Source organism: Myodes glareolus, chromosome 19 (genome assembly GCF_982192425.1).
Source record: "Myodes glareolus chromosome 19, mMyoGla1.1, whole genome shotgun sequence".
Lineage (NCBI taxonomy): Eukaryota > Metazoa > Chordata > Mammalia > Rodentia > Cricetidae > Myodes > Myodes glareolus.
In genome coordinates this window covers 45,153,830-45,224,051 of record NC_142044.1, presented here as the reverse complement: position 1 = coordinate 45,224,051, position 70,222 = coordinate 45,153,830, and the positions used below count along the sequence as shown (strand labels likewise).

The window sequence follows — 70,222 nt, the reverse complement described above, 5'->3', positions numbered from 1 at the left end:
CAGGGGTGCCAACATAGGTTTTGCTGAATTAAACTGAAGGTGTAGACACTTCAGAATCCTGCATTTGTCTGTGATGTGCCCACTCTACTGTTTTGTAAAGAGACGACACCATCTATCACACTGATTCGTATGACTGCCGTTTAAAAAGCCAGCCGGCAGAAAGGGCTCGAGGGAACCTAGCCCGGCTCCTTTCCTGGCAAGGGAGTATATAAGAGATCAGGAAACTTCCTCCCATTACTGCAGAAATCTTCAGCCCTGTTCGTACCACCTGCTGTGCTATTGCTGGCGACTTTGGCTCACTCAGTCCAAACCATCTCGTGGCTCTGCTGCTAAACTGACCGGAGACATTGCCATCTGGTCAGGCCCGGTCTTTACCAAAGCTGTGTTCAGAGAACTTCCCTATAGAATGTCCTGAAGTTGGCTATGGGTACATAACTTTGTAAACATACTGAAAACATTGAATTTTTAACCTACTTTAAGCAGGTTAAGGCTATCCTCCCCCTCCATTTCCTTTGAGTGAAGGGGAGTGGGTCCTCTCTGTGTATCCCAGACTGGCCTCAGACTTGCCATTCAGTCTCCATCTCCCATGGAATGGGATTACAAGCTTGTGCTACCACTCCTGGACTGCTTACTTAATTAAAAAAACGATTATGTATAGGTATTTTGCCTGCATGTGTGCTTATGCACTGTATGTGTGCAGTACTAACAGAGGCCAGAAGAGGATGTCGGATCCCCTGGAACTGGAGTTATAGCCGGTTTTGAGCCATGTGGGTGCTGGAAACCAAATGGGCCTCTGGGAGAGCACCCTGTGTTTTTACCCACTGAGCCATCTCTGCCATCCCACCAGTTTTAAATATAAGAGAAATATAGGGATGGAGGGGGTGGGGAGAACACAGCCCTGTTCTGCGTTCTCACTCTTATGTCTCCCTGTTCCTCCAGTGCCCAATTGTCCTACCTGGGACATCCCTGTCACCTCCTTCTCCCACTTAGCTCCTGTCCTCAAGACTGAGCTCTAACTTTGTCTTTACTGGCTAGTTTCTCTGACTTGTGAGTCCCACGGTCCCCTGCTCCAGCCATACCGCGCTGACCCCTCAGTCTATCAGATTGTCTCCTCTGCGTGCAGTCATCTCAGCAGGAGGGGCTGTCCTGGTACCTGGCCCCTCCACATTTGGCTTTACCCATCCCCTGCTGAACCTTGGGTCCTCTATAGCCGATGAGAACACATTATTGTCCGCATAGGCTCATGGAGGATTTCAGAAATGTGTGGTTATAGCCCCCCTTCCTTCCACTCCCCTTTAGCTTTCTCTTAATCTCTGAATTAACAATTACCAATTAGCAATTTAGCAAGAACCACCTTCCTTGTCTTTCTAGAATGCTTCTTCTACCTTTCCCAGGGGGGCTGGGGGGAGGTGACGAAGAGACAAGGGGACTACATGTTCTCACGGAACGAGAGAGGGAAAGGCCAATTAACATTCAGCTAAGAGAGAAAATGATTTCTCCTATCAGCAATAAAAACTGACAGCTCTATCAGAAAATGAGCCGGGGGAGCCACAAAGCCTGGCAAGGCAGGGCGCCTGCAGCCCCAGCAGGAGTGATGAAGAAGGCTGAGGGCAGGGACCGCTGCTGGGAGTCAGGGGACCACCAAAGGATGCGCCTGGGGAGACCAGCGGCTGCCACTCCGCTCCGGCTTCTGATCCTGCCCCCGGCAAGAGGACCGGTGCTGTGCAGGTTTTATCCCTGCGACTGGAGCTGCCACTCTCCTGCCGGCCTCTCCCCACGCACTCGTTTCCCCTAACCTTATCATAAAAGGAGGCCACGTGGTGTCTATTTATGGCAGCGCGGTGGTCCGGGGAGAGGAGGCTCGCAGTGTGCCAATTCCGAGAGCTGATGAAATTGCTCCGGCCCTTCGGAGCTTGCCATGCGGTGAATGAATAAACGAGGTGGGGGCAGGGCCGCGGCTCCCACTGCACCTCCATCTGACATCCAAGTTCCTTCCTCAGAGCCTCAGGGGTGATTTGTGTTATCAATCAGAGCTGCTGAACAGATCCGGCTTCCTGGAGCCCCAGAGCTAGAGCCTGAGATGAGAGGGGTAGGGGAGAGAAGAGGAGGGGGCACCCTCATTTGGCTTGAAAGAGAAGATGGGTCCCTTTACAAAATACAACTAAATTTCTATTTGATATTTAAGTAGAGTGGTTTTTAAAAAGGAACAGGAGGCCAGCGTGAGAGGGAAGCGTCAGTCAGTGGTCTAGGGGGCCGGGAGATGGCTCAGTGGGCAAAGAGGACTACATTTGATCCCTCACTCACATCGGAAGGAGAAAATTGATTCCTGGAGGTTTTTTGGACTTCTCTACCCCCGTCTCTATCCCCTCTCTTCACTCTGTCCTCTCTCTCCCCCTCCTTTCCCCCCACCCCATAAATATAAAAAAATCGTGTAGAGTATGTGGCTTGCTTTCGTCTTTGGCACAGAGGGACAGTTTGGGATGACTTTGCACACACTTCTGCACGTGTGACTATAATGAAACAAAGAGTCACAGGCAAAGAAAAAAGCTCAGGCATCCTGCGCCTATCACAGGACGGGGTAAATGCCGTCCCAGTATTTTTCTGGCAGTGATCTGCAGCAGTGAGGTCAGGCTCAGAGCAGCAGCAGACATGACAGCTCCGGCTTCAGTTGTCTGGTTACCTCTGTGTGTTTGTTAAGACAAATGCTCCTGTAGCCTCGGTTGACCTTGAACTCACGTCACGGCTGAGGATGAGGTGACCTGCATGGTCCATATGCTTCTGAACTCGAATTTTGATCCGATCTCACATCTGAAATAATTTGCCCCCTTTTGGTTCTTATACAGGAGATAGAGAAAGGTGACAAAGTCGGGGCCTATTCCAGATAAAACCGACAGTAACCTCAAATCTGTGTGTGGATGCTGTGTCCTTCAATAGTTATTAGGAGACATCTTTTGAGCCAGTAAGATGGCTCAGTGGGTAGAGGCCCTTACTGACAAGCCTGACAACGTATGTGCACATACCCACATGCAGACACGCGTCCCTGCTTATAATTAAAAATAATGAAAGTATTTTTTTTTTAGTTCAAAGTTATTTTTGTATGTATAGTGAGTTTGAGGCCAGTCTAGACTACCTGTCTAAAAAAAAGGACAGACAGGCAGGCAGGTACACACACACATGTGTGTGTGCATGCACACACACACACACACACACACACACACACAGAGAACACATGAGTTTATGGTTTTTTTCCAGCTTAAATTTAGGATGACAGGGTTTATACATATTCTCTTTGATTTTATATTTGTGCCAAGACCTCCAAGGCATTGACCTGGCTGGGATGGCGGGGTAAGAAAGACAGATGCACACACTTACAGAAAAGCAAGGGCTGTGTGGGCTGTGCCCTCTGATGGGGGCCACCAGCAGCCAGGAACCCGGCTGGTTTATAATGTACAACACCAAGAAGGATGGGGGCCATTAGCTGATTTACGGGAGGTCTCTGCAGGGAGCGGGGGCTCTCAGGTAGCAGTCAGGTGGAAGCTGCAATGGATAATTTCTGCACACGTGTGTACTTGGACCTCTGAGCCTGACCTGGGGAAGGCCTTACCATTCCCCTGGATCTGAAGCACTGGGGTCCCTGACACGGCTGTGTGCGTGTCAATAATACACATCCACTCAGGACTTCATCTGTTCCCCCATATTTGTTTCTTTTTTTTCTCATGTTGAAAATGTTGTTTCCTAAAATCTCTAACATCATTACTTATTTGCTGTATCTATACACATTTATATGTAGTGAATTACACAATATGCACCATATTATATAACATAGTGTGTTTAATCTACATCCTATATTTCAGAATGGCGCCAACATGACTGCTGAAGACAACTGAAGACTCCTCCCCGACCCATTTTGAACATTTCTTGGGTTAAATTGCTATTCCCTCAAAAGAGCTCCTCTCCGAGAAATGGAGCCACCAATTGTATACAGTTACACCTGTGTGCTCCGTTTTGCTCTTTTTAGAAGGGGGATTATATTTTTCAATTCAGTTCCATTTGGGCTTATACTCTTTCCCTGCAGTGCTGAGGATCAAAACCAGAGTCACATGCTAAGGAGGTCCAGGAGCTACGGCCTGCTTTGGGCTATCTTTGAACAAGGCATCCACATGAATCCAAAAGAACGGATAAGCAAGGAGTATTTAGAGAAGGCTAGCTCCATTCTCCCCTCTCTGCCCTGTCCTCGCTTGCTCATCATGCAACTTTAGGTTGTCCTTGTTTAATATAAGTAGATGTGTTTCCATTCTTGGACATCCCCACATCTTAGATAAACAAGAACACATAGTGCAGGTGTTTCTCTTCCGGCTACCTTGGTGCCACTCCTGAGTATGACTTTATAAAAGTGGCAGAAGGTGTGGGCACAGGGTCAAGCGCCCAGAGAACAGGTTTATACACTGCAACTTCCTGGACATTGTGAATGTCCCTTATGTACACACAGGGGTCGTTGTGGGCTATTAGCTGAGTGCTGGCCATAAACCAGGTGCTGCATTGAATGTTGGACATAATGTCTATTGCTGTGTAATGAATTTCACTGAGTCTTAGCTTTAAACCACATGCGTAGGACCTCAGCATCTGTGTGCCAGAGCCTGGTGCAGCTCAGCAGGTCCTCTGGTTGTGGGCCTCTCATCTCCTGTCACCTTGGGTAGGGCTGTTGTCAGGTTTCACTTCCGTATTGAACTTGATGTTGCTTGTGGCCTCTGATTCCTTGTTGTGGTTGTCTCTATAAGCTAGCTCATAATATAGCATCAAAGTGAGCAACTGAGGGCTGGGGTGTAGCTCAGCTGGTAGAGTGTGGACCTAGCATGTCCCCAAGCCCTTGGTCCCATCCAGCACTACAAAGACTGAGTGTGGTCGTGTACACCTAGAATCCCAGCACTCAGGAGGTGTAGGCAGGAAGAGCTGAAGTTTAAGACTATCTTCATTTACATAGCAAGTTTGGCCAGCCTGGACTACACGAGATGCTGTTTCAAAAAGAAAACTAAGCTACTTAGAGGAGAGGGAGGGGCAGAAGAAAGGAGAAGGAGAGAGGGAAAGAAGGAGGAGGGAAAACGAAGAGCCCCCAGCAAGTCTCCCTTTGCACCCACGGAGGTCAGCTCCTCCCCCTCATCCTGCCCTGTGCTCTGGAGTGGAGGGAGGCAGTGAGTCCAGCCTGCACGCGGGACAGGGACACAAACAAGGCACAGGTGTGAGTACAGGAGCCAGGCACATGTCCCAGACTGCACCTACTCCTTATAGCAGCCTCAGGAGAGAGGTCCTTCTTCCCCCAGCTCCAGGTAAGAAAGCACAGGGAAAGGATAAGCCTCTCACCCAGGGTCCTGGAGCAGGTGGGGGTCAGCTCAGCTGTGGCTCTAGATCCCACCAACGGAGTGAATGACCGGCAGGTAGCCTGGCAGGCCCAGCGGGCAGGCAGCCAGCCTCATTATCTCTTTGTTCCCCAGATGATGAGGCGGTGAAGTCAGAGTTGGCTGTCTTAGGTACATTCGTCTTTCCTTGACGTCAGACATTCAGAATGGATCACAGCCAAGAGAAGACCAGGAAGAGCCAGCTCGGAGAAGGGACGGTCGCTGTAAGGCCACCAAGGAAACAGCTTCAGCATTATGGCGCTCACCCCTCCTGGCCATCTGGTGTTTCTGTACTCATGTGAGCATTTTCTTTTGTGTATTTGTCTGTGTTCCCATTTGTGTGTGTGCAGAGGTGCACATGCTTGTGGAAGCCAGAGGCCAGGGTCCCAAGTCTTCTTCAATGGCACTTTATCTTACTAGTGTTTATTTTTTGTTTATGAGTATTTGCCTGCATGTATATGTATACACTGTGTGTGTGTGTGTGTATGTATATGTGTGCGTGCAGTACCCACGGAGGCCAGAAGAGGGCATCAGATCCCTTAAAATTAAAATTACAGACAGTTATGAGCTGCTGCATGGGTTCTGAGAACCAAATCTGCACTCTCTGGAAGAGTAGCAATTTTCTTAACTTCTGAGCCATCCCTCCAGCTTGTCCACCTTGGGTTTTTATTTATCTATTTATTTATTTGAGATAGGACTACTCAGTCAATCTGAAACTTACTAATTCCACTAGACTGGATGTCTGAACCCTAGGAATCCTCCCGTCTCTGCCTCCCCAGAATCAGGATTACAAATGCAAGTTGCCATGATTGGATTTTGTATGGTCCATGGCAATTCAGACTTGGGTCCTCATGGATGGCAAGTACTTGGCTATCGGCCCTGCCCTAATGTGAGCCTCTTCAGTACCCAATACCTATTCAGATGGCAGCTCTGTGACAGCAGGGAGTTCATGCTCTTGTCTATCCCATGTGACCTGTGCTCAGCCAGAGTCTGGACACAAAAGGTGTGATGGTTGATCTTTTCCTCCGTGTGTGTGTGTGAGCACACTCATGAATGTGTGTGTGTGCATATGTGTGTGTGTATGCACACCATGATATGCATGTGGAAATCAAAGGACAGCTGTGAAGTCACCATGTAAGTCCTGGGGATTGGACTCAGGTCTTTAGGCTGATGGCAAGTGCCCACTGAGCCATACACCAGCCCTGGTAGTTAATCTTGATCAACTCAAGTTGATTGGCTGGAGACACCGAGGAGGCGTGTAAGGCACAGTCCTGAGTGTGTCTGGGATGATGTTTCCAAAGACAGTTAGACTCTGAATTAATCCATGGTTCCTTCCATTGATGAGTTAAAAATTGAATAGACAGTTGGGAGGTGACGAGACTGTGGTAGGTGGGACCTGGCTGGAAGAAGCGGGCCAGTGGAAGCTTGTCTCTGAAGAGGTTAGCTTGCCGTGGGGCCCCTCATCTCCCCGCCTTCTACCTGTCACGAGATGAGTAGCCTTGTACCGTATATGTTCTTGCCACCACGATGTTCTGTCATCATGAGCCCAAGGCAATGTCACAGGTGAACCACAGACTGGAAATTTTGAAACTGTAAACCAAATAAGTCTTTCCTCCACAAAGCGTCTCTCTCAGGCATTTGTCATAGCAATGAAGTCTGACTAACACAGAAGGCAAACAGTTGTGTGTGTGTCTGTGTGTGTCTGTGTGTGTCTGTGTGTGTGTCTGTGTCCCACTATTCAGGAGTGGTCCTGCCAATTCTAGAAAGCCCATCACTGTTTCTAACAAATACATATAACGCTGCTAGTCCTTGCTTCTGAATATTTGGGCACTGCCCAGGATCTGTCTGAACCCTGCCCACAGCTCTTCCTCAGCACCTGGCGGTGCTCTTTGACACGCCTGTCTTTCACTGTCCACTCAATGCTGACCCATCATGGTTTCACTGACTCTGTCCGAATCCATTTCAGGTCTCTGAGACTGAGGACCTGAGCACTGAGCCCAAGGTTCCCAAAACACCTGCAGGGTGGAGCCTGAAAGGGAGGGAGGGTGCTGCTGGGGTCTGTCACTCACCCCTTGGAGGCTGAGGGAGGAGAGGCTGAGCTGAAGGAACGGATCTATGAAGGGGCTGCACTGAGGGATCCAGTCTGAGCTCTTCCTATGGTGGGCTTCTAGAAATCAGCTGTGTGTGCCAAGGAAAAGAAGACTGCAAGACAGAGCAAGGATCCTCTTCACCGGGGCCGGGGTATGGAGCAGGGAGCATAAGACAGTCTCACTATGTCCCCAGACTGGTCTGGAACTCACAGTAATCCTTCTGCTTCAGCCACCCTGGTGGTGGGGGGATGACAGGTAGGAGCAGGCAGCGGCGATTCTCCATATACTCTCAACCCTGGCCCACCGTGAGCACCAGCTGCTCAAACGCAAACAACTCGGCTCCCCCAGCTCCCATCTTACGCCTCCAAATACCTGGCTTGGTTCAAGCACGTAGTCTTTCTGTGGCCTGTTCACGGCTGATTTTTCCTCCTGAAAGTATCAGTCTCCACCCACCATCACAGCTGGAGGATGCCTTCTGGAACTCATTTCTTCCTTAATCTGAAAAGACAGTGCTGCCTGACCACAGGGTCTGTCCTGCAGAGATGCATGCCCTCTGAAGCCTTTTAGCTGTTTGTATTAAAGTCTCCATTGTAATTGTGGTCATTTCCTCCCACCTAGGTCCTTTGCAAAGTGCCCAGTGCTGAGAAAGTGCCCAGAACAGCCCCACGCAGTGTGGCAGATGCTGACACCTGCTGGGGTCAAGGGATGGGGCATCCAGGTAGAGAGGGTTGAGGTTGCAGTTTTAAACAGAGCAATCAGGGAATGTTCTGGGTTGGGGTGCAATCTGGACTAGAAGGCAAGACTGGAATCCAGTCTTGAGGTGGGTTATGTTCTAAACTGCAGTCAATGAGGGAGGACTGAAGCGGGGCTTCTCCTCATTCTCAACATGGAGTTTTGGTAGAGGAAGCAAGGGAGCTGGGCAGAGGGGGAGGAGAGGCCAGGAGGCTGCTGGCTCGGGAAGGACTTGGCTGCCATAGGGCTGGATGGGGAGGCTACCACAGGCTGGATGGGGGGGCTGCCACACGGCTGGATGGGGAGGCTACCACAGGCTGGATGGGGGGGCTGCCACACGGCTGGATGGGGGGGCTGCCACACAGCTGGATAAGGAGGCTGTTTAGAGGGGTTTTTGTTGTTGTTGTTTTATGTTTCACTGTGTAGTGAGGGGTTTTTGTTGTTGTTGTTTTATGTTTCACTGTGTAGCCCAGGCTAACTCCTTACTTCACAGTCTTCCTGCATCATTCTCCCAAGAACTAGGTTTACAGGTGTGTGCTACTACACCCAGCTTGCTCTGAAGTTCTGAATGAAACTGTGGCTGATGGCTCCTCTTGCCAGAGGTCATTCTGGCTGCCTGGTGGGAGCTGACTGGAGGGCATGCGGGCTATGGAGCCAGGGCCAGAGGCCTATAAAGGGTCATTACAGTAAGAAAGGGTCAGGATCAGCAATGGCCATGACAGTCTGGTGGGAAAGATTTGGGGTGTTGAATTAAGGGAGAGCAATGGCTTTAATGACAGTAGTTAGAAGGTTTGAGAGAAACAGAAGAGCAATGTGACCCTAGGACCTTTGGCCAAACAATAGGAAGGAGGGCTTTGTCCTTTGCTGACATGGCAGCTGACTGGTAACATTTCAGTAAAGCTATGAAAAGCTGTGAGCAGGAGGAAGCTGCAGACGGCAGCCCAGGGCTAGGAGAACAAACAGCCCTGAGGCTACAGAGGACGCAGGTGGAAACAATGTACAAGATTCAATGTTTGTTCCTCAGAATGGGCGTGGTCAGGGCACAGGTTGTCACAGCATGAGTCATTGCACCCCCCACCCTGGCCTGGTGGATGCAGCAGCACCCCAAAATAGCACCAAAGCCAAGTCTGAGAAAGTCATGCTCAGAGCAAAGACCCTGTCCCTTTCTGACTTTATGGGACCCTTCCTCCATTAAAAAAGGTTAGGGGGGCTAGAGAGATGGAAAGACAGAGGCGGGAGGGTGGTGTCACTGTATTTTGAAACAGTGTTTCTCTGTGTAACCCTGGCTGTCCCGGAACTCATTATATAGACCAGGCTGGTCTCAAACTCAGAGATCCACCTGCCTCTGCCTCCTAAGTGCTGGAATTAAAGGCGTACATCACCACCACCCAGCAATAAAATAAGTCTTCAGAAAAATAATAGTTGGGGCTGGTGAGATGGCTCCATGAGTAAAGAGCTTGCCACCCAAGCCTGGCCACTTGTGTCTGTGCCACCTGACACACAGCTGCTGTGAACAAGAGAACCTGTCTCAAATAAGGTAGAAAGTGAGGACCAGCCCCTGAGGTGGTCCTCTGACCGTCTCATGTCCCATAGCATATGTGTGTCCCCCACAGGAACACTCATACATACACACAATAATAATAGCCATAGCCAGACAGTGGTGGTGCACGCCTTTAATCCCAGCATTTGGGAGGCAGACACAGGTGGATCTCTGTGAGTTTGAGGCTAGCCTGGGCTACAGAGTGAGTACCAGCACAGGCTCCAAGGCTATATAGAGAAACTTTGTCTCAAAAAGCCAATAATAATATTAATAGTTATATGATAATGGTGGCTTTTAAGGACCCTGGTCATGTGCTAGGAGGCTGAAGTAGCAGGTTGCAATGCCAATCTTTGGACAAAGGCAATGCTGGGGACGTTGTCATCTAAGCAACATAAATGGGGTCTGTGCCCACCATCTGTTCTGTCTAGGTAAACAGTTCATTGCCTCCGAATGTGCATGCTACGACTGCACTGATGTAAAAAGAGCACCACCAGAGCTGCTTAGAAGTCATTTATATTTATTTACTTACCTGTGTTTTCAGCTGCAAGCATCAGGACCTAAGTTTGAGCATGACAGCTGAGAGATGGCCCAGTGGTCAAGCCACTGTTGCATCTGTGTGAAGGCCTGGGGTAGTCGCCAGAAGGCACACAAAAGCCCACTGTGTAGCAAGAATTCCTGCAATCACAGCGCTCCTACAGGGGTCATGCTGGGCTGTGTGAGATCAGAAGGCTTATGGGTAGTAAGTGAGGCCAGGTGATTTCCAGGAGCAATGATGGGGCATGCCTGCTTGTGTCTCTTCTCATGGTCACTCTGTCAGTGTGTGTGGGGGGAAGTGGGGGGTGAGTGGGGGGGAGGATGGAGACACAGCTCCTCTCCACCCTCCATAGCATCTTGAAAGGTTCATCCATGGCAGCAAACACAGGTTTCTTGACCTTGACGCAGAGAAGAATGTCAGGAGGAGCCAGTAGGAGGCAGAGATGGAGTTCCTCAAAAGATGTTCTTTTAGCTCACTTATTAGTAAGCTATATAAGGAAGATTAGTGAAGACAACGGTTAGAACACCTGTTCCCTGTGGAAGGCAGCCTGACAGAGGGAGCCCAGCTGCCACCTGTCCCCTCCCTGTGCTCCTGGTGTGACCTGAGCACCCTTGGGCTGTGCTCTTTCCTCCAGCCAGGCTTTCCAACAGGGATGGCTTACAGGCTCTCTGAAACCTCAGAGGGACTCCCGAGAAGTGGAACAGCCCAGCAGCTGTATTCAGAGTCTCCCGAGCCAGGAAGCAGCTCGCAGATTTTCACCTGGAGAGCAGACGAGTGAACTGTGGTTCATCCTCACAGAGACCATAAAGGAAGCCTGTAAAAAGGCAGCAGGTGTCGGCTTGCACAGTGGTGCAGAGGAGAATGTGCGGTAAGCGGGAGAGCCAGGCTGTTCAGAGGAGCATGTGCGGTAAGCGGGAGAACCAGGCTGTTCAGAGGACCATGTGCATGAGTCAGGCTCGGCCGTGCCCATCACGGCCACTTCTGAGACAGTCTGGAAAGGTGGAGCAGCCTGTAGTTGCTGGGGGAGAAACAGGGAGACTTGGGGGTGATGGGATGTTCGGGATTGTGCCTGTGGTCATGATTATATGACTCTCTGCCTGTGTCCTAGAGAATTACGTACCAAAGAGAGTGAGCTTTACTCTTCTTAAATGTAAACACACACATACGTATTTTTAAGGTGAAAAAGGGATGGACTATATCTCAGTATACTTTTTTCCCAGCATGCACGAAGTCCTATTATTTATTTTATTTTGGATTTTTAAGACAGGTTTCTCTGTTTAACGCCGGCTGTACTAGAACTCACTCTGTAGACCAGGCTGGCCTCAGACTCACAGAGATCTGCCTGTCTCTGCCTCCCGAGTGCTGGGATTAAAGGCCTGTGCTGCTACCTCCAAGCAAGAATTTACTTTTTGTTTTAAGTGGTGTATATACGTGTGGCTATGTGCATATGCATGCAGTACCCTAGGGGGCCCGAAGAGGGCATCAGAGCTCAGGAGCTGGATTTATAGGCAGGTGTGAACTGCCTGATGTGGCTGTTGGGAACTGAACTCTAGCCCACTGGAAGAGCAGTAAGCCCTCCTAACCACCGAGCCATCTCTCCAGCTCATGATTTTCCTCTGGGGATTTCATAAGTGAGTACTATTACATCATTACCACCCCTCCCTCTTCCCTTTCCCTGAGGCCTTGATTTTCACCCCAAGAACAGGGTTAAATAGAAAGGAAAACATTCATATTAGTGCCAAATAAAAACAGAAGAGAGTTATGACACATTTGACTTTTAAGAATATTAAACTCAGTTTTATGACTCTGCCTTTTTTTTTTTTAACCAGAGAGGGGCTGACCTATGGACAAGCATTTACTAGTGGGCAGCCCGACATGTGTGGGAACAAACCAGCTACTGTAGGGTTAGAAGCCCCACCATGCAGGTGAATGAGCTAAAGACATCTACTGCCAAGAGTTTTCATCTAGTAATACATCTTGAGGGACTTCATAGTCCAGACTGGCCTAGAACTCACTATGTAGCCCAGGCTGGCCCGAAATGAGTTATAGAAGTTCATACCTACAATCCCAGTGTTTGAAATCAATTGCCTTTTGCTGAGTGTGAGGCTCATATCTGGGATAACACTGTAGTGATATTTCATTTGTATTTTAATAAATAAAGCTTGTGCCATAGATCTGGTTGGTGGTGGTGCACACCTTTTATCCCAGCACTAGAGAAGAATGTAAAACAGGAGGAGACAGCTCTCAGACACAGTCTCAGTCTGAGATTCCTGGAGGCAGGATCGCCATTTTGGACTGAGGTAGAGGTAAGAGTTAGGGGCTGGCTATTTTGCTTTTCTGACCTTCAGGTTGAACCCCTGGATTCAGAGATTATCTGTCTCTGGATTTTTATTAATCATTCTACATCATAGCACTGAAAATGCTGATGCAGAAGGATCGTGGTCATGGTGAGTTAAAGGCCAGCCTCCAATACAGAGAGCTCTTGTCTCAAAAAAAAAAAAAAAAAAAAGAAAGAAAGAAAGAAAGAAAGAACAAATTCAGTAAAATAAAACTCTTGCCTTGATTACTGCCTCCCAAGGAAACTTTACATTCCTTCTGATTTTCTTTCTTTCTTCTTTCTTCTTTTCTTCCTCCCTTTCTTCTTTTCTTGGTGCTGGAGTGGGAGCAGGGACCTTGTACTTATCCAAGCAAGTGCCCTGCCCTGAGCTGTATCTCAGTCTTCACCCTGTCGCTTTATCCAGTCTGTTAGTTCCACAAGGCTTCCATGAAAGGAATGTCTTAAAGCATAAGGATTTGGACTGCGGGGTGCAGCTCGGTTGGCAGGTGTGCCTGTCTAGTATACACAGAACTCTGGGTTCCATCTACATAACCAGGGATGGTGTCTCATGTAATCCAGCACTTGGAAGGTGGAGAAGGGGAACCAGAAGTTCAAGGACATCCTCGGCTATACAGTGGCCAGCCTGGTATACAGGAAACCCAGTCTCAGATACAAACCAAAACCCAAAAGCAAACAAATGAGCCACAAAAGCAACAACAAAAAACCAACAAAACCCCAACTACAGATTCCTACAGAGTTCTGGAGGACAGAAGTTTCAAGTCAAGCTGTCGGTGTGGCAAGGCTCCCTCTAGTTTCCAGGCAAGGGTCCTTTCCCCTCCTCCAGCTTCTGGGGTCATAGGCAAAGCACCCATGCATATGTGTAGAGGTGTGCATGGGTGTTTTACCTGCTTATATGTCTATGTAGAGTATGTGTGCCTGGTGCCCACAGAGACCAGAAAAAGGGTTTTGTGTCCCTGGGGCTATAGTTCCAGACAGTTGTGAGCCGAAGATCGATGCTCGGTCCTCTGCAAGAGCAGCCAATGCTCTTGCCTGCGGAGTTGTCTCTCCACCCACCAAGCATCTCTTGACGGGTTCCCTTCCCGTGGGCTCCTTGTGTTCCTAAGATATATACTGCTCTTCTTCCAAGGACACAGGGCACTTCAATCTGGGGCCATCTCGTCTTAAGATAAAAGATTTTTACTGTACTTGGTGTGTGTGTGGGGGGGGGGACTGAGAGTTAATATTTGAACATAACGGATGCAGTTGAGCAAGGGCAGGGCAAGCTGGACCAGCCACAGGCTGACCTCTACTGTCACCCTCAGACCTCTTGCAGGACTATCCCCTTCCTGTCTGTCCAGTTCATTCTCCAGGCCTTGCCTGGGGCAGGTGAGCTAGAGCCACCACTACTCAGAGAGGGGGTCGTAGCTTGTCATTCCTCATAAGGCCCATTGTTCCCCTCCTCTCTCTCAAGTTTCCTAACGTGTTTCTGCTGGGCCTGGCCTGCTCAGCAACCCCCTTCCCCACTCCCCAGCAATGATGTCTTGCTTTTCCTGCTCTCCCCTAATTTTCAGGTCATTTAGCTGGCCAGATTGTCCCCACCTTGCTTCCCGTCCCTCTGTCTTCTGCATAAAACTAGCCACTTCTTCCCACTTCAGACAGCCACGCAGAACCTGGATCTGTGCTCCCTTCTGAGGTAGCCAACCTGCTAAGCTCCAGCAGTGGCTGCCCCTCACTGACCTGGGCAGGGCCAGCTGCCCTCACTGACTTGGGTAGGGCCGGCTGCCCCTCACCGACCTGGGCAGGGCCGGCTGCCCTCACTGACCTGGGCAGGGCCGGCTGCCTCTCGCTGACCTGGGCAGGGCCAACTACCCACTGATTCAAAGCTTATCAGCTGGCCTGGGAAAGGTCACCTAGCTGTCCTGTACAGAGAGATGACAGGGAACCTTCAAACAGAAAGGGTTAATGCTGAGGTCTGATTGGGACAGGCATCTTCCCTAAAGAGCAGTCAAGCAAATTCCCCATGAAAGACCCAGCCTTTCAGTGACCACAGAGGCAGAAAACGACAAAGGTGGTTATGGGATTCCCTAAAGAGGGGCAGGGCACATTTTTGATTCCCCTTCCCCATCTCTCTCTGTCTCTGTTTTTCTCTCTCTCTCTCTCTCTCTCTCTCTCTCTCTCTCTCTCTCTCTCAAACACACACACACACACACCACAAGGTCTCATGTAATCCAGGCTAACCTCAAATTTGCTATGTAGTGGAGGATAACCCATCTGGGCTTCTGACATGACCCGTAGCCTCGCCTCCCTCCTGGAATCAAAGCCATGCTACACGATGCCCCACTTTTTCTTATCAGACTTTTTACGTTGCCCTTTTTGAACTCTGGGATTCACTCTGAGCCCCCGGCACGCTCCCTGACCTCTGCCCTACTCCACTGACCTCTTTCCTGACACTCACAGGTTCCACTGTGCCCTGGCTCTTCTTGTCACCTAGCCAGCGAAGGCGCAACAGCTCAGCTCAGCTCAGCTTCCCTGTCCCCCAAGGGCTTCTTGGGAAGCTCAAGGGAGAAAACGGTTGAAAAACTGCTCAGTAAACCTGGGATTTGCTACCAAATGAGAAAGCTTATTACTAAAGACTCCATACAGAACGCTCAGGCAGGACTCCATCAATCTCCCTTACTGTCAGCGAGGGGGAGGGGGGGACGCAGACAACAGAGACACCACCTTATCCCACAGATCTGGCTTGCCCCCTCTCTTCCTGGCTCACCCCAGGGTACAAGAGCATCTGATCCCTTCCCAGGGCTCCTGACCCTCTGTAGAGCCTGAGTCGACTCTCTCCTCTGGGTGACTCTGGCAAAGCAAGGAGGACCCCCCCCCTCGGTTGGGGCGGGAGGTGGGGAGGTATAAATGATAAAGGAACTGTCAGAGAGCCGGGCAGCCGTCCAGAGTCAGGCTTGTGGCTGCCCTGGTGATGGCCAGAGTGCAGGACGTATAATTCTGAGAGACTCAGAACATCCCTCAATCGCCACAATTTTCAGAAAATGGATGAAAAGCTGATCAAACAGGCTTTTGATGCCAGGATGAAGAGGAGGCGGATTGTGTTGGAGGCAAAGTATGGGCTGGAGTTCTCCACGTCAGGAGGAGGGGCCTGTTATCCATCAGGCCTGAGTGGTGGGGAACTGCCTTTCGGGTTTTCCTTCTGGAGTCTGTGTGCTGAGGCAGCATGGCAGAGGGCCTAGGATATGCAGGGACAGGCTAAGTCGGGGTGATACAGATCCCGAAGGCATAGCCTCCTGCCTGGTTTACAGGCAAGTTCAAAATCCTGATCCACCCTGAGACACAGGAGCTCCAGGCCACCCCAGTAGAGTCCTAATTGACAGTTCTGCTCAGACAGAACAGGGCCACCCTACTGCAGAGATGCTCCATACAACCTCCAGCTTCTCAGAGTTTGCAGGCATATCTGTGGCAGGGGACAGGGACGATTCTCAGTTTACCAATGAGGAAAGTGATGTTAAACCTCCTGGATAGTTTGCCTAAGGTCTCCCACAGGAAATGGCAGGGTAGTGCCTTGAACTCAGATTTCCTGAGTAAGGCAGAGCCACTAGCACCCAGAAAGGTTGTTTGGGAAGCTGGGCCTCCTGAGTGTAATGCCAGCACTCCAGAGGCTGAGGCAGGGGGATTATGAGCTTGAAACGAGCCTGGGCTACATAAAGAGGTCAAGGCTAATCTGGACCACACTTTGTCTCAAAGCCAAACTCTCAGGAGTTTGGGCACTAGATCTTTTGGGGGAGGGACGGGGCCTTCTCTGGAGCAGCTAAGAGGCAGTTGCTGGGCTCCGTACACTTCTTTGTATTGCATGTCAGCGACACACAGTAAAAACACATTCTTTCCGACCTCGGAACTGCGTGTTTGGTTGCATCATGTTCACAAGGTCAGACGTTTCTCAAAGCTTGCAAACGTGATTCTTTTTAGCCTCAGATCTTGTTTCCCTCCATCCTGCCTCCCATCGTCAAATGGCGTTGGCCAGCACATGCATAGTTTGGAAAAACTGATTTGGAATGCCTTTAACTTGAGATTTGGGATATTCTGTCTGACTCGAAGTTACCTCTGTAGGTAGTGCAATTATCGTTTGCTGTCCAAGGGTGCTCGTGGCTTCCAGAGCATTCCCATCGATGCATGACAAAAGAAAGGGGACTCAATGGATGGGGATGGGAAGGATTTCAGGTTCTTGCTGGTTCAGCGTGAATGCCGACACTGGCAAAGATAATGGAAAACTTAGAATAGGCTCCTGCAGGGAGCTCGGTCAAAGCAGCACAGGGTTCAAGCAGGAGCCATTCAAGGAGTTTAAAATGAGGGCTCATCCAGAAGACCTACCAAGCCCCAAGGCCGGAATCTGTGCTGTTCCTATCTGGGAACTGGATCCAGACCTAAAACTTATTACTCTTCCCATAGTAAAGGCTGGGGACAAAGCTCAGTTAGCTCAGTAGCTCCATAGAATATTTGTCTAGGGTGCACCAAGCCCTGGTTTTGAGCCCCACCCAACTCTGTATAAACCAGGTGTGCCAGCTCACACCTGTAATCTCAGCACCTGGAAAGCAGAGGCCAGAGGATTAGGAGTTGAAGGTCATCTTTGGCAACACAGTAAGTTTAAAGACACGAGACCCCATTTTTATATTTATTTAGTTATTTAGTTAATTAGTTAGTGTTGTTTTTTGAGACAGGGTTTCTCTGTGTAATAATAGCCTGGCTGTCTTGGAACTCACTCTGTAGATCAGGCTGGCCTTGAACTCCTATATCCACTTGCCTCTGCCTCCTGAGTGCTGGGATTAAAGGTGTGCACCACCACGACCAATGTGATCTTTTTTATTTCTGCTGCTGAGCTGTCCACTCGGGTTACTCGATCTGTGAGCTTCTGGGAGGTTCCCTGGTCTCTGTTGCCCTTCTCCCTACGGAGCACTGGGATCACAGATGAACAAATATCACAGGTTTCTCACGTGAGTTCTGGGGACTGAACTCGGGGCGTCAGGCTTTTGTCTGCCAAACCATCTTCCCAGCTGGATAACATTATTTTCTAAATCAAAATAACAACGAGTGTCAATCTCAGTGTAGTTTTAAGACTGAGTGGAAGAGAGGGGGAGGGATCCTCTAAAGCAGATTCTCCCCTGAGGGCCGCCCTGATTGGTTCGCTACAGGGTAGGAGAGGCCCTGCCACGTGGGTAGCAAGCACGGAGCTACCACCAAAGGCTGTCCAGGGTCTCAGAGGAAGGAGGGCCTCAAGTATGGAGAGGAGGCCATGCGAGTCTCCACAGCTACTTGGCTCCAGCCCAAGTTCAGAGGAAAAGCGAGACCAGAAAGCATTCCATGGAGGATTTACTGCCCAGTTTGAGGGAGGAAGCTATGGTAGGTACCAGGAGCTTCAGTATCATTCAGGCCCCAGCTGGGCACCAGGGAATGCAAGCAGGGGTGTTCTCTGTGGGGAAGAGGCAGGTTAAAGGTACAAGGCCTACCCTGGACGGATAAGGGGAGGGGAATCAGAGCCCCTGCTGTATCTGCGGCAAGAATGGAGACCTGTGCCTGCGAAGTGGTGGCTCACGCCGCTAATCCCAGCACTCGGGAGGCAGAGGCAGGTGGATCTCTGTGAGTTTGAGGCCAGCCTGGTCTACAAGAGCTAGTTCCAGGTCAGCCAGGACTGTTTCACAGAGAAACCTCGTCTCGAAAAACAAGACCTGCTCTGTAGACTGGGAGGAAGGACCTCAAGATTAAAGGTCCAAGGAGAATCCCTACCCATCTGGGGTAAGGGGTGCCAGGGGAACAGAGAGACCTCCTTACTGATGGGGGAGGATGAAAGGGCGGATCAAAGGCAGTCCCTCCTTCCACTGAGCCTGCCTGTGACCCAACAACCCTGTGATCCTATCCTGCCCTTTGATCTAGTCCCCACAGCTCAGCTGTCCCCTGACTGTCCCTCCCACGCCTCTCAGCTTCTTCAGGTATGCCATGAGTAGATATGCCTCTAGAAGCCAGACCATCTAGGAAAGGAGAAGGTGAGGGAAGGACCAGGAGCTGGGTCTTTTTTTTTTCCCCGAGGCACACATGCAGGCACACACACACACACACACACACACACACACACACACACACATACTAATGAATATAAATACATACTTTAAAGAAGAAAAAGAAACTGATACTGGTTGCAGACAGAAACGATAGTCATTGTCGTCCCCCTTGCCCCCCCACTCCCCCCTCCCGCCCTCACGTAGATACCAGAAAGAAGGTACTTCTCAGTCAAGGAGGCTTAAGGGAAGAAGCATGCGCAGTCTGGCTGCAGCTCCCACGTCTCAGACCATCCATACTGCCCTGCTCATCCTAGGACTGCTCTGCTGTGTTTTGTTTTTGAAACAGTCTAGCTAGGTACCTTGTGCTGGCCTTGAACTTGCTCTAACCGCCTGCCTCTGTCTCCTGAGTTCTGGGATTATAGGCCTGTACCACTTTACCTGGCAGCCTAGGAACTTCTGGAAGGGCCTTAGGAATACCTTGACCTTGGCCTGAGGCTTCTGGTTTTGGTCCCTGTTAGAGCTGTTGCCCACCGCATTCATACTGAATTGTGACTTAGGCGAGCAGGTGTCAGGCCCTGCCCTCCCTGGTGGCCAACCAGAACAGTGCCCACCTAGGTCAGTGTCCTGAATGAATACATGGCCCAGAATTCTTTGTGGATCATTGAAGAGACCCCCTGAAAGAAGTTGGGGTGCAGGCACAAATTCTTTGCTGGCTTTTAAACCTGAGGTTTTCTGGGGGTGACATAGATGCACATGGCAGCACCCACTCTCTGTAGTCCTGGTGGTGAGGGTGCCCCAACCTCAGTGGAAAGGGATAAGGGAGGCAGAGGGGAGGGAGGGGCAGGAGGGGAGAGCAGGAGGGGAGACAGAACTTTCCTGGGAAATGAGGCTGAGTCTGGGAGTGTCCAGGAGACCCCCTGGTGCTGCCCGGTCCATGAATCCCACCCTGCAACTCCAGCCTTCAGCTGCCCTGGCAAATAGGGGAAGTACCTGGAGGACCTCCTGTCCCACACAGGCCACTGTCACCCTCCCAGACCTGTCATCCTCAGAGTCCTTCATCCCAATCAGCACACACCCTCCAGGTCTGTGGCCCTCATGTCTCCTTGATGAACCCCTTATTATAAGCTGCTCCTCCAACACCCACCCTGTATAGGAACCAATACACAAGGTCTTTAGAAGAGATAGAGTCCCGTGTAGTCTAGGCTGACTTTGAACTCTCAAGTCTCCTGTCTCCTCCTCTCAAGTACTGGGATCACAGGTGCACACCACCACACCCAGCTAACACCTGCCTTTCTGTTATTACCTTGTTCTTGTCAAGTGATTTCACCTCGGTCTCTTCGATTCTTTCTTCACCAGTTTCAAGGTGGGATCACAGCACACACATACATACACCACACACACACACACACACAGAGAGAGAGAGAGAGAGAGAGAGAGAGAGAGAGAGAGAGAGAGACAGGCTCTGTACACACAAGTCCCATCGAACCACAGAGCTGGGGTGACAAAGCATTGAGTTTGCCTCAGGGAAGCTAATTGTTCCCTTAATTGGCTGAGACTGCCCCTGGAGAACCCATCTGGAAAGTCCCCCGGTTGTGCCTCCAGAAGATGGGGTGGGTTTGCTTGGTCATCAATGAGCAGCTGAGGAGGCTCCCCCAGAAGAGATTAGAAAGGGCTTCCAGTAGATGCAGCTGTCTGAAGAAAGTGAATTGGCCGCCTCCCGTCCCATCTCCAAAGGGTAGCAGGGCCTCAGCAGGTAGATTTGCCACCTCCTGGACACATTGTATCCTTGCCTGTCCCTGACCTCTGTCCTACTGCCCCACCCTGCCGCCCTTCATGCCCGGGGCCTAAGTTGGCAATGTGGTGGCCTCTTGAGTGGCCCAGGCTCCTTAAATGGGGTGGGGTGGAGATGGGGGGCGGGGGCATTTCATTTGAGGGCATCCCCATGTCAGCCACCAGGTGGCGACATCGGCACAGAACAGTCCCAGGGCTGTCCATCATGGCCAGAAGGGAAATCCCGTGGCAGAAGCACAGGACTCAGCTTTGACAGCTGCTCCCTGGGACCTCCAGCAATTAGCTTCCTGGGTGGTGTTCGTTTCTTCCAGTGACACAGCCGTGTCAAGAGCCCCACAAAACTGCATGGTGAACATGAAAGAAATGTTGAAATGTCTTTGTTTTTCATTATTTCTAGACACCGGTCTTATTGTGGGTGTGCATTTATCGGGCAAACCTCAGGTGCTGGTCTTAGGCCCTCTGATCCCCTTTGCCACCTCCAAACAGGTAGTTTATCCTGTTCTTCTCATTATATTTGTAAAATGAGGGTTGGGACAGCAGCTTTGATTGAAAAATCTGGAGGACAGCAAGAGCACACAGGGTCAAAGGGCAGTTGCAGGATTCTGAGTTCCTGCCTGGCCGCTTTCTTGCTGTGGGGTTTGAGGCCAGCGGTTTGAGTCGCTGGATTTCAGTTTCCTAATCTGTAAATTAGGGGCAACAATAATTCCTCCCTCACGAGGTTTCCATGAGAGTAGAGGCAGCACACACATGAGAAGCCTTTAAAACTAGGTCTGATGTGGAAGAAACAGCCAAAGATATAGGGCAGCCTGAACTGAGAAGGGATTTGGAGATGGGCCAGCCTGGGCTTCTTGCCAGGGCAGGAACCTCCCATCAGCATGCGGGGTGATGAGTCCCAGATGGGCTTGCCTGCTTCCAGTGGCAGAGTTCATTCCCTCCTAGGTAAGGAGGTGGCCCACTGAGGATCAACACATGATTGTATCAACGTCCATTCTGGAGTCATTGACAGTTCCCTTGCCTGGTGTTGGTGAGGACCCGTTCAGACCTGTGGGGCCGATGGTTGGCTCAGCCCGAGGCCTGCAGCACCTAACTGCAGATCAGTTACACTGTACCGGAGAGGGTCCTTCCCAAATGCAAGCCCAGTGTTCCTAGGACAGAAGGTTGCCCTTGCCCCTGTTGGGCACACGAGGTACTGGCAGGACAGGGGGATGTCCCTCTGACATCCTAGACAGAAGTGTCCCTAGGACCAACAGAATAGATCACTTTTGTTTTAACTACCAGGACAGAACAGAGGGCCACTCTTGGCCAAGGTCTCCTTGCTGATAGATTTCTTGGGAGCTGAAGTCTTGGGGAGAAAGAGGTGACGTGAAGCTGGTCCAGGGATCTCTTGTCCTGCCACTTCTGCCTCTGGGAGAGGATCCTCCAAACTCAGGCCAGGCAGCAGCAGTTGGGTCCAAACTCCCTTTCTGGGGTCTGTTTTTCTTGGGACATTCTGAGGGCAAAATTCTGATTTAGGTTTTATATCTTCACTGCCTGACACACAAGAAACATTTGTGAAGTAAACGGAACATGAAGGCTGGTGACTCCGTCCTTCCTAGGAAGTTTTGGTCTTAGTATACAGGTGCCCGTGGGGTACTGCGAGAGACCATGCCCTGCAGGGCTGTCCACAAAGCCCTCCTAGGAGCCCACCATGCTTTGCTCTTTCCCTGACATCCCTCTGCTCTGTGTGCTGTTCGACTCTTCAGGTACTCAGTCTAGTGCCCCTATTCTCAACCTGTGAGTCACGACCTCTCCCTCTCGGGTCAGAAGACCCTTCCACAGGGTTGCCTAAGACCATCAGAAACCACAGATATTTACATTACAATTCATAACAGTAGGAAAATTACAGTTATGAAGTAACAACAAAATTAATTTTATGGCTGGGGGGTCACCACTTCATGAGGAACTATATTAAAGGGTCACAGTGTTAGGAAGCTTGAGAGCCACCGGACTAAACTACTGGCTAGAAACTCCTTTGTCTTGCCTGTGTCTCAGTTTCTGCATCTATAAAATGGGAGCAATCTGTGTACCTGCTGCATAGGCTTGGGGATGTTTGGCATCAACAGCTAGGCTGGGCCACACAGTCATCCTGAATTGATCTGGTTCCCTGTAGACAGGACTCCTCAGAGCCGGGCTCTCTTACCCTTCTGTATCTGTTCGGAAGGCCAGCGGTTTAGGTAGAGGATGTGCCCAGTGAGATGTAAAGGGTAGATGGTGGGGTAAGTGGGTGGATGCGTAGCAAGACTCAAGCCATGACCAAGAGGTGTGGTCCCCAGTGAGGTCATCTACAGAGTCAAGCTCAAAGGCATAGCCCAGAGCTGTGACGCCTCAATCTTTCCTGTCTTCCTCTTCAATACCATCCGGGCCTTCATTCTGTTTGTTCGTGGCTCCAGGAAAAGCCAACGAATGGAATGGAGTCCAGCTGGTCTGCCATTCTCAGCACCGGGTGACAGGAAGCTGGGCAGGTGACAGGAAGTTGTGGTGACCATTAGGCTTCTGAATGGGCTATGGTTTAATTTCCTTCATGTTGTCACCTGGGTCAGAGGGGCTCTCTCCTCCAGGAGATCAAAAACCCTACAGTGATCCAGTGTCTCACCCTTCATTCTTGCAGGCCTAGCTGAGCTGCACCGCTGTGGTGTAGGTGTGGGCCTCATCAGCCCCACCTGGAGCCTGGGCAGCCCTTGACCTCTGAGCAAGCATCCTTCTCAGGCACGAAGTCTGTAGAACTGAAGGCCTGCAGGGGACAGGAGAGCGAATGACTTGTTAGGTGTGCAAGAGGGTCCCATGAGCCCCCTCCACCCCCGACTGCCTGCAGCGGAGGTGCAGGTAGGCTATGAGGGACCGAGGCTTGTCTCAGGGATGCCAAGCAGCGCCGAGCGCAGGCAGACGGGAGCAGTGAGCTGGCACCTGGGCAGGCACGGGGGCAACATGAGTGTTGAAGAAGCTGGGTGCTGTGCTTCACACACAGGTGCCAAGTCATGAGGGAACTCACGGAGGCACAGCCCGAAGCCTTTCAAATGCTCCCTGTGTGCACCGAGGCATTAACATGACGTCTATCACCATGGCACCCGAGTGCTTAGACAACCTGCTCCCCGCAGGAGCTGGGGAGCGGCATGAAGCAGATTATCCGTGCTTCGCTGTGACACCCGCGATCATGTATCACCTTGATGGATCAACAGCCAATACCTCCTGGGTCCCGGCCCGCCCCTTCACGATGCATCTTCTCCTGCTCATGTCTTCCTCAGCGGGTGGGTGGCCTACGGCAGCTTGCCTCTACACTCCAGCCTCGGGGTTCCTGCTCCCGAACACCCTGCAGCTTCCACTGTTACTATGCGGAGGCCAAAGGGGAGGGATTTAGGCAAGACACTAACACAAGCCCCGAGGTGACGTCGTGGGACCTCAGCCATGCGCCCAACCTCCACCGTGGTGTCTGAAATGGCAAAGAAAGTCCAGGTATCATTCTGTCTGGCCTTCCAGTTCGTGCCCCAGACTTGTCCATATTGTGGACAAGTTGCTTCATGCACGACTTGAGGCTGCAGTTTCTCATTGGTGGGTGGGGGTTGTGCAGGCCTCTCTCTCTCAGGTTGATGGCACTAATGAGAAAAGCCAGTGCTCAGCAGGTCTGGCACTCAGCCCCCTTCCTGTTGATTTCCTCCACCTGCCTGCTCAACCCCTGCCACTCAGGTCCCAGACAGACACAAGGCTCCAGGATCACAAGAGTTCTCCCTGGTCTGCTAAGGGTTGGCAGTAGATCGTCACTGTGCTGGGCCCCTGTGCTGACACCCCTAGAAAGGTGGGGCTAGTGAGAGCAGAGGTCATGGGAAAGCAGTGCCTGTGTCTCATTTTGAGAGCATGGGGTGAACCCAGGTTAGGGAAACCTCCAGGAGGCATGGGGACAGTTAAGGTGAACCAAGAGGAGTTTCTCTGAAGAGCCTTACCAGGCCCTACTTGGCCAGTGCCTTCTCTTACACCTGGAGGTGTTAGGTTCCCGCGGAGGCTGGGACAAGTGGCTCAGGCCCTTCGGCCTTGCAGTCAGCTTCCTCTCCTCCACTGTATCCTTCCCCTCCCCTATGCTTCAGCCACCCCCACTCCAAAGAAACCCTAGTCTTCAGGATACCTTATCAAGGGGTGCAGGAACATTACAGAGAAGACATCTGAGTAGGTGGGACGGTGGTCAGTTTCAGGGTTTTAGAAGTGTAAGGTACCAACCCAAAGAGCACCGCTATTTCCTGGATGGGGGCCTGTACTGCAAGGGGCCTAGGAAGTCAGAAAGTTGGCCTGGGGAGGCCTAGGTCCCCACCCCCTAGCTCTTTTCCTACTGTGTGGCTTGACAAGTTGGAGTCCCAGGCTGCTTATCTGTTGGAACTCCCACTAAGGCTGCCCCCACTATTTCAGGGGGAAGTCGGAGTTAAGGGGAGGAACAGCTTGAGGAAGCAGAAAGGCGTCCAGAGGAGGAACTTGATGGGACACAAAAGGGAACTGTGGCTGCCGGCAGGGGCCAGAGCCTCCAGTGAGCTAAAGAGGAAGAAAGTCTTTGATGAAGTGTCCCGTTCACAGTGGCTGCTCCGCTGCGTTGGATGGAGAGCTGGTTTCCGCGGTGTGGGGCTGGGGTGGGATGCCTGCATCCTCCCAGCTGCCTCCCAGCTTGGTGGTTCCTCCGTTTGCTGCTGGTGCCCTGGACCCTGCAGCTAGCAGGCAAGTCTGTCTCCTCCCCACGTCCTCTTGTTCACGCACATCAGAGTGGCTTTCATCCAGTGGGAGTAGCTAATTCTCGGAACCTGTCTCTGGGGATTTGCTGGTTGCTTTTGAACATTGTAGACTTCACAGGGGAAGCCTTTGGGGACTCAGGAGATGTTTAGCTAATGCCTCGCCAAGGTGGCGTTTGAAGGGGTGGGGGACAGCGCCCGTGTCTTCACTGCGGTGTTAACAGCTTCCCTGACAGCATAGCTTGGGCCCCTGGTCCTTAAACAAGGAGGGTGGGTGCGGGTTTTGAGGTCAGGAGAGGAATCTGCACAGGGAAAAACAGCTCTGACATGGGTGTTTTGGCAGACTTCTCATGGTGAATCTGTCAGGTGGCAGAGCTGCCCTGGGTGCTATTGTTGGTGGTTGGTTCACTGTAGAGGACACAGACAGGATGGTAGCCAGCCAGGGCATGGTGCCTGGGGGCACAGTTGCTGTTAAGGTCACTAGAGAGGGGCCACACTTCCCACTTCCAGAAACACAGCCAGAGGCCAAGGATTTTGACCCGACTGAGTCTCCCCAGGGCCAACACTGTTGCCTTTTCCTGATTCCAGGCTCCCTTGGAATTGGGAAAGTCTGGATCCAAAGCAGGCTGTGGGGTAGGAGCAAGTTTGTCTAGGCCAGTGGAGCTCCAAGCGTGTCCTTCTCAGGATAGCTAGCACCACTCCCTGGAAGTGCTGGGGAAGATCTGCCAGGTGCTCTGCCCTTGTCCTGGCCTGGCTAGCAGCTGGCACGTGACTGATCCAAGGTATTCCACTGTGGAAACTGAACGCTCTTCCTTCTCAGTTTGACTTCTGTTTATTTCGTTGGTAAGAGTGTGTATGTGCCGTGGTGAGTGTGCAGAGGTCAGAGGCTCGCCTCAGGTGTCCATCCTTGCCTTCCACCTTGTTTGGTACAGCATTTCTCTCTGTGTGTCTGCTTGTCCTGACACTGCTGCGTACGCCAGGCTGGCTGACCTGCATGCTTCCAAGGATTCTGTTTGTGTCCCCCAGTCTTGTGGCAGGAACAATAGGGTTATAGACACATGCTACTGTGACTTATGTGAATTCTAGGGATTTGAACTCAGGTCCTTACACTTGTGCTGCAAGCGTTTTTCCCACTGGGGCCCCTCCCCAGTGCCGCTTTGACATTGAGGAGGTGACGAGGAGTTGCTTCTGCCCTGATTGCGTCACATCCCCCTTTCCATTTATGTCACAAACAGTTCTCCTGATAACCAGGAATTAGCGTTTACTGAACCTTCACATAGACCCAGCACTGAATGTCCTCCACCCCCATTCACTGAGCGGGAGACAAACCCACGGAGGTCTGTCCACATGAAGTCAAGCAGTAGAACAGAGGTTAGGCTATAGGCTAGGGTCATTTTCAGACTCAGCTTTGGCCCAGCCAGAACCTTGTCCAGAAGGCTCTTCTGGTCCTGTTACTTTCTTGACAAAGAACATTCTCCGTAGGAACATTACATTGGGGAGGCAGGGTCCAATTTGTGCAGCCTCTATAGCAGGCTGGGGTACAAATCCTGAGGTCTGTCTTCTTCAATGCTGTGCCACACTGCTCACCCCAGGCCTATGTAAAACCAGCCAAAAAAATAGACAGTGCCTGTTGCTGACAGTGTGTTTGAACTTTCACTTATGCGAGGTGTTGTGGCCCGTGCCTATAATCCTAGGACTTGGGAATCTGAGACAGGATAATTGCTGTTAGTTCCAGACTAGCTTGGGCCACAGAGTGAGATCCTGCCTCAACAACCCTCATTCCCTACCTTAAAATAAGAAGAAAAGAAAGCCCCACTTAGTCAGTTTAACTTACTGTCCCCCAAGTTCCCATCTTTTCTCTGTGTGGTTCTCCCCTCCAAAGACTGAGTTGGAGGAAGCTTTGCTGGCCAAGCCACTGCAGCAGCAGGAAGCTGGTTTGAAATAGGGTGAGCTACAAACAAAAACAGAAACAGATTTTTCCCCCTGTGTTACAACAAACCCTCTGCCATAGAGAAGTTCTTCCTGCTCTTGCATAAGAAAGGAAAGCCTGCTCCCTCGCTTCTGAAGCTGATTACAGGAACACACAGCCCCTCTCTTAGTCCTGCCCCTGCCCATCACAGCTTCTGCTCTTCCCCCAAACCCCTACTACAAGCTTTAAGGGCTCTCCCATACATCCATGTACACAAGAGTTCTCTCTCTCTCTCTCTCTCTCTCTCTGTGTGTGTGTGTGTGTGTGTGTGTGTGTGTGTGTGTGCGTGTCTGGTTCATTAAACAGGGCTTCCTAAATAGCCACCAACTTATGGCAATCCTCCTGTCTCAGCTTCTTCCTAAGTGCTGGAATTACAGGCTTGCCTCACCATACCTGATACTCTAAGAGTCCTCCTTCTCTTCCTCCTCCCTCTTTTACTCTTCCTTCCTTCTTCTTCCTCCCTCTTATTTTATTTATTATTATTATTATTGTTTGGGTATGTGGTGCAAGTTTTTCTCACAGATCAGAGGGCAGCATTGTGGAGCCAGTTCTCTCTTTCCACTTTTACACGGGTTCTGGGGGATCGAACTCAGGTTGCCAAGATTAACCCATAAGTGCCTTTACCCACCGAGCCATCTTGCTAGCCCTTCTTTCTTTTCTTGAGACAGATTTCAAGATATAGCTTGGAACTTGTCGTACAGCCCTGACTGGCCTCAAACTCTCCATCCATCTTCCTGCCTCAGTTTTTCAAATGCTGGGATTCAAATGCGTCTTTTGACTGCTGTGTGACCTGGGATAATCTGCTTGTGTCTCGGCCTCGGTGTCTTTGACAAATGTCCTCCCCTTTTCTCTTTTGACTGTTTTTAAGCTTGGAGCTTTACTGATTTCTCTCTCAAATACCCATGGAGGAGGAAGTGAATTGAAGTGGCTTGCCAGGCCTCCGAGGCCACAGGTCTCTAGACGCCATGGGGAACAGATGTGAACAAGTCCCAGGCCCGCTCTCGCAGCTGGGTGGAGATCATGAGACTTGTCCTAGGGAACAGGACCCAGATGGAGTTCACGCGTGCGTCTGACTGTGCTCTCTGGCCTCAGATGTCACCACTCCCTTTGTTCCCAAACATGAATAGTAGCACTGCCTTCTGCAAGTGAAGGCTTCCTGCCTCCCTTCCTGCCCCTCCAGCCTCTGTCACCACTAGCCCCTGCCTTTCATCTTCGTTTAATCCCAATAAAGAGCTTGGGAGGCAGGGGCCTGCAGAGAGGCAGCGCACTGCTGAGGTGGGCTCAGGTTGAGCTGGAAAGACTGCCTGCCGGAGAGGGCATCGGCTGGGGGCTGGATCCAGAGGAGCAGAACAGGTGAGATGGCACACAGGCACAGCATGGAAAGGCCGGGATGCCAGAAGACAAAGCCGGGGAAAGAAACAGTGAGAGGTTCTGTTGACTGAAGAGGAAATTCTCCCAGAGCGGTGGGATGTGAGCCTTTGCCAGCCGATTATAATGCCTGTCTGGCGGAGGTTCAGGCACCGTCCCAATAGGTCCTGTCCTCGATGGCTTCTTCATTGTAACCATGAAATAAAATACACATACTGAAAAGTGCAGTGAAGAATAACAAATACAATCCCCCAAAAACATGTGGCGTGATTGAGACACGGGGCAAGAGAGAGAACATTCTGGAATATTCTAGAACATTCTTCCAGAGACTGTTTCTTCCCTTAGAGGTATTCTTCTCTTCTGAATGACTGTGGACATGGGGGTGCTAGGTAAGCCTGGACCTTTATACTTTCATCATTTAGCACAAAGTCACTATGGTAGAGTTGTTTCTCTTGCCTCACCACTGGGAATGGAAACTCATACACACTGAAGCATGTGGGAGCCTAGTTTATCTGCTTTTGAACTTGATCTGATTTAAATGCTACTGTGTATGTTCTTCTGTGGTGTGTCTCTTTGACTCAACATTATGCCTTTTAAGGTATATCCAGCTGATAAGAGGTAGGTGGCATTTGTCTCTGCTACAGAGTCACAGTGTTGGGCTATGGCCCCTAGACCAGCTCGCCACCTCCTTGATATGGCCTAAGAGTGTTATGAGGGATTTTTCATATGTTTCAAAAGTTTGGGATCGGGGGAGAGAGCAAAAGAAAAATATTTTGTGACATGACTATTATGCCAAGTTCAAATTCCCATGTCCATAACTAAGTTTTCCTGGGACACAGCAGTGCTTTCTGTTCATAGACCATCTGTGATGGCGGAGTAGCTGGGACACAACCAATATGGCCCACCAGCCTGCCATGTTGTGTGGACACCTGCTGTAGAGTATCCTGCGAAGTGAGCACACTGCTTGTCTGTAGTCAAGCTGGGCATTTCAGGGCCATCCTGTTTAGGGCTGTGAATACGGGCATGGTCTCCAGGTGTGTCTGTGTGCCTCTGTGCATCCCTATGTACTGGGCTCCAGGGCACATGCTCCCACTGAAGCTACTCTGTCATCCTGTGTGGCTGGATATGGAATGTCCACAGGATAGGGCTTTACATCTGTGACTCCCAGAACCGTGCTCGGCACCCAGGGGATGCTCAGAAAACAGTAACAACAGCAGCCAAATTAAGCTCATCAGCCTCAGACAGCCCAGCTTTCCCCAGGGTTTGGGATATTTGTTCATCCTGGTTAGACCCGGGGCCGAATGTGCTCTTACACCATCTGGCCTGCTTCTGCTCTGGCCTAAAGTCTCTTGGGTATTGCAAGTGGGAGTTGACAGGTGTTGGAGAGACTCGCAAGTGAGCTTGGGACCTGCCCTTCCTTGCTCCTGGTGACTTTAGCCCAGGTTTACTGTGGTAGGGTTATGACCATCGGGCGCTGGAGTGGCAACTGAGGCCAGAAGAAGGGGAGGGAAAACTCCAGATGAGCCTGAGGAGGTCAGGGAAGACTTGAAGTTGGCAGATGAAGTTCATGAAAGCCTGGTGAAGTTGGCCTGGCCAGCATGGATTTGAGTTCTCAGGAGACTTTGGCCAAGTTACCTGACTTGCTCACCACCTCCCTTCCCATCCCGCTGAGGTATCTGACAGCTTCTCATGCAAACCTCTTGCTAACAATGGCAGGAAGTCATGTTTGGTACCGCTAACACCCTCACTGAGGGTGTGAAACCTCAAACGTGGGCACAGTGAATTGTGTGGCTCGGTGCTTACTTCCCAGTATGGAATGAGTGTATACCCTGCCCACTGGACTCCTCTGCGCCCAGCATCTCCCCCATACCACCTTCTCCTCTGTGCCTGGGTACCTCAGAGTCTGGGGTCTTACTAGAGTCTTCCCAGACCCCCTGTAGGTGACAGAGAGTCACTCTTGGTCTCCGGACACACTATCAGAGCCTCTGGAAGGCTGTACCAGGCCCCATCCGCTCTGAGGGTGTAATCAACATAGAGCCTGTCCCAGATGAGGAGTTGCAGGCCCGAGATGACTGGGCCCTGACCTGGCATCCTGTGGGGACTTGTGGCTGGGACATGAGGGGCTTCTGGTTTCACCATCTATTTGATAGGTGACTGTACTTGGGATTTTTTTATAGGTGTTGTGGTCTAGCGGGGTGCTTGGAAGTGGTTGGACATCTGCTCCTATTCGGTCTGAGGATGGCATGCACTCTAGAGAACGGAAGGGCAAACCACACCCCACCTGTTGTTGCTGAGCCAGCAGAAGCGGGCCATGGCCTCTACTATGCAGGCTGTGTCATTAAGTCAGGGTGAGCATAGGCCTACATCCAAAATATGTGTAGCCTTTGTCGAACCAAGTGCCCTCCTTAGACCTTCTCATGCCGAGGAGCCCGAGGACCAGGAGAGAGACAGTGAACTGTTCACACAGCCTCACTTCCAGCAGACGGCCCTCCCTTGCTGCTCAGGAGACAGCTGAGCCTATCTAGGGCACGTTAGGCTGTGCCAAGGATCTTAAGATCCTAGGAGGTGGACAAGGTAAGGAAAAACGGCAGATGTCAAAGATCGCAGGCAGGTAGAGATCCCAGAAAAAAGGGAAGCCGCAGACAGAGCTGACAGGAGTCAAGACCAGAAGTAGTGGGAATCACAGAGCAACCGCCATTGTCTCTGCAGCTCTCCTGATGCTCACAGAGACAGTCTGCAAAGCTGAGGTGAGGGAAGGGAAAGAGGAGCCCTATGTCGGAGACTGAGGGAGTGTAGGAGTTGGGGGGGACTGAGATCGAGGGATCAGGATGGGAGATTGTGTGGTTATTTTATTATTATTATTTTAGTTTTTTTGAGACAGGGTTTCTATGTGTAGTTTTGGAGCCCATCCTGGAACTCGCTCTGTAGACCAGCCTGGCCTCGAACTCACAGAGATCCTCCTGCCTCTGCCTCCTGAGTGCTGGGATTAAAGGTGTGCGACATCACTGCCCGACAGTGTAGTTAGTTGGGTTTTTTTTTTTTTAAGGATAGGGTCTCTTGGAGCTCAGGCTGGCCTCAAACTTGCTATGTAGCCAGCCAAGGATGACTTTGAACTTCTGATCCTCCTGGTTTTACTGTCCAACTTCTGTGATTATAGGCATGCTCTACCACACGGGGTTTATGTCATGCTAAGGATTGAACCTGGGGCTTCATGCATGCTAGGCAAGCACTCTGCCAACTGAGCTACATCTCCAAGCCTGAGCCTGTGTTTTAAAGGCAGACTGAAGGGAAGAAAGGAGAAGCCAGATGAATCACCAATGCCGGGGAGGTTGTAGGTAGCCCAGATCCACTGGTTAGAACTCTGTGGTATTCTCTTGTTCCCTTTCTAAAATGCAATGACATTTCCCTTCTAAAGTAAAAGCTCCCAGAGGCTATACCTGGTTTTTAGCTACCCGCCCGCCCCCCCCCCCCACCTCCTCCAACCTCTTCCGTACCCTGATGCCCTGCTCACCCTTTCTCTCACCAGCTTCTCTTCAGTGCCCCGACACAGCGCCCTGTGGGGAAACTTCTAGAAGATTTACCCAAGAGCTTTCGTAAAATGCTCCTGCCTGCCCCTCCCCCCCCCCGGCTGCCTCCTACCCTTTTCTTCCTTCAAAGTTCAGCCTGGTAAGGAGATGGGAAAGAAAGACATCAAAAACGTTCGCAGCTGCTCTGTCAGGGTGGCGAACCGCAGACAGTCCGCCTTTCTTCTTGATCCTTCCCTGTGGTTTCCAGAATCTCTACGCTGAGCCAGTCTCACTTTTAGGGAGGGAGGAGGTGGGGGCGGGACCTGAAGAATTATAATTCGGAAAAATAATGGCCCAGTCCACGGGTCTTTTCCCAGAAAGCTCCTGTCCCATCTCAAGCTGGGTGAAGTCCTGTCCTCTGGGTTTCTACAGCCCCAGAGGCTTCCCTTCTATTGCTTCAGGTCCAGCTGTGTCATTCAGCCCCCTTCTCAGGACCCTCGGGAGTCCTCAGGCATTTTACCCAACCCCCATGCAAAGACAAGAAAGAGTCCTGTCCCCACGCTTGGCTCTGTCGCTGTCTCTACCCATCCTTTTGAGGGTACAGATGGGTCAAAAGGGAGACATCGAGTCCCCAGCTGACCCAGGTCTTGCTCACCATACTGTAAAGGGGTTTGTAAGGAAGGCCACGACTAGAGAAGCCCCAGTCAACACTTGTGCATTTAATCCAGGCCAAACCTTCGACAAAACACTCATTTTGTGTGAGTCTTCGTATGGCTGTCCTGCACTCTGGGGTCTGAGGTCTAGAAACGTGAGAATGGGATGCGGACAGGCTGTGGACAGGGCCTGCAGCCAAGCCACATCTGTATGCAACCGTGATTCAGAGGTGTTGAAGGACATGACAGTCAATCTGAGCGTGGCATTTGGAGAACATTAGCACTAAAAACTCCATAAGACACCCGCTGTTCAAAGGTCGCCTTCCAACGCCTGCACCAGCCACTTGGCGACTGCCTGCCACGTCATGAATGACTGGCCGGCTGCCCCGCGGTGTCCTGAGATTCACGCTCAGGCACATGGCTGGGGCTTAGGGACAAACCAGCAGCCACAGTCTATGTCTTCCTGGGGACCCTTTAGAGGAAGCTTTAAAGAGTCGCAGCTCTGAGAGCTGCCAGAATGGATCGGAGGGCAAACCCCAGGCCTCATAGAAAGACCGTGGGAACGGCTTTCTTTTGGAGCTGGGAATCAAAGTGTTTTCCTTGAAAATCGACCTGAGTCAGGGCGGATACCTTTGATCAGCGCGCCTGGGCCCTTACTACTCTCAGTGCCTTGGGAGGGATTGAGTTGCAGGCCGAGCGCGAGCCAGCCAAGGCTCAGGAGGGGCTGGTGGATTCCGGAGAGCTCACAGGCGAGGTCAGGCAGCTGGAGCAGAGGCGGTGTGAGCCGGGGTGAGGTGAAGCTTTAAGTGCTAACCCCTCTGCACCTCAGTAGGCATTTGTCAAGGTTATTCCTCTCATCTGCCTCCTGCTTAAAGGGTCACTGTCCGCCCTGGGAGAACTGTTGGTTAGCCTTGTTTACAAGACTGCTCTATAGAGGATTCATGGGCCACTTCCTCTTCTGAGAGCCACGGGGTCTCCTGATGCTGGATGGACAATAGCAGCTCCCTCTAATGCTTATTGGATCCAGGTCAGTTCTGAGTATTGCTTTCCCCTCAGCCTTCCACTGGTCAGCCCCGTCTGCCTGTTTGCTAATCCACATTTTGGGAAATGCCTCTCTCATCTTTCAGCTCCCTGGAAAAGAGTATATTTCTTTCATTTGAGTTTTGCTTGCTCAGACATTTTAGATAGCAGCAGAATAGTGAATACACGTGTGTGTGTGTGTGTGTGTGTGTGTGTGTGTGTGTGTGTGTATGGGGGTGGGGAGCTCAGAGATGTCCAGAGTACCGTCTCGTCCCTGTTTAATAGCTGTTCTGCTCGGGTCAACCTCATCTCTGTGCCTTGGTTTACTCCATCCATGAAAGGGGACTGAGTGCAGTTCCTGTCGTCACCTAAGAGTCTAGGCTGTGTGGGGAAGCCAGTACCCGGGAGCATAGCTCAGAAAGGGGACCTGGATGTGAAGAGGGTGACTCGAAGAGCAGGACAGTAACCCCAAATCAAAAGCTGCATGTTTTAGGGTGACCCTGTCTGAACCCAGTTGAGAATAACTGAAACCAGGTCACACGCCGTGGCTCGGCTCCACCTGAAATGTGCCCTCCAGGTTCTCTTCTCTATAAATTGCTTGTCTTGACCCCGTGGGTTGATTTCAGACTCCCTCCTGGGCCTCCTGCTTGACCAGGGAGGGAGGGGCTAGGATGAGTCTGAGTCTTTGGGAGCGCTGGAAGGGGTCAGGTAACCCTGTCCCATAGGAAGACGGCAGGAGGGGATTTAGTTGGCCACACAAAGGAAGACCGTTGGGGTGAGGGCCCACAATCTCGGATCAGGTTCTCTGATTACAAATTACTCCCCATCCTGGACTCAGCACAGAGGTCCCTGGTGACTCCGCCCATAGTCAGCAGACCATGAAAGGGAAGGACTCAGGGACTCAGGCACCCGGGGCGGTAGGCTGTCTCTCCCAAGGGTCTGCAAACAGGCAGGGAGGAGGAGCAGACAGATGTGGGCAGAAGACCCTTCCAGCCTGCCCCTCACACAAACTGGGCACCTCGCTGGACGCCTCCAGGCTGGGCCACCAGTTGATACTTCAAGGTGGCACCAACCCCATTGCTCAGTCAGGGAAAGACCTGAGGTACTGACAACAAACTGGGTCCTGCTGTGGGTGTGCCACTTAAGCCGGAAGTGTGAGGTCTGTGCCGCCACACCCTGTGAGGGTGGCATTCTTCCTTTTCCCCTGCTGGAGAAGAGCTACCGAAGCCCAGAGAAGCCAAGTTACCTGCTCAGAGTCACACAGCTCTTGAGTGGGAGAGCCAGGATCCAAATCCGTGTCTGCGGGGCTCTAGTTCCCCAGTACCCCTCATCCCCATCCGATCTGTGGCCATGCTCTGTGCTTCCTGACAGCGGGGAGCTGCAGAGAGCCGTCCATCTTCTCTGAACTGCTCTGGGAAGTGGGGTGGGTGGGCTTAGCTGTGGCCTGTGCTTCCTAGTCGGCACCATATGTGAGGACAGGGAGGGGGCATAGAGGACTTCGAGACCAAATGGGACAAAGGCAAGCTCTAGTCTCCAGCTGGCCGTGCTCCTCTGCCTACCCCTGCATGTGCCCTCCCCAGTCCTCACTCTCTGGGGGTACCCTGGTACCCTCTCCGTTCTGTGCCTGTATCATTCCATCAATCTTCTTGCAGGCTCACAGGTTCCTATCCAGAGCTGTCACTCTGTTCTAGGGACATCCCATCCCACCCTACTCCCTCTGCCTTCACACGGGCTCAGGGCTCTCATCCAGAGACAGGTGTCACACCCCCCCCCCCCATACACACACCTGCCCCTCGAGTCTTCCCGCTTTCCCTTTCTTATCTAGGTCACCATCACATAGGCTCCCAGGTTCCCATCCAGAGACACCCTACCTGGCCTTTAATTCTTCCTGCTTCCCCCATTTCCACCTAGGTCAAAAGGAGGGGCTCTCAGCCACTGCAAGACAGAAAGCTTCTGGTCTTCCTCCCTGCCTTCTCACCCACTGCCCTACTGTGCCCTCATGGAACCCTGCAGGCCATATATCTGCAACCTTCCTGACCTCTCCAAAGAGGCAGCATTGAGTTCCTTCCCTTGCAGAAAACATGCAAGGTTCTTAGGACTGTCTTCCTGTCTTCCAGATTTGTCTCAGTTTAGCCTGCATTGAAGACCTACCTGTATGGTACCTTGAGCGTGACCAGAAGAGCCACTCTGACTTGTGCCAGGGTCCTTGGGACCCTCAGCAGCTCTGGTCTCTCTGAGGAAGTCACAGTCTTTGGTCACTTGGTCACAATGATTCCTTCTTCTTCACATCTCCAACCCTGTAACTGCCATGCTGACCTTGGCAACCGCCGTGCAGCTGGGAGTCTGTGGCAGGTGGGGACATCGCTCTCCCACTCAGCCCTTCCACTCCCACGTCACCCTGGGTGGAAGTACAGAAAAGGGAGCCATGTAGGGTCAGGGTCATTGTGTTCTGGGAACTGCAATGGCAGAAGGTTCCACTCAGGCTGGGAGGGATGGCGCACACCTTTAATCCCAGCACTCAGGAGGCAGAAGCAGGCAGATCTCTGTGAGTTTGAGGCCAGCTTGGTCTACAGAGCAAGTTCTAGGACAGCCAGGGCTACACAGTGAAACCTTGCCTTGAGAAACCAAAACAAAACAAAAGCAAGCAAGCAAGCAAGCAAACAAACAAAAACGTACCCCATAAACCTCTCCTTCCTCAGTCCCTGGAATCTGGGGTCCTCTCAGTCCTGCTCCTGGGGTACTTATCTCCAAAGACAGCTGCATAAACAGAACTGCAGAGAACACTCAGACAGCTCCCTGTCCGGGTCACATTGTCCTGTGAGTGAGACACTGCCACTCACAGTGATCCACTCACTCAGAGACCCATGAGACATGAGCCATGTAACCATTTGACTGGATTGTACAAATGTCTGGGATCTGACAGACTATCTTTGACAGCTGGTGGCTACCGTGCTTGGCTCCTCCATGAACACCACTCCCTCTCCATCCTGTGCCTGTGGCCCTTGGCTCTTCCCCCTCAGCAGAGTCAGGTGAAGCCTCGTTCCAAACACACTGCCACTGTTCATGAATCCTGGAAGTTTGAGCCTCTGAGACTCCGCTTGATTTTCTTTTAACATGTAATTATTTAGTGCGTGCATTCCCTTGCATGAGTGTGGCTGTCAGAGGCTAACTTGAGGGACTTTGTTCCTTTTCTACCATGTAGGTCTCAGGGATAAAACTCAGGCCATCAGGCTTGGTGACAGCCATTTTCCCTATTGAACCACACTTTCTCTTTTTGAGTTTTTATTTATTTATTTATTTGGTTTTTCAAGACGGAGTTTCTCTTTGTAATAGCCCTAGGCTGTCCTGGAACTATGTAGACCAGGCTGGCCTTGAACTCACAGAGATCCACCTGCCTCTGCCTCCAGAGTGCTGGGATTAAAGGTGTGTGCCCCCACACCTGGAGAGGTTTTATTTATTTTTTTATCATATGTTTATGAGTGTTCGCCTGAATGTGTCTGTGTACCCCTTGCATGCAGTGCCTGCAAAGACCAGAAAGGGGGTATTGGATCCCCTGTGACTAGAGTTACAGATGGCTGTGGGCTGCCATGTGGGCGCTGGGAATTGAACTTGGTTTCTCTGGAAGAGCAGCCAGTGCTCTTAACTGCTGAGCCATCTCTCCAGCTCTACACTGAGCCATCTTTCTACTCTCTCTCTGTCTGGAGTGAGGTTACTATAATTGCCTCATGGTATTAGACTGGCATTTAGCCTGTGTCATACCTGGCTAGGTTGATTTCCTATTCATGTTCTTTTCCTTCTATTTCTGGATACCCACTCCAAGTCAAAGAAGTTTTCAACTCCCCGGCACCTCCTGACCTACCTAGAGAGACTAAGTACTCCCTCCCTTCTACCCTCCCTACCTTCCACCCCAAGCATCTCTACTTTATCATCACAGGGGATGCTGACAGGCCAGGCAGTACCTGCAAGCTACCTGACACCCTTACTTTGTAGTGTGTGTGTGTGTGTGTGTGTGTGTGTGTGTGTGTGTGTGTGTGTTTAGGGCACAGCAAATGCTAGAGGGGAAGGTTGCATGAACTTAGAATTTCTGTGATCACATCTGTAGCTCTGGACCTTAAATGGGGGCTGCTTCTCACTGGCAAACTAATGGAGTGTGGCAGAGGACTGGAAATCCACAGTAGCTCCATGGTTCAGACTGTGAGGTGCGGACACCCCACAAAGGAGGGACAGTGATGGACTCCATCTCCACGTCAGACACCCTAGCAGCACTGTACCGACTGAGATTCCTCCTGGCTCTCAGCTGTCTCCAGACTAGTTGTCATTGCCTCTACGACATGGAAGGAGCTGAGTCCTTTCTCCCCCATTAGACATTGTGCTTTCAAGGCCCGAGGTTCTCCTTCCAAAGTCTCTGTGTACTATGACTGGCCAGAGTCGGGCCCTGAATTTTGTGATCTTAACCCTTTAACCTGAAAACAGCCAATCCCTTAAGGCTGTTGAACAATAGACATCTATTTTTATAGCTATCTCCAGAATTGCAAAGATTGGCTTAATTGCTCTAGCAGATTTTTTAGAAGGGTGCTTTGGCCCCGGGGAGGGGCAGATGGGGGGAAGTGGGGGAGGGTTAAGACAACTGGATGGTTATCTTCCTGCCAGAAAAATTAGGAAAGTGACTTCGTCATGCTGGCAGCATGTCTACCTCCCCTAGTCTGAGAGTGACCTCATAACACTGGAGAAGCTAAAGGTCCCAGGGAAGGAGGGATGACCCCTTTCTAGGTCTCTTTCGAGGGATCCCAACCTCCGCCCTTCACTTTGGAACCCTGGGGAAGCCAGCCAGGCTCTGCTTACCCTGGCGGCCTGACAGGAGCATATCGAGAGCCCATCAGGAGGATCAGGTACCGGGAGCCTGTGAGGAATCAAGACTAGGATCTCGGGAGTTGGCCGTAGGAAGGGAGCACGGGTAAAGGGGCTCTGGACAGAGGACTCTCCAGGTAAGAAACACAGGCAGAGGGGGACACAGACAGGCCACAGAGAGGGTATCTGTGGGTACAGGGGGCTGCTGGCAGTGCAGCTGCCGAGGGAAGGACTGGCAGAGGCATGGGACAGAAGGGGACAGGTGAGCTGCTGGCGGTGTGGGCAGAGCTCTTAATCACTCCATGCTATGGCTTCATGCACCCTCCAGCCCGTCTGGAACCCTGGGAGATCATTCTGTAACACCTGTCTCTTGCCTCCTCTATCCAGTCATGTGGTACCTCAGACTGCCTCTACCCTGAACTGAGGCTTCTTCATAACAAAGCTAGAACATTGCTCTGCCAGTATTGTGTTGTGTATATAGTATAGTCACCTGCAGCTGCTCCACAACAGAAGCCAGAGAATATGAGGGTAATGCCAGCCTAAGGGAAGCCCGGGACAGGGACTCCTTGCCAGGGAAGAGGCCTGGGCACTAACTCAGAAAATTCTCCCAAAGTGACCATTGTACCACATTGGCAGTGAACGTGGCACTATCAATGCCCCCTGTTCTTTAGGGGGTGGAGACTCTCTTAGAGGCTCCACAGCAAATTCAAAATATCAGCCTGTTCAAAGCCGTAAGCAGTCACTGGAGGATCATCTCCATCCCTGCCCTGGAATCTTCCAGAAGGCTCAGCCTCCCCTGAGGGCCCTTTCCCCAGGGGAAAGCTGAAGAGGCCAGAAGAGACCCTCCTGGCTCCATGCCAGCCCACAGGCAGGAGGCCCACAGCTCACTTTCCTCGGCAAAATAAATCTTGAGAGTTTCTAAGCGTCTCAAAACGCACGATCTTCTCCCGATTAACAAGCCGGCCTGCGTGTTCTTGGCTGCTTACTGCCGACCTCAATTTAAAAACTGTCTGCTGCTCAGCTGCTGGAGAGGAAGGGCCCAGGAGGCATGGAATATTGAAGCTGAGAGACCTGTGTTGCCAAAGTCGGGGGCGGTGGCTGCTGACCCTGCTCCAGTTCTAAACAGCCTCTCGGAAGCTTGCAGGAGGCCTAGCCAGGCTGGGCTGCTGCATGGGCGGGGAGTGGTGGGGGTATTTAGACTGTTTTCTGATGAGTGTGGGTTAGGGAGGATGGCTCCAGCGGAACTGGCCTTGTGATGAGCATTGGGCACAAGTGGCCACGTGTGAGCAGCTCTGCTTCTTTGGAGGACGGCTCCTGGAGGAACGGCTTGTTATACCACCTGGAGACTTGACAATGTTCTCCCAACCCTGATTCTGGAAATGGCCCATCTCTGCCTGCTGGCCACCCTCCCCTGCTGGCATGAAGACGTGCTCCCTCTGTCAGGAAGTGCTCTGCGTTCCTGTAGTCTCCTTTCCTTCATTTCTTCCCTAGCTATTGGTCCCTTAGGTCTGTATGGGTAACAAATGGGGGTGTCTTTCATCCTGTGGGAAGGAGAGGGGTTAGGAGCTCAGGCTCTGAGGTCCCCTCAGCCCCAGGGGTGTCTCTGCTTCCCACCTCCCACCTGTTGAAGAATCCATCCTAGTGTTGACCTTCCTGACTCCCGTTCTTCTTCAGTCAAAGCTTTCGCCTGGCCTCTGTCCATTGGAGAAATGGACTCTCCCTGAGGATCACCCTATGCAGTCCACATGCAGGAGGCACACTTGGGTGAGGAATCTTGCAGTGAGCTGTCACTTTATCCTGTCATTTCCCCTCCCCCAACAGGAGGGATATCAGTGACCCACACCGGCCTCCCTATCATGGTCTCTCTGGCCAACACGGCTGTCTCCTTTAGCTGCAGAATCAACTACCAGGACACCCCACCTAAAGGCTTCACCTTTAGCTTCTTTCATGAGGATCTCCATGGCAAGAGAAGTTTGGAGAAGCCAATTGACTGCAAACACAGTCCTGGCGCAGAGAACCAGACCCTGGATTGCGAGGTTAAACTCAGTCTGCCAAATGCATCGGCCACAGGCACTTACTACTGCTTAGTCCGAGGGCACGTCTCGGTGCAGGGCAGTGGCACCTTCATTCTGGTCAGAGGTAAGGCCTCCTCTTGATCCTTCCAGGGTGAATGAAATGCTGGGACCACCCAGCAGTTTCTCTGCCTTGCCTTCTAGCTTTGCAAACAGAGCAGAAGCCCTCCCCCCACCCCGGAAACCCCTGTCCTGCACCCACCTTTGTGTTGAAAGAGAAGGGGCCCAGTGTGTGGATCTGCCTCTAGTCACCTTGGACAAGTGACTTGAGAGAGGTCACTCAGCCCACTGGTGCCAGGATCCCATTAGCAGTGCAGGGCAGTGTGGGGTTAGGTGTGTGCACACATGCACTTGTGAGTGTCTTGCTTGAGTGAGCATTTGCCTTACATCATTCTGGAAGTAATTCCTAGTTACCATTCTCAATGGTGTGAGACCCCCAAAATTAAAAGCGAGTTGTGGTCAAAGTCCTGGTTCTTTCTCTAGCCACTTCTGTGAGTCCCATTGGAAGGCGCTGGGACTTTGGAATCCCACAGCTCTGGATTTGACTTTTTTGTCTTGCTGCTTGCCTGGATGTATGTGACCTTGGGCCTGACCTTAATGGCAGTACTCTGCTCATCAAAGGCTTTAGCAATGTTGCACAGGCTAGCCCATGAGGGATGCTGCCTGGGCACTTGCTCAGTAACTATTATGGACCCATAAGTGGGTTGTTCTTTGTCCTCTGTCAGCCAGATGAAGGCAGGGAAGGAGGGTGGAGGGAGTGTTCCCAATGAGGGGACGTTTGCCCCATCTACCCTTGGTGTAACTGTCCTTGTCAGTCCCAGTGTCCCTCACAGCATACGATCACATTGTCATTATTTCAGATACAAGGGAAGAAGTCCCCAAAGATGATATGACTCACAAGGGTCCCCTAGGCAACCCTCAGTGGTGCCAAGGCCACTGAATCAGGGCCACTAAAGGAAGAAATGACCTGGTCCTATCCTTAGAGTATCACGACAATCAATACACAAGTCAAGGCCCTGAAGGGTCTCAGAGGGGGCCCTGACAAGGTCAGGGGTCGTAGAGAGTTAGAAATGGGTAAAAGGGCAATGTGAAGCTTTGGGGCTAGGGGTTGGTAAGCCATGTAGGCCTTGATCTCGCCTGGGAAACTTACTCTCTGCTCCCTGCGCTCCTCCCTCCCGCCCAGACACAGCATACCAGCCACCTTCGTTCAAGCGCCAGGAGGCCCTGCTGTTCAGCTTTACCGGCCTGCTGGGTGCCCTGAGTGTACTGGGCACAGTTCTACTGCTTTGGAAGAAGGTGAGGACCAAGTGGATACGTAACACGTTTATGCTGAGTCTTGCATCCTCCATCCACACTATGGACCTGGGGAGGCTTCTGGGACCAGAGGAACTGCCCTGTCCCATAGGGTATCCTAGGCCCTGGGCAGGATTCTCCATCAGCCCAGAGGCCCACTTTGACCCAGTTGAAAGAAATAGGGGTTCTTTAGACTTTCCCAGGTTACTCATCCCTTAAGAATCCGGCAGAAGATGCAGGCTCCCATCAGGTTCCCGGACAGAGCCCACCCCCCACCCCTGATAGCCAGCCATGAACAAGGAAGGGAAAGCCTAAAAGATGCTGTGTGCCTGACCCTCCCACACACATCTCATGTGCTCCCTTCCGTAGCTCTGGGAGGACATTTCTTCCCATCTCGCAGCCCCAGAGAGTGAAGCCCAAAGCAGCTGTGATTTGCTTACGGCCATATAGTGAGCCCACGGCAGAGCAAGGGCTGGAGTGTATGTGAAGGGGACAGTGTGCTCCAGCTCTTGGCTTGCCTGTTTCCTGTTCATGATGACTCCCTAGAAGGGCTGACTCCCCACTGGGGCACCCCCCCATTCTTACCACTGGTCTTTTCTTGTCATCTGCCTCGGCCTGCGGTATGGGACTCTGCACTTACTAGTGTCCAGTACGAATCTGCTGGTGGGATCCTAATTCTCAGTCCTTTCATAGGAAATACACTGGTTAACTTTTAAAGTGGATCTTAGCCGAGTACCTGCTATGTGCCAGGCATTAGGATATATCAGAGATTAGGAACCCAGAGGAAACACAATGACTAAACTCCCAAGAGAGTCTGCTTGGTGGTCAGCGGGGGCTGGGGAAGGGGCTTGAGAGCACAGCTCCAGATCGGGTTTGTGCTCTAACCCCCCTCCCCCCACATTACCAGCTCTGTGAGTGTGGGCAGGGTAATCAGTTCCTCCCTGCCTCAACTGAGATCTCCGCAAAGGAGAGTCCAAGCGGAGACGATTCCAGGCATCCTGGCTGTGGACAGGAGGGCGGGGGTGGGAAGCACTAAAGAAGACCTGGGCTACTTTGAGCACCAGGGCAGCTAAGATGATGGCCTGAGAAGATGATGGCCACCGTGACATCCACCATGGGAGCAGGTGTGACGACTCCACCTGGCTGGGATATGTGTGTATAAAAACAGCCCTGGAAGGTCCTGGGCACCTTTCTCTGGGCACCTGGGTGACTTATCTGTCCCAGGGCTTATGTTTTCATCCATTGATGAGCTGCCAAGCCCCTCCCTAAGCTTCAGACCGGTACAGTGAACATGGTGACCCATATATATGGGGCATAGGGTATCTCCACCTCAAATGACCAAAAGAACAGTCTTCAGGACCTTAGGCCTCCTGAGGGCTCAGGATTAAACCCTGGAGCTGTGCGTGGCTTGTCCACTCACTTCCACATTCATCCCTCAGCCTATCCAGGGTCCAGCCCCTTCTCCCTGGCCCTGGCTTGGGCCCCATTACCCTCCTCAGGGTCCTCGACCACCTCCCCCACCCTACTATCCAGCCTCTGGTTTCTGCATTTCTGTTGTCTCCCTGCCTGAGTGAAGCACTCCACAGGACAGGGACTTGATACCCTGGTGCGTGCCAGAGCCTGGCACATAGTAGGTGCTGGTGGAAGAAATTATGGGATATATGCATGCTGATTCCTGAAAGATGAGGAAGAGCAAGCTAGGGCACAAGGAGGGCAAGGTGACATTATGGCTCCCATTTCAAAGCGGAGGAAACTGAGGTTTAACAGGTTTCTTGGGCAGAGGTACAGAGAGCTAGGTCTCAGCCCAGGCCTGCTGACCCTCCCTGACGCCTACTGGGGAGAGGAAACGTGGACAACAGAGCGCGAGGCACTATGGGAGAAGTCATGCTGGCTGGCTTACTCACCTAATAATAATCACAACCTGAAAGGACAAGTTCTGGCAGTTTGGGTCAGGGTCCTGAGTAGACAGAGCTGGTTCCAAGGGACAGAGCATCCCCAACCTCCACAGCAAAATGTAACCCAACCGAGTTTGCAAGTCCCCCCTCCCCCCCCCCTGTCCCCATAGGATTCCCGCTTCAGTCTGGGCCTCCACCCCATTGCTCCCAAACTTCAATCCACCTTGTACCTGCATCTGAGGCCAATTATGGAGGTGGATGAGAGCAAATCTGACCACGTCCAGCGCCCATGGCCCCGACTGTTCTCCACCATACCCCCCAGTAAAGGACACTAGTGTCATTTGGTATTCTGTGGCCTCGTCATTGCCCGTTTCCCCTTCCTTTCTCTTCCCTCCCCACTCTCTAGCCCGCCCTCCTCTCCCCTCCTGCTCCCTCCTCTGCACATCCCCAACAATCGGTAGCCTCCTGTGGAGTTGAGCACTTTCCTGAGGCCAACAGCGTAACTCAGCTCCCTGAGCTCTCAGTGGCAAACCCAATAGGCCACAGGATCTCCCGTGCTCAGCCAGGTCCAGCATGGAAGAGGGCTGGCACCATGGCCCACAGGTGTCTCATGCCAAGACCTGTGTTTTCTAGCCTGGATCCAAAGTGCTTATCCAGCAAGCTTCCAAACAGCCACTGCCTGGGAGTTCCTGTCCTTCAGCTTTAGTGGGGTTTAGACAAGCAGGCTCAAAAGGAGAGGGGCCAGGACCCCAGCCATCTTTGCCCCGAATGTCCCTGGGGTGTAACTGTGGCAGTGTTTCCAGGCATAGACAGTGCAGGGAGGTGCCAGGTCTATGTTTCCTCATGGGCAGTCTTTTGCTAGCTTGGCAGGCCTCACATTTCCTCCCTGTGAGATGGTAAATCCGTGTCCACTCCCTCAGGCTGTTGAGAGAATTAAGTGACAAGGACAGAGGTCTTTCTGAGTTATAAACCGTGCACAGGTGGCAGCACCTGTCTGTATGAGACCCACGAATTCCCACAAACAGATGCCAACACTCTCAGTAGCATTGGATTGGCATCTTAGTAAATGCAGACACGGGTTCCAATCCTGCCCCTGTCGCTTACAGACTGCGTGTCCACACAATCCCCTACCCTCTCCAAGATTTTACTTCTTCATGCGTAGAGCGGAGATGATCCGAGAGCTTGTCTGCAGGTTTTTGAAGAAGCAGCAACAGGGCATGTCTCCCTCCCTGACTCCATGTTCAGCTGTATGATGCTGAGACTGGGGGTGGCACCGGTTTCTGCCTGTGAGTTAAGTAGCTCTTGAGTGCTAATCCGGGAGTAAATGGGCTGGGGATTGGCAGGTGGCCAGGGTTTTTAATTAGCTCCTGCCCTGAGATGAGGCCGTTGTTGCTCCACTGTTGGCAGTGTGGTGCCTGTGATGAGGGGGGGCGTCCAAACTGCCTCCCCCTAGCCGTCCCCGAGGCCCGGTGCTTTTCCAGCAGGGTGACCCAGTGTTCTCCAATTCCACTTGCCATTTGGTTTTAGCCTTCTGGAGTTTTCCAAAGCTGGCTGGAGCCCTCGATGCTTCCTGCTCTCCTCACTGCCTTGCCTGTCATCCTGCCCATCAGGATAGTTAGCCTCAGGCTGACCTCTCCTTGAGCACCCCCAGTCCTGCAGGTTTGGTACAAGCCTGCCTGCCTGCCTGCCTGCTGTGCTTCTGCCCGGAGCCCTTGCCTCTGTTCATGCTGAACACACTCCAGTCCTCCTATTTCCCCCCAATAACCCCTTCCCAAGTCATTGGTCTCTGTGTCTAGAAAGCTCTGCCGTGGTAAAGTTGCTTTGTATGGCCCCTCTCTCCCACAAAATAAGATCAGGAGGGCAGGAATGTGTCCACCCTTTCACACTGCCCAGCTAATAGAGGTGTTCAGCCAACGTGAGGTGGTTGACTGAGATTTCCCGAGTGCCACCAAGAACCTCTCCTACATCCCCTCCTCCTTGAAACTTTGTAATCGTCTCGCTGAGGGGCTACTGCTGAAGACGTTGAAGCTAGAGAGAAAGCGTCTTCCTTCAGGGCCACAGTCGGTGAGGGGCTGGCTGGCATTCACTTGGGGCCCACCTACAGTTTTGTCCCTAGAGTCAGGCACTCTGCCGTGACATCGCCCCACGTGGGTCTTCCTGTTGCTTCAGGCACCTCTCCCTGGAGACGGTGAGTGGAAAGGGTTGAGTGATTAATTTTTGTGTTGCCCCATGGTAATCAGCAATTTCCTCCCCCAATGGGGTCTGTAAGGGGAGGGAGAAGGGAGAGCTGCTTATCCTCAGCCTCCACAGCCCTGGCTTCCTTCTCCCTACAGAAACAGATGTCAGTTCTGGGCAAGCACATTACCAGGACCTGCCCTGGTCCCAGATCCACCGGCGGAACCACAAAGCCTCCAGCAGAATCCATCTACACGGTGAGTCCCAGCGCCCTTCTACCTCTCTCGGGCTTGACCTAGGGCCTGGCTAACTGTGTGAGGGTAGTGTTTCCTAATCTATAAAATAGACACAGCAGTTCTACAAATTAGGGATTTCTACAAAGGTCAAAGGAGAGGCAATGTGTGGGCCCCCTTCTGGACCATGAGGCAGTGAGACAAAAGTTGGCAAGGATGAAGAAAGTCCCTTCAGCTGAATTATCCCCAACCTGGCTTGCAAGCTTTTTCCTATTTCTATTGCACAAGCGACCCTGACGCAGCAACAGCCAAAGTCACAAAAAGAGGAAAGGGCCCGGCACCACCCCACACCCTTGACACATCAAGGGCTTTCACTTGTCTACCAGTCCCTTCCTCATCTATCCCTTCAGTCACAGCAAGACTCCATGTGGGACTCCATGTGGGAGTCACACACCCTGTTGTGTCACGTGATCCTCTCCCCCACCCCCACCCCTGCACAGTTTTCACAGTTACAAGGAAAGGGCTTGAGGAGACTGTGTCTGCCTGGTCACTAAGACGAGGGATTCCCCCTGAGTTATGTTGCTTACAGTTCTGGGAGTAGTGTCTGCTCAGTGTAGACAAAGTCAAGGATTTACCGTCCAGTGTCAGCCAGAGCCACCAGGTGCTGCAGCTGACCCCACAGCTGGCTGCTTGGGTAGCCAAAGACATATTTTGAGGGTGTTTACCACTCCTCCTGTCTCCAGAACCTTGTTGATGCACACATGAGACCTGGCCACAAATCCTCACCCAAAGCATGATCAGAATTAGGCTATGTTTGCTGAGGGTGGGGGAGGCGGCAATGAGGCCAAGGAACGTTCCCGTGGGGGGCAACACTGACAGCTCTCAGAACAGGACAGTTCTCGAAGGGCCCTTAGTTTCTCCTCTCCAGGGACTTTCCACCAGCTGCTGCAGCGTATGCCGCCCCAGATTCCCCCAAATTCCCTCTTCCTTCCCAGCAGCTCCACACTAGGAGAGAGTGTGGTGTCAGCTGCTATGTGAAAATCAATCTCTCTTTCTCCCAATCAATCTCTTCCTCCCTCTCCCTCCCACTCCTTTCCTTGCTCATCTGGGAATGAAACCCAGGGTCTTGTACACACTAGGTAAGAGGCAAGTACTGTTCTCCCGAGCAGTAGCCTCAGTCCTTATAATTGCTTTTATTTTCAGCTTTTGTCTTTACACCCATAGCTCAGGCTAACGAGTTTTTAATCCTCTTGCCTCCACGGCCAGGGTGCTGGAATTCCGAGCTTGAGTTTCATTATCCAACTGTATTTTAAGAATGTAGAGTTGCACAGAATTTTTTAAAAGATTTCCTTGATTTTAATGTATGTATGAACCTTTTGCCTACATGTATGTCTGTGTACCACTTATGTGTTTGGCGTCCAAGGAAGCCAGAAGCAGGCATCAGATTCTGTAGAAATGATGTTACAGACAGTTGTGAGCTGCCATGTGGGTGCTGGGAATTGAACTGGGGTCCTCTAGAAGAAGAGCCAGTGCTCTTAACCACGGAGTCATCTCCCCAGCTCCTTTGTAATATTCCTTGTCTCTGGCTAAATCTATTTTTTGTATGTACATGTATTCTGACTTTTATATCCTGAATGCCATTGAAACTGGCTTTATGTCTCACCTGGTGCTCTGCACACGCTTGGCAAGCAGCCACACTTCACTCATGGTGCGTGAGAGTTCTATATGTGTCCGTGATAGCAAATTTGCTGATCACATTGCTAAAATAGTCCAGATCCTTGTTGATCCCTATTGATTTCCTTTGTCTGTCTTATCAGGTGTTGAGTGTCTGCCGGTGCGATGGTGGGTCTGCATACTTCTGTTAATTGTGTCAGCTTTGCTTTCCTTCGTGTGGAAAAGCACTCACACTTTATCCAAAGCACCGTAGCACTTGAACTTGTGTTCAGAATCCCGACCTATTAGAGTTTCTAAACGGGCTAGCCTGACAGAAGCGAAGCCTTGTGTTTGTTTTGCTTTAGACAGGGTCTCACTGTGCTAACTCGGACTTGTCTGGAACTTGCTGATTCTACTACTTAAACCTTCTGAGTCCTGGTCCTGATGATTAATGCAGGGTTAGTCATCCAGCACTGCCTTTGCAGCTCCCAGCACACTGTGATTCCTTCCGTCTTAAATTCCTCTTCTTGAACTGTGTTCCCTCCAGTTGCCCTCCCTTCTCTACAGATGACAGAACGCCCCAGGGTGCCTTTTCTTGATTTTTTTTTATTTGACATTTAAAAAGAAAGTCTGTGTATGCCCGTGTGTGCATACCATCTGTATATGTGAGTGTGGATTTCAATGTGTCGCAGTAAGTGTGTAGAGGTCAGAGGGCAAACCGGGATGCTGGTCCTCGTTTTCTACCGTAGTTGGGACAAGGTCTGCTTGTGTTCACTGCGCCATACTCCAGGCTAATTGGCCTGCGAGCCTCCAGGAATTCTTGTCTCTGACTCTCATCTCACCGTAGGAGTGCTGGTATAACAGACATACACTGCTTGCACCTGGTTTTGTATGGATTCTGGAGATTTGAACTCAGGTCCCTCACACTTGTGGCAAGGGCTTGGCCCACTATGGCGTCTCCCAGCCCTCCCTCGCTCCTTTCTGACTGGCTAGCCCTGCAGCCACCCTTCACCAGAACTCTCCTTGGCCGGCTGTCACTGTGGTTCCACGTGGCTATATCTGACAGGCAGTTCTGGGTCCCCAGGTCCCTTGATGACTCAGCAGCTTCTGACAGCTCCCTGAGTGCTCCCTCCTCCTCGATTCTAGAACATTTCATTCTTTCTCGATCCTCCCCTGATTCACTGCCACACCTCTTCAGCCCCCTCTCACTGATTCTTCCTCGGGAGCTGTGGAACCCTCATCTCCAAACATTGGTGTAGACATTGGGGTTCAGCCCTGGGACCCCTCACCTCTTTTACTATCACTCCCCACTCCCCACCCCTGAGTGATCTCATCGGGAAGGGTTCTGAATACCATCCATGTCTGAATCAGCCCCAGCTTTTGTCTCATACATCTTTGAGCCTTGGACCCAGCTCCACTGAGATGTCTCATTAGCAGTTCTTAGCCAAATTCCAAATCTTCAGGCACTGTGTGCCTCTAACATCCTCTTCCTGGAAAATGCTGGCTGTTCTGTCACTCAGGCCAGACGCCCTTCCTGTTCTTCACTTGGCTGGCCTGTGTGCTGGTACCTCACTATGTAGACTAGGCCGGTCTTGAACTCGCAGAGATTCCCTTGCCTCTGCCTCCCAAGTGCTAGGGTTAAAGGTGTACCTGACTATGCCTATAGAAGCAATTCTTGAGACCATCAACCCTTTAGAAGTTGCCATTCCACCCTAGACCAAGATTAGAACTCTGTTCACAGCCTCCAAGCTGTCACTGTCTACCCGTCAAGAGGTCCTTCCTATACCTACTTTCTGCTCAGATGGTCCTTTCCAAAATAATGTTCACGACAGCCTCCCCTGGCTCCTCTCTGTCTCTCCAGTCGTCATGCCTGCTCTTCCTTAGGTTGTCATGGTCTCCCTCAAACCCTCTCCTCATCCTGCACAAGCTCAGGGCTGTGGCCTGACGTCTGCTCGGACCTTCCAGGGCAGCTTAGATTCAAGACCTGATGCAGGGTAGAGGGGATAACTCTAGCAAATGGGGTGTCAGTAGCTTTTATCTTTTTTAAAAAAATGTTTATTTATTATGTATACAATATTCTGTCTGTGTGTATGCCTGAAGGCCAGAAGAGGGCACCAGACCTCATTATAGATGGCTGTGAGCCACCATGTGGTTACTGGGAATTGAACTCAGGACCTTTGGAAGGGTAGGCAATGCTCTTAACCACTGAGCCATCTCTCCAGCCCCTGTCAGTAGCTTTTAAAGACCTCCCCTCACCTCTGCCCTCTGCCTCTGCCTGGCCCAGTGTCCCCACCCCCAATGCCTCATTCTTGTCCTCTTTGAAGTGACTTAAAAAAAAATTACTTATTTTTCTGTGCATTGGTGTTTTGCCTGCCTGCATGTTTGTATGAGGGTACCAGGTCCCCTGGAACTGAGGTTACAGACAGTTGTGAGTTGCCATGTGGGTACTGGGATTTGAACCACGGTCCTCTGAAAGAGTAGTCCTAACTGCCGAGCCATCTCTCCAGCCCCATGAAGTGACTTTTCTCACACTCAGATGTGGTATTGGAAAATCTTTCCCAGGAGTGGATTGGCGACTTCAATCATACCAGACCCCCGACCCAGAGCTGGGGTGCTCCACAGTACCGCCTCTTTCTAAGCTGTAATCTCAGAGCTAGCCCATGACCCTTGAGTACTCTCAGAGGAGATCCAGACCCAGACAGCCCGCTTCGCACTGCCCTAAACCAACCTGGAGGCTGACCTTGATTCTTCCACCAGGCTAATGAACATTTGTAACTGCCCACTGGGCAACAGGAGGCAAAAGGGCCTGTAGGACCTGAGTCAGAGAAGTGACCGCTGCAGAGCAGAGGCCAGCAGAGCCTGAAGACAATCTGGCAGAGTCGAGGGAGGCAATCTCCCCGTTAACCTTGCTGCCCATTGCTGAGAAAGGCCCAGAAAACTGAACTGGACGAGAGGCTTGGAAGTGTCCTGCTGACAAGGCTCTCTCCTGCATTTCACAGCCGGAACAGCAGGTCAAACCCTGAATGCAAATGCAGCCAGCAGGTCAGGATTATCAAAGGCTCCACTGGACACCAGCTGTCAAAGGCCTTTTACAATGCAGACACCAGAAACAGGGTGCCCTTCCCTGACTCTGATGGTCCCTGGCTTCTCTGGGTTTGCACCTGCTAGGGTGGCCAGAATAGTGGAGACATGAGAGAGAGGGAACCACCTGTGGTCCCTGGGTCTGTGAGGTCTGAGAGAGGCCTGAGGGGTCATACTGTGTCTGGGTAACATGTTCTACCCTGTGCACTGGGCGGAGGTCAGTTCTCTGGTCAGGCACAGAGGCCCACAGGGTTCAGAATGGGCCTTGGAAGTTCTCTTCCCTTGGAGATGAGGCAGGCTGGAAAATCCTCTTCCAAGCCCCTCCCTCTGTCTAGCTGAGAGACACTACGAGCAGTCCTCAGGACAGCCTCGCCACCCCTGCCTGTGTCTGGTGCCCTTGAAGTTAGGGTCTCCCAAGCGCCAAATGGTTTATTACAGGGGTTTTCATGCGTGGCTACCTCTGGGCGCTTTCTTCCCTTCTCCCCTCCCACCTCCCCACCCTCCTCCTGCCTCTGAGCACCACCTGTCTCCCCAGCCTGCCTCACCAACCCCTGCTTGACTGTTGCCAGGGAAACCGCCTCCTTGGCAACAAGCCGGCATCCATGTGACAAGTACACGGGGGAAGGGAGGGTTTCTGCCTCTTGCTTGGGCTTTTGCAAGCTGTGTTCTAGAGCTCCGAAACACCGCAGCTGGGGTGGTGCCTTCCTAGAGGATCTTCGAACAACTGCACATTAAGCACCTACTGTTTGCCTAACTCGGTGCAAGGCTCTTTATGTGGAGCCTCATATTTATTCACGTGTTGGGCCTATAAGACAGATATGATAATTTCCATTTTGTAGATGAGGAAACTGAGGCACAGAGCAGCAAAGAGGCTGCCTGTGACAGCAGGTACTAGACAGCAGGTATCAGAGCCAAGAATTGAACCTGGTCTTGTGTGACTTCAAAGTCAGGGTCTTCTCACCGTCTTGGAATCTGTGGTCTGGCTGCTAAAGACCCTCAGGAGTGACTGGCCCCACACACCTAGTAAGGGAGAAGTTCCCTCACCAGTCCTCACCTGGTGGCACTCTCACTGTGCCGAATCCAGCTATAGAGTTCGGAGCCCACAGACAAACCAGACATGGTCCCTGTCCCCAAGAGATTCCCAGTCTGCTGAAGGCTGTGGGTGTACCTTGGATGTGAACCATATCCAAGTGAGCCACAGAGGCTGGGTCCCAGCTTCTCAGCCCCAGGGAAGTTCTCTGGAGAAGTCACAGATTGCAGGGCTGTGGTCAGGGGGAAAGTGGGAGCGTGTGTTTCCAAGGGTGCATATTTAGGGAATGACTCTAGCCCTAGATGGCCAGAGTAGGGTGGCTTGAGGGGACCAAAGGGAAATACAGGCTGGGGAGAGAGCAGCGTACACTGGGCTCTGGAGCTAGACTCTGGAATCTTCCAGCAAGGCACAGGACTGATGAATGAGGAGTGAGCTCCCACTGCATGCCTGGGTTGTCTGGGAGCCCAGAATGGGTAGTGAGTAAGAGGAGACCTAAAAGGTGAACCGGTGGATGGGATTCCGTCATGGACAGTCCCTGAACCAGGGATTGAGGGCAGAAGTTAGCAGGGGCCTTAGGTATCATGTAGGTGGTTTCCTGCTGCTGCTGGGGCCTCAGGGACCTGAGGACTGTCAGGGATGGTGGGCCACAGTGTGTCCTTTTGCCAGCCAGGGGGAGTCTGGACTGAGTCCCAAGCTGGGCTTTGCTGGCGGTCCTTGAGGGAAGCAGTGTGGTATAGACAGAGTTGTCCCTGTACAATTAGTCTCTCAAGTGACTTAGAGACTGGCAGTTTTAATGGGGACAGCCCAGGGGTTCTGCCCTTCCCTGGGCTTCCACAGCACATCCGGTTAACAACAGGCAGGAACCTGGGGACTGCCCTTCTATGTTACCTGCCATGACACTGGTGCCCTCTTTCCTGCAGGGTCTACAACGCCGAGAGACAGAGGTCTATGCCTGCCTTGAAGGAGAGACTGGCAGCCCTGTCTCCAGCCAAAGTCCTCGTTCCAAGGTATGCCGGGGCCTGGGGACATGGAACCTGCTTCCTTCTCACCTCTCCCTCATCTATGCCATGGGAATTTAATAGACCCCAGAACTGGGCCACTCACAATTGACTGTGCCATCCCCACAAGCTGACCTAGTGGTTGGGAGGACTGGTCAACCAAGCTTTGAACTTGGTTGATCCCTCAGCAGCCCTGCAGCCTTGGAGGAGCCTGAATCTCCTGGTCTGTATTCGGAGGAGCCAGGGTAATCCTCACCTCCCAGGCTTTCTTTGAGAACAGCTTACCTTGTTGAGAGGGCAACCCAGGATCTAGTGTGAACTCACACAGTGTGGCGATTATAACCACCACTGGTGAGCACTGTGCAGTGTCTACACTGGCCGGTCAAGTGAGAGCATAAGGCTTCCAGATGGCCCCAGGCATGTGCTGGTTACAGTCTGAGCTGGCTGTGCACTGGTGCCAGCTCTAGCTGCTATTGTAACTGGGCCTCGGGCTCACTACTTTGTCACGCTTTCTCTCTTGAACCTCAGTGTGCTCATCTCTAAAGTGGATGAGTAATACTGACCTGAGCTGCCAGCTTTGCCAGAATTCAAAAGAGTAACGTGAGTCCCAGAGCTTTGAACTCTGCAAAGTGTGGGAAACCTGCAAGGTGGGTGGTCTCAAAACACCGTGGAGAAGCTTCAAGGAGTGCAGGAACTGGTACTTGGCCCCCTCACTCCAGGCTGGAAGTGTTTGTTGAATCTCTAGTTTTCAAAACCCTGAACTAGGCCCTAACTGGAAACAGGGTTTCCCACCCTGGACCACTGGAAAGATCTCAGTCAGTGTCTATACAAGGTCAGGCTCTGGGGTGCTAGGCAGGTAAGTGAGGTACACTTGCCTTCTAGAAACCTACTCTGCGGGAATAAACTACCGACCCCAAAGGCATGCAGAGAAATCGGTAGCCCTGTCTGGAGGACAGGTTCTGTGGTGAGGCCAGGCCAGCATGAGGAACAGGGAGGGTTCCCTGGTCCTCTTAAGATGCACCTGCCGGTGAATTCTCGTAGTTAAGGGCTGGGTGTCTATGTGGAGGGGATCACATTCCAGGCCAGAGAGGAGGAGCCAGAAACTGGCCCTGGGAGCCTGCTGGGGTTAGAGGGTAGAGGGCAGCTATGGAGAGGCATGGCAGAAGAGGTGGGCTTGGGAACAGAGGTCATGTTTCCTATTGAAGTGACTCAGTAAGCTGTCTGCCCCTAACCAAAAATAAATTGGTACAAATTTATAGCCAGGCGTGGTGGCTCAGCCCTATCACTCCAGCATTCTGGAGGCTGAGCAGAAAGATTGCAGTGAACTCAAGGCCAGCCTGGGCTACACAGTGAGATCAATGCAATAAATGAATAAACATTGGTTCAAATTTGTTCTCTTCCTACCTAATATTTCTCTCTCTCCTTTCTCCCCCCTCCTTCGTTCCCTCTCTTTTCTCTCCTAGGAGAAACGAAATAGGTTTGAGGAAGACAATGAATTTAACCTCGTCTATGAAAATCTCTAGGAGACGTTCCATAAGCCATGAGCCTTTTCTTGGATTAGGAACCCAGAGCCACTTCTCTTGTCCAAGGACATGATCTGGGCCAGGAACAGGGCCCGTAGACCATGCCGTCACCTGCACATTCAGGCTTCTTCCTGCTTTGGCCTGACCTACTCTCTCATCCTTCCTGCCAGACAGAAGTTTCCATCTCCGGGCTTTCGCCCAGCCTTCCCCTCCATCTAGAGAGCCATTCTTCCCCTGATCCTGTGGGCAAAGGGCACCTCAGTTCCCCCCCCCCAGGCTCTTTTGTCCACCACTTCTTTCCCTCTTCATCCTTTACTGCCATCCCTTACAGAGCTGTGCACATGGCTCTCTTCGCACAGGTCTCCACTGGGGCCCGCAGGCAGATCAGGGCTGTGCCTGGTCACTGAGCCGTGCTCCCTGCTCAGTCAGCCCAAAGGCACAAATTCACAGCCAGGCGTGGTGGCTCATGCCTATCACTCCAGCATTCAGGAGGCTGAGCAGAAGGGTCGTGGTGAACTCAAGGTCAGCCTGGGCTCCAACAGTGAGATCAATGCAATAAATGACTGCTTGCCACATACTGGGTGGAGCTGGGGAATGGTATAGCTAAGGAGAAATGAAGAGTGGGCAGCGAAGAACTGCATACACAAAAGCTGGCTGGGCCCAGGGCCGGATATGGAGGCTTAGGATATGGCAGGTGGCGGTGAACCAGGGCCCGGAGCAGGGAGGTTCCACACCACACGTACTGGTGAGAAAGGGAAGCCTGGTTTGCTTAGGGTAGGGGTGGAGGACAGATTACAGGTGCTCCTTTCCTCCAATAAGAACGCCTAGCTGATTTCCCACCAGCCTGTGTGGGCACTCACCTCACTGTGCCTACTGCCCTTGGCTCTCCAGGCCACTTTCTTACTCTACCCTAAGACCCAGCTCCCCCAAATCCCTTCCTTGTGGCCTCTTCTGACCCCACCACCCTCAGCTTCATCCTATTTTCTTCTGTCTTTACTTATTTGCTTTTGGCCCATTCTGCCCCAACTTCAGATGGAGACCAGCCTAGCTGTCTCCATGCCACTTCCGTGGCTCTGCTTCCCGGGGTAGGTGGGCAGGCGGGTCTCTGTGCTGAAGTTCAAGCCAGGGTGGATGAAAGTGACCCTCAGTCTTTCTGCCCCCTCCCCCCACCAGAAACTCATTCAAGGAACCCCTCATTTCATCCTCCAGGCAGCTCTGCAATAGGGGAACCATATCCTTGGAAGACAGGGACTGAAGGCCTTTGTGTCCCGGGCTGCAGGGATCCTTTCTCACCCTTCTTCCCTCCTTTGCCTTTCCCAGACTCAGTTTATCTGTGAAACAGACAGGCCAATCTACTTCCCCTGCTTTCCAGGCTACTTCAAAAGTTCCTGGAATGTTCATTGCAAAGCCTGTGTGCACCCAGGGGACAAGGATGTATCGATGTGCAGGCACCTAGCCTGGACCCAGCAGTACTGAACCGTCTCCTCTCAGGCAACACCTTCTGTTCTGCAAGTGAGACCCTCCTTGAAGGAATACAAAGGCTAGAGCGGAGGACACAGGCTGATCTCTGGAAGCCCACTGTGCCCCTGGATAGTGGCACCAGTCTTTTCTGGGCCCAGTGGCCAGGAACTGACAAGCCTGGTTCTATCAAGGCCCATTCTGTGAACATCCAACAAGCAAGGCTCCTCATGGACTGGGTTAAGTGAAGGCCTGTGCTCGAGGATGGCTTAATGAGTTCCTGGTCTGTGAAGGAGGGAAATTGTGTGGCACAGAGCTGTCCCCAGGCTCCCGACTCCAGCAGCCTGAGAGGAAGGTCAATGCTGGGGTGGGAACTGCAGCCAGCAAACACTTGGCTGCTACTTCCTCTGCTTCCTGAACTCTATAGCCAGTCTCTGAACTCTCTGATTGGGACTCAGGTTTTCCCTGCCCTTTCTAGGTGAGTGAGGAAGCCTGGTGGGAATTCACATGGTGCCCTGGCTCAGGACACAACACCCAGCTCCCCCCAGAAGTCCCCAACGTCCCCACTGCCTCTTCCCTATAAAAAGTTGAGGGGATCCTGGAAAAACCTACTTTGTTTTTGTCCCTTGCCTGTGAAAAGCCTCTGTGGCTTCTACTTCGCTTGCAATAAAGTCTCAGCTCCTTACTGTGGCCAAGGGACTGTGCAAGACCCATTGCCCCTCCTGGGAACACAGACATTGCCAGAGTGATATGACAGCTGAGGTCTAGTTGCGCCAAAAACGGGTACAAGGTTGGGCGACAGGACTTTACGAAGGGCCCTGTTGGTCAAGAATCGAGTCTGGGAAGGGAAGGAGAAGGAAAAGAAGAGGAGGGAGGAAAGGAACGTGTATGATTCAGGGTGGGGGGACCTAATAAGGGGTTTCCATATTAGGGAGAGTTAGGGCAGAGTATTTTGTGTCTCCCAGTAGTCAGCAAAGAAGGCTGAGCACCCACCCAAGCCTAAGAGCCTGGGGAGAGGAGCTGGTGCAAGGATGAAGGATGCAGATGGCAGTGAGGAAGGAGAAGGAGAAGAGGCCCTGAATGTGAACCCCTTGGGGACAGGCCTTGAATCGGAAGGGAGAGGAGAGGCACAAGACCTCCCTTAGGACCCAGCTCCACTTCCTAGCAGCAACTCATCTGCCTGCCTGAGCCTGGGTTTCCAGCGACAAACCAGACCACTCAGGGTGTAGTCCTAAAGACAGACGGGAGCTCCCTGGTCCCCGCTGAGTATGTTTCCTTGATTCAAACTGCTAGGGCAATGATAGAGAACAGACAGATCTCAGAAAATGGAAGCATCCTTCTCAGGAGGCAGATTAGGGCTTCTTCAGCTACAGGGGATAGCAGGTGGGTAGCGCAGGCCGTGGTGCAGAGGGGAGGTGGTTCTTGGGTCTAGCAGCACCCCCAGAAGGGGCACAGCTGGGAGGTACTTGAGAGAGGATGGCTGAATGGGGAAGGTAAAGAGGAGCCTGGGCTCTTCAAGGAAGGCTGATGTGACCGTCTCATGGGTGGAGCTTGTCCTTGTCCCTGCCTGGAGGGATTTCCACGCACTCTTCTGGCCTAGGCTGCTGACTCTCTGAGGTCTTCTCACCTGGTAGCTTCTTTAGAGCCTTAGGACATCAGGATCACTTCAAGGGACACCCTACAGCTTCCCACCTTCAGCTTCTCCCAAGAGTGGTAAAGGACTGGAAGTTGATGACCCCCGCCCGACCCCTCAATTGACTCCAGCTCACCACAACCTTTGCAAAAGAAAAGCATCTCGAGAAACCAAACCTCAGGAACTAGGTACAGGAGCTGTGCCCCCACCCCCAGAAAAAATTTCCAGAGGATTCTGTGCAGCAGTTTCCATGGGAACATGTGCTTGTTATCAGTGATGCTTAGTGGGGCTAGAATGTCCCTCACAGCCACTATCACAGGACTTTAGTGGGTGGGCTCTGCTGGGGGCATCATTAGTTCTTTGGCCCCTAGCTCTCATTAACCTGAAATCGAGTTACAGGCAAAACCTGCCTCCTTTTTTTCCCTCCTCCTCCATCTAATTTAAAGGCCATGTTCTAGCCTAAGGATGCCTCTGGGACTTCAGGGATGGATTTTTATGTAGTTCAATAGTTTTCTTGGCACACAGCTCTTCCGGGAGAGGTGGGCTATTGCCTCGGCTCAGTCAGGCTGAGTGGCGTCAATCTGTCCGTCAATCTGTCCCTCCTAAATGCCTGGGGATGTCATTTGCCCACAGGAGGGACTTCAGCACTGGAGACGTCACTGGAGTCGTCAACACGAGACTCTGTGAACCTTGCCGGCTCCTCCTTGAACCGTGGTTGTAATTATGGCCCCCAAGCCTTGATTGAGCACTGGCTAAGTGCTGCTTTCTGCACTTGGCATTGAATTTGTCGCTATGAATACAAGCAGGTGCCACAGACACAGAGTGTGGTAAAACATTTAATCTCCAGCACGGTGAAATTTGCTCTGATGCACCCGCCACCTCCTGGCTGCCATCTGAAGCCCCTCCCTAGAGATTACAGCTAGGCTATTGGGAAGGCCTTTCTCTCTGGTTAATCACAGCCGTATATTTGGATGGATGAAGTACAGGGCGTCCGTGGGAGAGCTCTGAAGAGCTCGTGCAGTCGTTCTGTAGGTGTTTGCATTGGCTTTGCGCACAAAGCCCCACGTGGGGATCTGCCCAAGACAGCGTGTGGATGCTGCCAGACTCTAATTACAGCAGAGGGCTCACAGGACGAATGGCCCTAATTTAATCAGGCCCCTATCAATGGCCTCTTCAGCTGTTTCCGATTTTTCAACCTCTGTGTAAGGTATTTCAGGGAACGTCCTCCAATCCACCACCTGGACTGCACTTGCTGAACCTTCCCTGTGGGAAATGATGGAAAGAGACCCCTGGGGCTCCCAGTGGGAAGGGTTCTTCTTTCAACAGGCGCTCTCAGGCACAGAGGTTGTACTGGTATTTTTGTCTCTGGATTTTTTATCGGCAACACCTCATTCTGAAAACAGACCTGTGAGTGAGGTGTGGGGTGGGCTGGGGTGGGATGTCTGATCTCTCTGGTTTACCGAAGCAGAAGCTAGTGTTGAGAGAAGTTGATAGGACAAGCCCAGAAGAGATAGGGCAACTCTGGGCTAGCTCCAGATGAGAGCATGTCTCCATGGGTTAGGCCAAGGAGTGATGTCATGGGTAGGCATGGAATAGAAAGAGCTATCAAGGGACCTGATGCTGGGGAAGGCCACTGAAAGCCCCTGCAGAGATGGTCCATATCTAAATTCTCTCCCTCCCTTCCTCCTTCCTGCTCTATGTGTTGTGGGGAGCGGGGCTCCTGCTACCTCCCAGTGAACTACATCCTTGATGGCATAGAGGCAGGACACTGCAGGTCCTGGAGTTAGATTTGTCTAGCAGCCTGTACCTGATAGCTTGGACCCTGGGATCCCAGGTGTCCCCTAGAAATTCCCAGGCACAGCATGTCTGGAAGCAGGAGCGGCCTCCTAGGAGCTTCCTAATCCGGGATAATGCTGCTGTAATTGGCACCGCTCTGCCTTTGTAGCCCTCTCATTGACTGCAAACTTACTTTGCAAGTGGCTATGTCTGCAGTGGGTTTTCTTTTACCACTCTGTGGGCCTTTGGGGGCCCAGCAGTCTTGCCTTTTGCTCTCTGGCCTGTCTCATTCCCAGTCCTCAGGCTCTATGGACAAGATTCTGGCTAACCCTTCTGCCTTCGATGAGAACGTAGCCACTCTGCCCTGGGCCTTAGATAATCTGGGGGCTGCTTTTCTCCTCAGATCCCTGTCTTCTTTCCTGTCTGCTTAACTTCTTCTTCTTTAGACCTTCCCTGATTCTGCACCAAGTCAGTATTTCCATAGCTCAAACCCACCATGTTAAGCTCATTGTCTGCCTGAACCAAATCACCTTCATGGCCAAATTCACTGTAACAAAGGGGACAAGTTCATTCAGTGCGTTAGGGTGGCCTTTTCCACAAATGATCCTGGGAAATGGGCATCGACACGGCCGAAGGTGACTCACAACGTCACGGTGGCCTCTGCTATGTGCAAGAATGGGGCTTGAGTCCTTTGCCAGCTCTCAGGCCTCTGTTCACCCATCTGTCCTTCAACATCTGTCAGATCCAAACCTATTCCAGTCTCTCTGCTGAGAACAGGGTAAGCATAGGTGGTCCTGGGCCGGGAGAGAGCTTGCTTGGAAGAGCGCATGTCTAGGATGTACAAAGCTCTGGGTTTGATTCCTGGTACCATGACCACACATACCTGGCATCCCAGCACTCAGGAATTGAGCCAATGAGGAAACTCAGGGAGTAAAGATGCTTTCGACCAAGGCTGATGACGTCAATTTTCATCCTGAGACCCACATCATGGTGGGAGAGAAATAACCCCTCACAATTGTTCTCTGACCTCCATACGCGTGTTGGGGCATTCTCACACATGCCCGTGTTCAGGCACACACACGATAAATATGATTTCAGAAGTTTTAAAGAAACTCGAGGTCTTTTACTATGTCCTGATTTCAAGGCTTGCCTAGCTTATATACAACCCTGCCAGAAAAAAAAAATGGTCCCGACAGATCAGCTGTCATTGACCTAAAGTCACTTCAAGTCTGACCTGTGACTGCTGCTCAAATATGCTCCAGTCGGCACCTCAGTGTTCCCCTCCATCCCCTGCCAAGGCCCCTCATTCCATCCTTACTTGAAGAAGAGGATGCTCAGATACCCTTTCCCCATGAAGCTTCCCTAAGCCCCTCCCCCACCAGGTGGTTTATTTGTTCTTCATCACCTCATATTAAATCAGTTCACACAAACCCCCCGTCTTCTCCCAGGAGGCCCTAAGCTTCCCAGCACAGAGAAACCTTGTTTGTGTCTCTTTGTCTGGACCCTGACTCATACTCAGGGCTCAAGAGTCATTTGTTTAAAGAATAAATGACTCCTTCCCTGCCTTTGCCTCTCAGTGCCTGTGCTTGCTGAAGAGGGAGAATGATGCTGTGTTTTTTGTTTTTTTTTTTTTCCCCTGCTCCAGTTTCCGGGAAGTGGAAATTGAATGCCTGAAATGTAACCCATCTTATATATAAGAGAATTGAAATGGGCATGTTGGGGCATCTTCACCACCAGAAGAGTCCCCACAATAAATATACAGGGGTTCTGGAGGCCATACCACCTGCCTGGTAGCTCTAGGTCCAGCCACCAGGGGGGACAGGCCAGCAGCTGACAAGATGCTCTGGTGATATGAGCTGGCAGACCAAATCAGGGGCCATGAGGCCTGTAAGTGCGGTTCTGCTAATTGCTCCCATGAGCCCCTGTCACTGCCAGGGGCAGCCTCAGCCAGCTCAGCAATGTCCTGACCACACTCTCATTTCACAGGATGGCCTCTCTTCCTGCCTGCAGGTGAGGTCAGGCACCCTTGGCAGAAAGGGCCTAGGATTCCCCAAGTTATCAGTCATACTGAGTCAAACCAGGGGTCAGAGGGTGGGGAGATGGAGAAACCCCTCTGGAATCCCTTTGTTTGTCCTAAAGTGGATGAGTCTGTGTGGGAGGCACAGAGCAGGATCCAGCCATGCCCCAGCACCCTCCTGCAGAAGCCCCTCAGTCAGCTGCCTCTCTCGGCAGTTATTGTGTACCGTGGAAGAGCCAGGAGGGCAGCTGGCTTCTCTGAGGAACAGCTAAACCCTATAGAAATGGACAATGCTCCAGAGCCAGGGCACCAGATCCAGAAAGAAAAGTGGTAGGCGTGGTCCTGGGATGTGGTTGCATTGGTAGAATGCTTGCCTAGAATGTACAAAGTCCTGGGTTTGATCCCCAGCACTGCATAAACCAGGCATGGTGGAACATGACCATAATGCCAGCATGCAAGAGCTAGAGGCAGGAGAATCAGAAATCAAAGCTACACACTGAGTTCAAAGCTAACCTAGGTGCGTGAGAGACTGTTTAAAGATTAAAAAACAAGCAAACAAACAAAAACCTGAAAGTTTACTGTGGCTATATAGTGTGATCCCAAGCCTTGCCTTAGTCCTGTGTCTGGTGTGGTAAATTATCTTTGTCTCTGTAACATGAGGGCCGGCCCTCATGCTACATGTCTCACTGGACAAAGTGAGGAAGCTGGGGTTGGGGCAGGGAGGGAATTGTCCTCAGCAGCTGGTCTAGCCCAAAGGCTAAGTCATTATCCCACACTGCAGCGGTCAGGCTGTCCTGTCTTCCTTCTATGTTTAAATCCATAGAGACCTTTAGGGTGTTCCCTTCTATACTACCCTGCTTTAGGGGATGCCTGGTGAGTATGGGCTCTCTTTATCGGATCACGAGAATGTTCTAGAATCACCCAGCGGTAGTAGTTATACAGCCTGTGTTGTGTGCTGAAGACCACTGAGTTGCACGCCTGGAAAGAATGAAGCTTATGATAAGTGAGTAAGACTTCAGCGCAATGACTTAAATCCAAAACTGTTTAGACGCAGTCTGTGTCTCCTGTCCATCACCCCCGGAACAGAATTTATACATGCATGCAAGGTGAGTGCACACTCCTCTCCTGAAGCTGATGCTGCCCTTCTTCACTCCAGCCTGCCCTGCCCCACCCCCTCTTCTGTCCTTCCTCGGAAGGACCTCTCTCAGCCTCTACTCTGGTAGGAAGTTCCCTCTACCTCATGGTTAATTTTGTCATCAGGCAGCAAGCACTGATCCCATTTTATGGGTGAGGAAACTGAGGCTTCAAGAGATAAAACAACTTACCCAAGGCAGCTTAACCAGTGGGTGTTGCAGCTGAAGCCCCAGCATGGCTTCAGAACCCATGTTATGGACCACTTCGCTGAGTGACCTTCTGTGTCCTCCCAAGATGTCCCCCTCCTAATCTTGAGAGCCTGCGATGTTCCTTACACAGCAGATGGGATTAAGTCTCTTGAGATGCAGTGACAACCCTGGATTTTGAGAGTTAACAAATATCTTTATGAGAAGGGTACATGGGCTGATTATGGTGCAGGGAGAGGCTCTGTACTGGGTTTGAGGGTGGAGGGAGAGGCCATAGCCAGGGAGGGTGATTCAGAGGTGAAAGGGGCCTGAAATGGGTTCCCTTAACGCTCAAGAGAGAGTAGTATGGCTGTGTGCACCACTTGGTTTCTTTGCATTGATGATGCTTTAGATTCCATTCCCAAACCATAAAAGAATGTGTGTTCCTTTAAGTCACATTTGTGGTAATTGGTCACAACAGCCACAGAATGCAAATGGGCTTTCCTTTCCAGTTGAAGCTCATCAGCTGTTCTCACCCCACAGCGATGGCTTGCCTGGTTCTGCCACCTAGGGATGTTCCTACTGGCTCTGGCTTTGGAGCCCATCTCTACCCCTGCCTCTGCTCACTCTGACCCTGGGCCTCTTCTCTTCCTCCCTCCCTCACCAGTTGCTTCCAGACAGGCACCATCTCTGGAACATCACAGAGAAGGAAACTGAGACATGACAAAGAACAGTTCCATGCCCAAGTTCCCCCAAGCAAAAGGCACTCAAGGAAGGAAGACACTCCCACGGGAGCAGCCCCCTGGATGCCAACCCCAGCACCCATCTGAGTTCCTGAAGAGTTCGACACTCCCTGGAGGGCCTGGGCTTTAGGCAAACCTGAGAGCAAATTCCAAACCAATAAGAGCAAATAAATGAGGGGTGATTACTGACAATAGGAGAGGGGACACAGCGGGGTGCCTCCAAATAGCACCTCTTCCAGTGCGGTTTAAGTGCTTTATAGGTCATTAACTACTTGACAGGGAGAGCCTGACACTTAAAGCAACGAATTTGGTGCCTCTGCCAGGGAAAATCAATCAGAAATGAAGACAGAGCATCAGCAGCCTTAAGATGTACTGGGTGGGCAAACGGGATTCGATTTGCACATAATTTTAAGGGCCGCTCCATTGTGTAAATTGAGGCACGCCGGCGTTTGAGGTCATTTATAAATCTGGAACTAGAGTTTAGAAATACGAAGCCTTCCCCTCGGTGAGTTCCCCGCTCGTCGTTAATGAAATATTTCAAAGATGTGGAAATGTTCAGAGACAAGCATAAACATTAAGACTCACCGCCCGACTGCGTCAAATAAACATTTTGGCTATGGTGGAGGCATCCACTTCAAAAACCTACCCACTTGTTTTCCTTCCTGCCTTGCTGGCTCCACCTTCTCAGGGAGACAGACCTAAGCTGACCACCCATCCCTGCCCAAGACATCATTCCCACCTCTGAAACGGGAGTGCAATTACTGCCTCTTTAATTAACTTGGCGATTAATCACCAGCTGCTTGTGAAATGGCTTTAATTGTCCTTGTCCATCTTCAGTTGGGGTGGGGGTAGGGAGGAGGCAGGGGGCGGTGGTGGTGGAAGGATGGGCCAGTGGGGAGGGGGGTGCTTCTCAAAGCACCACACCGCACGCACACACTGCACACAATTGGTTGGAAGGTCTGAGAAGTCCTGGTATTTGGAGAACTGCCCTCTCTTCTGGGCTCCGGGTAGGCAGAAGCCACCAGGTAGGCAGAAGCCACCAGGTACCAAGATCAGACATGAGCTGAAGGTAAACTCGAGAGAGAGCAGTGGGCAGCTGGGAAGGACATCTGTTCCCTGCAGCCTTGGAGCGTCGGTTCTTGCTCTTCACAGATCCAAAGGAGCCTGGTGGGTTGAAAGACAGAAATGATCCTGGTTTGGAAATCAGGTCTTCGTAGATATAATTGACCTAAGATGAGGTTACACTGGGTTAGGGTGGGCCCTAAATCCAACAACTTGATGTCCTTAGAAGAAGGCCATGTGGAGTCACAGACACAAGAACTCATTCATCAGTCACCAAGCCAGACTTTCTGCATGCCTGACTCTGGCTTCACACTATACAGGAAACAGGCTCCCCCAGAGCAGTTTTCTGGTCCATTAACCCACCATGATCCAACTCCAGGAGCAGCGCCTACACACTCCTTTGTCAGGGAAGCCCTTTCCCGGCCTCTTCTCAGAAACCACTCCTCGATCAAAAAGACCTTTTAGGGTTTCTCCGAGGACATCCCCACCAAAGGTCAGCACCCAGGCTCAAGTCACTTTGCCCAGGGTTTGATCATTCTTGTGTCTTCCCCTTGGCACATGGACACCATGCCAAACTGTCAGAGACTGTCAGGACACCAAACTGTCAGAGATTGACAATGCAGACTGGGTTGAGTAGGTAAGTTCCCACGGAGGAAAAGGGCTCAGCGGTTTCTAGGATGTTAGCATGGAGGCAGGAGCTACACCATTTGGCTGCCAAGCACAGCGCTAGGGACAGAGCATTCCTTGAAATAGCTCACAGTGTAACCCACTTTCTGCTCTAGTCCAACCCTCGACACATGAGAGAGCCGGTGCTGATAGCCCCACAAGGCATTGCTGTCTACAAAGCTAGAGTCTACATATAACCCCGTGTGTAACCACAGTCAGCCCTGTCACTCCCTCTAGGGCGACTGCATTTCTCTATATCTCCATTTCCCCCTAAGACTGTTACCCGCACTAAAGATAGCTCCAAAAACTCATGTGTACATTGTCTATTAATCTGATCAACAAATGTGTTTGGCATACCTACTATGAGGCAGGCACTGGGGATACACTACTGGGCAGTAGAAGCCTCGAGTCCTGACCTCAAAGAACCATTTGGTGGGTAAGGACAAAGAAATGCAGTTGTCATTCGGGGCGGGATTAAGCTTTATGATTGGGAGCACGGAGGCAGAGAGGAAAGGGCTGCAGAGTTCAGGAGGGACCCACAGAGCGGCGGCCGCCTCAGGGAAGAAAAAGGCGAAGAATAAAATCTACACACCACCACCACCTCTGAGCCTTCTTCGTCTCAGCCAATTAGGCATCAGCTTCGCGGGCGGGCCGACCAATCATGAGCTGGAAACGGAGCCTTGGTCGCAGGCCACGGTTTCCTGGCGGAGGGAGGTCTGGGCTGGAGAGTCCGCCTGGCCCGCCCAAGCCACGCCTTCTCTCCGCCTAGGGCCACGCCCCCCGCGGCCAGCTGCGTCTGCTTGGAGTTCCTGGCCAGCGGTCTTTGGGGCCGAGTATTGTCCTAAAAGCCAAAAAACAAAAATTTAAATAAAAAAAAAGACTGGAAAAGGAAGGGACTTAGGGCAAGCAACCACGTGGCTTCAGGATTATAACAAGATTTCCTTTCGCTTATGACAAGATTGCAAAATGTGTGAACCAGACCGCAAAGCCAGGGCAGGACCGTGAGCACGCGGGCAAGGTAAGCACTCGGATGAGGCATCGGGTGAACCTTGAGGGCATCGCTCAGGTGCTGGGCGGTGTAGTCGTAACCGACCCAAGGGCCCCCGAGGCGATGTAGAGGAGCACAGGTGGTGTGGAGGAGGCGCCGGGGAGATCTGAAACTGCACTGATCCCTAAGGCTGAGGTCCGCAGTGGCTGGAGAGTGTGTGGATTTGCGGACCTGGAACTCAGGGGACCTCCAGCGACCCGGGAGCAGGAGAGGCTGTGGATGCGCGCTGGTGGTTTGTAGCGATGCAGAGACGCCTGCAGGTGTAGATGCCGCTGGAAAGTTTGCTGGAGTGCACTGAACAGCTCGCGTCTGGGAAGGGGCGGCTCGTACACATGCATGGACCTCGCGGCGTCCCCAGGAGCACAGGCTCTCCATCACGGCCCAACTGCCTTGCCCTAGCGAGGACAGCTTGTGTGGGAAGGAGCCCTAAACCTCAGGTTCATCAGTCCCCTTTCCCCCAGGGCAGCAAGACCGGGACAAGAGACGCGTTGATGCCACCGATCTGCCCTTTGGTGCATGTCGGCAGCATCCAAAGTGTCTCCGTCTCTCCTGTGAGAAAATCTGAGGGCAAAGATGATAACTTGATGTCCCACTACACTCTGGGAATCGAAAGACAGGACGAACACCATGTGTTCTGGCTGCTTTTCTCTTTCTACCCAGCTTCAGTGAGGAGAAACGGCCAGGCTTTTTTTCTTGGGGGGGGCAATGTAGATGAGACAGGGGGATGACTTTTGGTTGGGACTCCTGGATTTGCTTGTCATTGCCTCTGTCGCTCCAGGTGGCCCTGTAGCCTGGATAAAGGGAAGAATGGAGGGGGGAGGCTAGTGGCAGAGAGTTCTGGCAGGCAATGCTAATGTTTATCATATTCTTTTTCAAAGGTGTCAAGCCTGGGGCAAACCAAATGGGGCAGGGGATTAGTGACACTCTCCTTTAAGGGAAGAAAGGCACTTTGATGGGCGGGGTGGGGGGCGCAGAAGGGAGCCTGCTGGAGAGGAGATACCGACTTACCGACTTGTCTAGGGTGATTTGCCAGGGAGGCTCAGGCCCATTTTCTGTCACCTTCTTCTGAACCCTTTGTCCCTATGGGACCTTTGCATGTAGTGTTTATTCTTCTTTCAAAAAAGATTTATTGCCAGGTGTGGTGGCATACATCTTTAATACCAGCTTTCAAGAGACAGAGGCAGGTAGATCTCTGTGAATTTGAGGCCAGCCTAGTTAGTTCCAGGTCTGCCAAGTTAGTTCCAGGATAGCTATGGTTACATAGGGAGACTATGGCTCAAAAACCATTATATATTGTTTTAGTTTATGTGTATGTATGTGTGTGTATGCACATGACTTTATGAATTTATGTGCACCATGTGCAAGCGAGCAGGTGATCATAGAGGTCAGAGGGCATTAGATTCCCCTAGAATGGGAGTTATAGGAAGTTGTGAGCCACTTGATTTGGGTGCTGGGAACCTAGGCCACCTTCTCCTCCTCCTCTTTTTCTCTCTTGCTGGGATTGAACTCAGGTCCTTGGATTTGGCTGCAAACATTTTTACCTGCTGAGCCATCCTGACAGCCCTGTTTATTCTGTTGATTAAAATGAAACAAACCATCTACCATGGGCTAGACCTGGGCAATGGAGCAGTGAGACTAGATAGATCTAGTCTCATTCCTCACAAGGGATTCCAGACTGGTGCAGAGACACAATGACAAACAAGACACAGTCACAGTCAGGAAGGGAATGAGACCCAGGGAAGGTAGGCAGCTTTGGGTGGGTGTCAAGGAGAACCTCTTAGGAGGCCTACCAGTAAGAGGTGTCATGCTCCTCCTCTACCCTAGGCCCCAGGACCATTGTCACCACCGCCAGGAAGGCTTCTCTGACTTGACAGTTCATGCTGAGAGACTCCTGTAATCTGGGGTGACTCCCCATGAAGACAATGAGGTTAATGTTGGTCATCACTCTTAAGCAGAAGTGGGATGATGGAATAAGCCAAATTTCTACTGGATGGAAACAAAGTGGCGAGTGAGCAGCTAAACTTTCCCATAGGAAAATGGCGCTGTTTAGCCAGACTGGGCATGCAGGAATTTGTTTCCTTTCTCCTTTCCCTTGCCTGGGCTTCACCACCCTACATCATGTTCACAGAAGCAAAGTATAAGAAGCCAGCCCTGTGTCAGCCTTAGTGATGCTGGTGAGGGAAAGAGCAGGGAGAAGCAGGCACAAGTTGCCCACAGACACAGGACTGAGGCACCTCACCAGGGGAGGTCCAGGAGAGCTCCTGTCCCAGCCCCTGGGCTCAGACTGGCCTCTCTTCTGCTCCTGCTTCTTGCATGCAGGTTTCTTTAGCACTACTCTGAGAGAAGCAGCTGCAGGCGACGGCCCCCAGATGGCTAGGTTACAGGGCCACAATGACTAGATCTCACTCCTGTCTTGCGGACAGGAACCCGAACAGTTCCTTTAGCCCAGAATCAGATCCCTGGCTAGGGCTGCTTAAGCGACTCGTAGATCACTGAAGCTCTTGGCTGGAAAGGAGGACTCCCGCTTAGAAGAACTGGCTGTAATTTGATTTTTCACGGCTCCTATGCCCGGCCGACCTGTACTCCTGGCACCTTCCCCATGGCAGGTTGTCCGATTCTTGCAGATGCCCGACGAAGCTTTTATGGGCGGAGTCTGAGCAGGCACACATGGCTAGAGAGCCCATCTACATACTTTATTCAGGCTCTGCCAGGGACAAAATCAAAGCAGGCTCCCCCTTCCTCCTCCCCGGCCAGTCAGCCCTCCTGCCTGAATTAGCTTTTAAAAAAATTAATTTGCAGTGATTTTACTCCCTTCTGTTCTGTGGGGATCACCAGCATTTTAAACGTGTACTGAAATCACATTCACCGCTCCCAGCTAATCCTCAGCTACCTCCTCTTGCCATGCAGCAAGCACTGGATTCAGTTCAGGCCAAGTTCTGTTAATGAGGAGCTGTGTAACCTTGGGCAAATGACTTAACCTCTCTCTGCTCCTCTATTGGTTCTTGTAGACACAGAGGTTAATGGTACTCCCCCTCCCCCTCAAAAGCTGTTGTGAGGATTAAATTAGGTAGCATTCAGGAAGAGCTGTGTAGTGGCAGACCTGTGGTTTCTCTCCTTCAGTATTGGCTGTCCCCTTAATTAGCCGGGTGACCTTGGGCAGGCCACTAACTTCCATTTTCTCATCTGCAAAACATGCGGGCTGTTATAGATGGGCACACAGCTCCCACCCCTATCCCTGAGCCCCGACTCGCTGTCCCCTCGGCCACCCCTTTGGCTTGTCATCTGAGGACTCCGGTTTAATTGGAGTGTTGTGTCCCTCCACAGCTGCCTGTCCTCAGCTTCTCTGTGGAAGTCCCTGGGCTGTGGCCCTGAGGGGCCTGGAGTTCCTGGCTCATTTACACAGTCAATTAACTGTGATGTCACAGGCCTGGGAGGTGGCCTCTGTGGGGCACGTGGCCAGGCCACCAGGAGTCCATGACCTGCCCTGTCTGGGGCCTGAGGGGTCCCCACTGCCATGGTGGGGAGGCAGTTTCCTTGGCTAAGCTGATTCCATTCCCATATTTTATGACTCCTGGAAGCCCTAGTTGGAGTGTAAATTAGTTCTACCCTGTGCTTTTGTTGGCAACTGTCGGTGCCTTGAAAGCAAGGGCTTTGTCAGGAAGAACAAAGCTGTTGGTGTGTTTTTCTGATTTGGGGGAGGTGTGCTCCTGGGGGAGGCTCCTCTCTACTCCGTGTCAGCCTGAGTCCTTGTTCGCAGCCTCACTGGTTTTGTTTGGGGTTTGAAGTCCTGTGGCTTAAGAATCACATATGGTGTGTGTGTGTGTGTGTGTGTGTGTGTGTGTGTGTGTGTGTTGGCTGAGGGATTTTCCCCCTCCTTTTGGCTTACACAGTGTACTCTCTGGGAGCTAATTCCAAGGACTGAACTTTTCAAATCACAGCTTCAACAGCTTTTAAAAACCTGGACCTGGTTACCCTTATCATCCATGTGTA

General features: G+C 51.7%; 1 protein-coding gene across 5 annotated transcripts; it reads left to right on the top strand.

Annotated features, from left to right (window-relative positions):
- Positions 1 to 24,951: 24,951 nt before the first annotated feature.
- On the top strand, positions 24,952 to 56,658 carry Nfam1 (NFAT activating protein with ITAM motif 1). 5 transcript variants are annotated; one of them, XM_085678493.2, is made up of 7 exons: positions 33,132 to 33,716; positions 40,232 to 40,321; positions 40,449 to 40,696; positions 41,813 to 41,925; positions 46,151 to 46,249; positions 52,910 to 52,996; positions 54,451 to 56,658. In XM_085678493.2, the coding sequence occupies exons 1-7, from the start codon at positions 33,700 to 33,702 to the stop codon at positions 54,508 to 54,510; spliced, it is 714 nt and encodes a 237-aa protein (XP_085534619.1). In that variant the 5' UTR covers positions 33,132 to 33,699; the 3' UTR covers positions 54,511 to 56,658. The 5 variants fall into 5 exon arrangements, with proteins under 5 accessions (XP_048300974.2, XP_048300971.3, XP_085534619.1 ...); XM_048445017.3 differs by lacking the exons at positions 33,132 to 33,716; positions 40,232 to 40,321 and adding an exon at positions 24,952 to 25,182; XM_048445014.3 differs by lacking the exons at positions 33,132 to 33,716; positions 40,232 to 40,321 and adding an exon at positions 24,955 to 25,182 and having other exon boundaries at positions 40,379 to 40,696.
- The last annotated feature ends 13,564 nt before the right edge of the window (positions 56,659 to 70,222 follow it).

Bases quoted from the DNA above. Each gene is read 5' to 3' on its own strand.
- Nfam1 (XM_048445014.3), top strand. From the start codon at position 25,065: ATGGAGAGCTGGTTTCCGCGGTGTGGGGCTGGGGTGGGATGCCTGCAT. The intron at 41,926-46,150 runs GTGAGGACCAAG...TTCTCCCTACAG, and splicing joins TTCTACTGCTTTGGAAGAAG to AAACAGATGTCAGTTCTGGG. The intron at 46,250-52,909 runs GTGAGTCCCAGC...TCTTTCCTGCAG, and splicing joins CAGCAGAATCCATCTACACG to GGTCTACAACGCCGAGAGAC.